Genomic DNA, 72,089 nt, shown 5'->3' with positions numbered 1-72,089 from the left:
TATAAATCTTGATATTTTTTATAAATCTCAAGCTACTTTTCCTTAAATTTTTCTTAAATGTTATGTTTTTTTTAAATTTAATCCTGTTAGTTAAAGTACTTAAGCTTGATTTTTTTGTTGTTGCTAACTCAGGCTAGTTTTTGATCACTCAGGCTGGCATTTTTCATATAGAGATTAGCTATAGCTGTCTGTTGGATTGTAATTTAAATCTTATCTACGAAAAAGAACAAGAATGACTGTACTTTTATTAAAAGTATAGCTTGAATAAAAACAGAAAACCTGGAAGAAATTTTATAAAACCAGTGAGACCACCTGTATTACATAACAATGTATTTCTGACTTTTAGTTTTAAAAACCTGTTGCACTAAAATGTACCTAACAAAAAAGATTAAATTATTTTGTTACATGTTATAAAAAAATTAGTATAAAATTTTAATTAAGCATTATTTCTACAGTGATATTTTTAAACCAACGTAAAGTAATCATAATACACAATGGAAGACTATCAAGCAACTCTAGACAACTACAAGCTGCAGTTGGGTCAAGTCAATGCTGCATTGAGTGCGGATGCTCAAAACGCAGAACTCCTCAAACTCAAGGAAGATCTAACTGAAGTCATTCAGCTCACAGAGGAGATGGCCGGAATCAATGATTCTAAAGCTGCTGCTGAAGAAGAAATTTCAGCTCCTTCTGCTAAAAAGCGAAAAACTGACACTCAAAGCAACATTAAGTGGAATGTTGGAGACAAGTGTATGGCCTACAACAGCACCTCTAAAAGACATGAAGAAGCTCTGGTACATGATTTGCTGCCTGAAGGAGAAACTGTGGTAGTTAAATTTGATAAGTCAAGTGAAACAGACATTTGCCAGCTATCTTCTCTAAAACCAACACTGGCAAATAACCTTCCAGGTCTTGATGGAAAAGTCCAGTACAAAGGCAAGCTGATGAGCAAAAAGGAAAAGATGATTCAGGAGAGGGAATACAAAAAGAAACGCAATCTCAAGAAGAAAATGAAGCTCAAAGAGAAGGAAGCTCAATCTGAGATTTCCAAAAACAACTGGCAAAACTTCCACAAGAAAGTCAAGTCCAAGTCGAGTAAGGGTGTCATCAAGAAGAGCATATTCGCATCACCTGCAGGCCTGCAAGGAAAGGTTGGTGTTGGTACATGTGGAGTGGGAGACAAACCTATGACCAAGACAGCAAGTGGTGCCAAATATAATGCTAGGCATATGGTACCTAGATAGTAGAAACGCTCATTTAATAACTAGTTTTTTTCAATTGTAAATTAATAAAACTTAAATAAAATACTCAAAATAGTTATATTGTGAAAAGATGAAATTTAAAGTAGGTTAATCTATTTTTGACAGGAATATATTACTAATGTTAACATTAATAGTTTATACTTGTTTTAATAAAAAATATTAAAGGATGAATCTTGAAGAGTACTTTTTTTTATCAGGTGTACTTAAATTTTTTTAAACCCCTCTAAATGTAAACAAATTTTAAGAATTATCAAAAATTAAACAAGTTCATGTTTATATAATTTTGCTTTCTTTTTATTGGTTTTCTTTCATTTATATAGTTTTTATGATTTTAAATATTTTAAGAGCATATTTTTAGAAATCGTTTACTAATTTCATTGTAGTAAAATAAGCTTTTATACCTTTTCTTTTGATGTATGTCTAGTAAATACTTGTAAATAAAACTACAAAAAAAATCTCTAAAGTATTAATCAGGTTTTTAAAACTGTGCATTAAAAATTAGAAATTAAAGAAAGTGTTTCAAAGTAATCCTTTTATGTTTATTTTATAATAATTTTATAAATATAGCAGAGTTACCACATACTCACAGGATAACTAAGTATATTTTGAAGTTTTGAAAAACCTCCAGATGACTCAAGTTTTATGAATTATTTTTTAAATTTAAGCTGACTCAAGATAGTTATGTTTTTTATATACAACTAAGAATAGTTTTAAGATTTATAAAATTCTCAGGACAGGTTTAACTGATTTTATTGCAATATTTTGTTATTTTATATAACCAATTTTGTTCAAGAACTTAATTTTTGTTGATTTTGTAATCAGGGTTACCACTTTACCTGGAGACCTTAAATTTGACAATTTAGGCAACAAAAAACCTGGAATTTTGAGCAAAAATCACTAACAAAACCTGGAATTTATCAATTTTCACATGTTCAGTAGTAAAATTCCGATTCGACTAAAACATCTTTTTTTATAAATAAAAATTTTTGTCATCATCAAAAATTTTTTTATTAAAAAACATATTTAAAGTAGCTTTACAGTATCTTTTCAATGTTTTTATACTATTTAACACAGTCTCTTACCTTAACTTTTAACTAAAAATAGACCTAAAATGAGTACCCATGAAATATAGTCCCATGAAAGAAATTTTGAAAACCTGGAAAAAATTAAAAAAAAACACGAGTGGGTCAGCCCTGAGTAATAATTAATTAATTTTTAGCCTTGCGGCTAGCTCTTTACTACTCTTAGAAATTATATTAAACTTGTGCCAGAAGTATAAAAAGTTAGTATTTTTACACTAATAATGACTCCAGATAGTTTAAGGTCACTCAGGACAGTTTATGATCATCATGGCCACCCTGCTATAATGTAAAGTGTGTGAATTTTAAAACTTATAGAATAATGTTTTAGCCTTTAAATGATAGTTAAAACTCTTAAGTTTTTAATTTGTATTCAACAACAAAAATTTATAACACGTATTTTAAGTAATTAATGATAATTTGAGCAGTTTCATTAAAAACTAAGATTAAACAGTATTAGAACTGGTTTACTATCATTTCTTACCCGCGATCATTTCTAACCCGATTACTTTTAACTCTATCACTTCTAACCTGATATACATAACTCGATATACACATCCTTACTTTTATAGTTAGTTTCTGCACATTTGTGAAACCGTTTGGTATTTCATTGTTTTTATCGCTTAGCCGAAGCATAATAGATATAATTTAAATGAACATTATCAGAATTAATGTATAGAAAAGTGTAAAAAAATCCATCAAAAATTTAAATGCATTGACTAACCACAAAATTTAAAACCTTAAGTCTAAAGCACATTAACAATACAAGTCAAACAAATATCTATCGAAAGCACTAAGGATGGTTAAATATTTACAGAGGAAAGTTTCTGCTAGCTAAAGAATGAACAAAATCCTAAATGTTAAATCAATGGTTTATAAGTAAAAAACTAGTAAAATTACTGATAATTTCTACAAATGCAATTTTATTTTGATCAAGTTAACTTATATCAAAGTTGTTCAACTTTTTTGCAGAGATTGGTTTTGTTTGGAAGCTAACTTCACATTAGAACTGCACGTTGAAAAATAGTTAATTGTCAAACATCATTGTAAATATGACTGCATGGATTTTTTGTTTTTATTTCATATTAACTAATAATTTGGTAAGGTTCAAAAATAGATAATAAATCAACGGTAAATATTAAGTTTTAAATAGCATTAAGAAGAATCTTAAGTCTTTTTTATTCTTAACAATAAATTTTAAGTTTTGTTAGTCTTCAATGTAAGTAATACAAGTAATATTGAAGCGGTTAGAGACTATTTTATTTCTTCAAGAGGTTCTAGATTAGGGGTTGGCAACGTGCGGGCCGGATCCAGCCCGCAGAGTGAAAATGACCGGCCCCCGACTGATTTTAAACTTTAACAGGATCCTGCCCGCGAGCGAGGTGTCAGGCCCGCAAAGGGTCAATATTACAAAATGATTAAAAAACTTTGTATCATTATTTTACAAAACAAAACTGTAAGAATTTGACTTTAAAAACATGCTAAAAAACTTCTTTATAAATTAATGTGTACTTTGAATAGACCATATTTTCCTAATATTTTGTGTTACTCTAACTTAGTTGGAATATCTTTTTGTCAAATTACCCCAGACAAAATACTTTTTTAAGTACAATATTTTACATACGTACTATTGTCAATTACAATGTCAATTCTATTAATAGACATTGTTTAAACATCTGACATATCTTAATCTACATCTTAACTTGTCAGATATGAAAAAGTTTTGTGAATTTGAAGGGTTCAAAAATGTGATAAACAGTATCCATAAAATTAGACTCCGGCCGGATCTGGATTTCGACTTAAAATTAGTATCCAGTCGGGTTCGGATCTAAAAAGTCATTATTCGGCCGGATCCAGATACTGGAACCGGTAAATCACTAATTCGAAATGCTTCGGCCCGCAAAAGACTAAATTTTCCGGATCCGGCCCGTTGATTGAAAAACGTTGCCCACCCCTATTCTAGATGGTTAGTATAATTTTTAAGTAGGAAGACCATATTGACTTGTTTTATTTAAACTCAGGACGAATGTATACGAAATAAAACTTTTTTTAAAATGATAATATCAGTAGATACGAAACTTGAAGTAACATATTTAATAAATTTGGTAAACATAATTAGTACTATGGTTTATTTTTTTCACTTAAATTCTAAGATCTTAAAACAAAAGCTTATTTTGTTAAATACAAAGTCAAAAGTAGAGGTAGACGTATATATTGAATATTTAGAACCTGTCATTTACTAGGACTTGAAATTAATTTTCTTTCAAAAGCCATTGGTAAATTACATCTTAAGACTTTTTAAATTGAATTAGAATGGCTAATATTTTTGTGCTGTCTGCAAAAAGAATAATTTTGCTACTAACATCATTTTTATTTTTTGTTATATCATTTGAAAAAATTATATTAATAGCTGTCCAATAACCCTTCCTTGAGGCTCTCGACTACAGTAGGTAAAAATTCTATTGTGTTACCAATTACTACTTTTTGGTTTCTATTATTAAGAAATTCTTTTAACCAACTTACTAGACTAATATAAATTTTCTATTGCAATAAAGTTTTTATGAATTAAAAAAAAAGATAGATTCAAAAACTTTTTGGGTATGCGTACAAATTATTTTAGTAGACTTTGTTAAAAAAAGGCACCAACCATGAGTAAAACTTTTGCGATTTGTTACATGAAATAACTATTTTATGAATTATAATTAGCTCGGTTATATCTAAAAATAATAATTTTCAACTAAAAAACAGTTTAGCTTGGTCTGCTGTTTTGTTAAATTCCATTGTCTAAATAGGTCTGTGCAATTTTTAGAACAATATGAGGAATTTTTTTATCTCAAACAGAAAACTAATATGATTTCGGCTGGCCGTGTAGCTTTGGGAGCGGGTCAGAATGACACAGCGACAAAATGACACGGTCGTCAAATAGACACGGTGCGTCACTTTGGCACAGCGACAAAATGACACGGTGCGTCACCTTGGCACGGTGTGTCAGTTTGGCACGGAGAGTCACTTTGGCACGGCGACAAAATGACACGGTGCGTCACTTTGGCACCGAGGGTCACTTTGACACGGCGACAAATTGACACGGTGCGTCACTTTGACACAGCGACAAAATGACACGGTGCGTCACCTTGGCACGGTGCGTCACTTTGGCACGGAGGGTCACTTTGGCACGGCGACATAATGACACGGTGCGTCACTTTGGCACAGAGGGTCACTTTGGCACAGCGACAAAACGACACGGTGAATCACTTAGGCACGGTGCGTCATTTTGGCACAGTGACAAAACGACACGCTGCGTCACTTTGGCACGGAGGGTCACTTTGGCACAGCGACAAAATGACACGGTGCGTCACTTTGGCACAGCGACAAAACGACACGGTGCGTCACTTTGGCACGGAGGGTCACTTTGGCGCAGCGACAAATAACACGGAGGGTCACTTTAGCACAGCGACAAAATGACACGGTGGTTAATAAGGGAGGGAACGATTTGTTGTGAATCTTCAATCTTCATTGGTATGGACAACGATCTTATTTTTCTAGGAAACTTTTCGGTTTCCTGTTTTCTAACCGGTTTTGTAGAATCAGCAACAATCACATTGATTAACTTTAAAAACAAAGACCGCAGGAATTTTTGATCGTGATTTCATAAAATAAAGTGAAACACGTAATGTTTCTACGTTCTATTGTCCATCGTCGTACTTATAAACAACATGCTCGTTTTTAAGCAGTAGCAAGGTGTTAGGTGTGCTTAAAAGCTGTGTTTAATAAACAACGACTAGTTGTTTGTATCAAACAACTTTCACAAAAAAAGGACGCTAAAATTAAAGGGAATTTATTTTGGATTTTTTTCGAATGGAAAAACTTAAACACAGTTTAGTACTAGAACTTAAAACGAGAAACAAAAATTAGAAAATGACTTGCCATTTTACGACTAAAATGATAAAAACTCATATAAACATATTTTTTAAACTTCAGCAACATTCTGATTTAAAAAATACAATCTTCATTTTAGATCAATCATTCAGTACATCAAAACAATAAACTAGTTGATGTAAATACAGAGGAAAATTTGTTTTATAAACTAAAACTCAGACGTTATCGAAAGAAAGTTTTCTGCTGTTGTAATTCTAAATTCTAATGCGGTTCTTATTTTACGTTTTTATGCTTAAAAAAATTAATACTTGCGCTCTTTTGGCAATTTAATAGGTTGCAATTTTGAACTAAAATACTGCATTCCCTGACGAAAATATAATAATAAAATTTGTTTTTTTAACTTTTTCATCAGAAAGAAATTAACTTCTAATTAATAAACAATGTTGTTTTAAAATTTAAGAAAAAAGTTTTTAGAAATACCAGAAAATGTATTTATTTTTACAAAAAACTCCTTTTTTTATTCGCAAGATTAAAAATAGAAAATTAAATATTATTTTCATAACAGAGTTAAGACAAAACCGAGTTTTTTAAAACTTTGTAATAAAACTCAAGAATATAAAGTAGAAGAAATATTTTACAAGCAAATTAAAATCTGCTTTTACTGTATTATTATGAAATTTATTTACTGATTTTGTATTAAATATAAATGCAATTAAATCCTTATATGCAATAAAATACTATAATATCTGGCATACTCTAAGTTTAATTTTTTATATTTTAGACTAAAAAAAATTGTAAAAATTAAAAACACTTAAAGTATTAATTTTAATAGAATGGCTGCAGCTTTAATTAGAAGGCTGCAGCAGCAATGTTGTATGTATAACCTCTTCTAGTGATTATTTTTTTTTAAAGTGATAAATATAAAAACGCGCATGAATGGTTGCATCAGACTCTTAATTTTCTCTCAACTGTTCATAATACAATTTTTAACTTTTTCATAAATTTAGGCTCCAGGTCCGTTCATTTTAATTATTTGCTTTTAGACAAGTTTATTATATATTTTCAATACAGAGTTTTAAGTAAACATCCTAACTTATTATCTTTTATTAAATATAAATATATATACATATTTAATATAAATGGCTAGTTACTACAAAAGCAGCTTAACTCTGTATTTTTAAAAACTAGAGTTAAAACAGGCATGACTTATTCTTTCTACGAAATAACTCTGCATTAAATTAAATCTTAGTTATATTTTATAACAATTCCTGATAATAATTAATTAAACTTTTAACAAAAAATACTAAATTTTATTCATTACATAAATATGAAAAATCGTGAAACGTAAAAAATAAAACTTAAGAATATTTTTATTTTTATACTATGACTTAAATTAAAAAGCAATGTATCATATATAGTTTCAAATGTATCAAGCTACTATAGTTTGGAAAAAATATAATAAATCTTTTATTAACTAATTACTATCAAAATTTTACAATTAAAGTTATATTACTGAAGAAGTTTAGTTTTGCTTGTAAGTTTGTTAATCCATGCAAACTTATGCAATCCATGTTAGTGACGCACCGTGTCATTTAGTCGCTGTGTCATTTTGTCGCTGTGCCAAAGTGACCCTCCGTGCCAAAGTGACGCACCGTGTCGTTTTGTCGCTGTGCCAAAGTGACGCACCGTGTCATTTTGTCGCTGTGCCAAAATGACGCACCGTGCCTAAGTGACGCACCATGTCATTTTGTCGCTGTGCCAAAGTGATCCTCTGTGCAAAAGTGACGCACCGTGTCACTTTGTCGCTGTGCCATTCTGACGCACCGTGTCATTTAGTCTCCGTGCCAAAGTGACCCTCCGTGTCAAAGTGACGCACCGTACCAAGGTGACGCACCGTGTCATTTTGTCGCTGTGCCAAAGTGACGCACCGTGCCAGAGTGACGCATCGTGTCATTTTGTCGCTGTGCCAAAGTGACGCACCGTGTCATTTTGTCGCCGTGCCAAAGTGACCCTCCGTGTCGAAGTGACGCACCGTGCCAAAGTGACGCACCGTGTCATTTTGTCGCTGTGTCATTCTGACACCCACCCGTAGCTTTTACTTAATTAATAAATTCCTACTTAGACTTTGTCCTACTTAGACCTAGAGCAAAATTTCACTGAAACTTAAATAGACTTGTTTATTTATATAAAAAGTCTGAAGGTAATCAAATCTTGTCAAGTTAATCTTCTTTAAGTTTATATAACATCCGAAACGTTTTAATTACGACTTTAATTAGTACATTCAATATATTTATTTTTTATGTTTATTATATTGATAAAAACTGAAACAACAAAAGCATAAACGAAAAAACAATAAAAAATAAACTTTAAAAAATTAATTACTTTTAGCTAAATTAAGTATAATTACTAGCAATAGCTCCTAAAAACTCCATTACAATTCTTTCTTACCTTTTTTTAACTATTTTTTTCAGACGGTTACTTAAGGCCATATACTTATTTTTCTTTTTTTTTTTACCAAGAAGCCAGCTTGACGTCCATTGACTTTGTTAGTGGTGTTTATCTGCTCTTTTTTTAATGCTTTAACACATGAAAAAGAGCAGAATTACTACGTGATAACAAAGACTGGAATCTATCTTCTGTGCCACCCTTCAACCTAGTTCTTGGTTCTAAGACCGTCGTTTTTAGTTTTTTATTTGACATTCCACAACTTTATTGCAAAAAATGGTCGCCCTATGTTTGAGTCCGGTTGGTTAAACTCAATATAAGTTTTGTAAAAATATCAACCATTTTTCTAATTAAAAATTTTAGGATTTGAAAATAAAAATTAGATAAACCTTAGCCTAACACTTGATATCTTCATTCCAATATTCAGTGCAGCTGAAAAAATAAATATTTGGATTAGATTTTTAAGCTGATTTAAAATATGCTTTATCCATATGCTAATTATATGCTTTATCCTCTGCAAAAGACTATCTTTTTGTTTTTAGAGTTTTAGAAAATATTACTACACCACTCATAACTAGTCCTTATTATAGAACACAAGTTATATTCAAAGCAGATAAGTTGATAACATCAGCTTTCATAATGTGTGATAGTATAACAATTGTGATTTTCTAATTGTGTACCACTTTACAAAATACCAAGTCCAAAAGCTTAACTGTTTGATTTTACAATCTACATTTATTAATCAATTTATGTCAATTAAGAATTTTTAATTTTTAGAACTTTTTACTAAAATTTTAAACAGTTTCCATTTTTTCTCGAAATTTTATTTAAATATTAAAAAAATATTAAATTTACTTTGCAAAAAAGCCTGGTTGATTTTACAAAATTTATTTTATAATAACGTTAATCATATTTAATTGCTAGGTTTTTTAAATTCTTACCTAAATTTTTTGGGAATGGGTCTAAATTGCACAAAGATAAAATTGCATGAAAGCACAAAATTGCACAAAGTCAAATTTGTACGAGTTATATTTTTGCACGAGAGTAAAAAATACAGAAAAAAATAAATAAACAGAAAAAAAAACTAAAACAAAATTTAATAAAAAAAGAAAAAAAAAAGTTACTGACCGAGGGTAAGGGTTAGGGTAATAGTAATAAAAAAAAATAACAGTAAAATTAATAAAAAAATTAAAAAAAAAATTTAACTCGTGCAAAATTGTCTGCTCGTGCAAAAATGACCCTTCTTGCAAAATTATCTTCTTGCAATTTTGTGCACTCGTGCAATTTGTCCTCTCGTGCAATTTTGTACGCTCGTGCAATTTAGACAGTTACCCAAATTTTTAGTTTTGTTGTAAGGTATATTGCTCGACTTAAAAATAAATGCAAAAAATAAAAATATCATATAAAAAAATTGACTTTAAAAATTAAGTCTTTAAAATTTATCATACTGCTTTTTTCAATTTTTTTTATTTAAAATATGAAGTATAGAGAGTAAAATAATGTTTAATTTTTCTAAGAATTTAAAGTTTTGAAAATTTAAGATTGCGAAAACAATTTTCCACCATTAATAGTTAAAAGTTCTTTAGTAATTTATTAGATAGTTAAAAATATAAGTTATTAGATTAATTTGTATTGATTAAATTCTATTAATAAAATACTTAAAATTGTTTGTTTTGTAAAACCTATTATATAGGCTAAAATTTCTAATGAAAAAAAAACTTTACCATTTATAGATATTTAAAGGTGCAAAAAAATCAAGAACAAAGTCAATAAACTTCAAGCTGGCTTTACTGTAATAAATAAAAAGTAAATACGTTGTATTGAAGAACCGTCTGAAAAAATAGTTGAAGAAAGGTAACAAAGAAATTTGATGGAGTTTTTATGAGCTTCGCTCCTAATTATACTTAATTTAGCTGTATTTATCAAAAAAATCAGTTCTTATTTCGTTTTTACTTACGTTATTTCGATTCTTCTTACAAAAGAAGATTAAATTTTTTTTGTTAATTAAAGTACTAATTTAAGTCGTAATTAAAGCATTTCGGATATTATATAAACTTAAGGAATAGTGTAAAAGAAGATTCACTGAACGAGATTTAATTACCCTCGGAATGGTTACACAGGTAAACAAGTCTGTTTAAGTTTTAGTAAATTTTTTTGCTCTTGGTCTACGTATGAATATATTAATTATTGATAAAATTCAAGACGGTAAATTGACGTAACATACTTTTACAGTATGTTACATGACATAACTGTTTTATTAGCTAGGTTATATCTAAAAATTGTGCTTTTCCATTTTACATACACAAGTTATCTATTTTATCTTAAGGTTTGTTTAAATTCCATTATCATAATAGACCTATAAAAGTTGTAGAACAATTTGTATAAGTTTTTAAGATGTAAATAAAAGCTAACAGACTATCAAACTTTAAAAGATTAGTCAACAATAATATAACATTTACGCAAGACTTACAATATAGTTTTTAGACCGTAATATAAAGATTATTGTATCTCAATATTATCTTTGTAAAGGTTTATTTTTTTTTTAATTTATCTTTCTTAAAATTATTCTAGTAAATTACAAGAAAATTCAACTTAAATATAGTTATAACTGCTTACTTTAAGAATCCTACAAAGAACAGTTCAAATATTGTCAAACGATTTAGTATATTGTATATAATTTAAGATAAGCTTATATTAAAGTAGATTAAAAATATATACATGAAATAATGAAAATTAGTTATATTCTTATTAAGTTAATACTAACTAATGCTAAAATTATATTTTACGTAACAGAATAAAATAATATTAGCAACTTTGTAAGACTGGTTTGTTTTCGAATTAATAGATTTCAATCTGTTTGTTATAAACTGAAATGAGTTTCATTTCAAGGTATCAAAACTGTTTACCTCAAACTAATTATGTGTGATTATGATTGTTTATTGAACAAAAAAAACGTTTTATACAATTTGGTCCTAGGACCTGGTGCACGAAAGAACCTTCGGTTATTGAGTTATATAGCACTTGGATACAGTTAACGTCTTTTCTAAAGCAGCAATTAAAAAGAATTAAAACAAATTAAATGAAAAACAATTCGGTTTTTTCTACAGTATTTCTAAATTCATCATAAAGTTATTGCACTCCGTAAACCTTGTGGCAAATCAGTAAAATTTTATTTTGTAATGACAATTCAAAAACTAAAAACATTCAAGGTTTTATCCAGGTCAATATTTTTTCTATGTTAAGTGAAAAAAACATAAGCTGTACTAACCTTAATAATGTTTTTTTTTAATGTTATAAACTGTTTGAAATATTTTAACAACAAGTTATAATTTATTTATAATTCAGATATCAAATATTAGTAACTATATGCTCTTTAACAAAAATACTTGTAGTATTTTATGTTTTTGAGTTAAATTTGAAAACTTTTTTCTACAAAACGTCAAAATATGATGCTGTAGTTTGCTCTACTACCATTAAAAATTTCATATTATGTAATGTTTTAGTAACATTAAAATAATTTTAAAGATATAAGCTCAAAAATAAATTAGATTTAATTTTGAAACAAGCAATTAAGTCTAAACTCAGTTGTTCAGGTTTTTTGTTATGTTACATTGTAGTCTTTTGTTTTAGTTTGATAATAATGTTAAAACTTTTCAAACTTTAGTACAGTATCGCAGTGTTTCTCAAAACTTAAAAGGTTTTAAAATCTGTGTACGATAAAGATTAAAACTTTTGTACACACTAAATTGTTTTGACATAAGTTTTGTTTAAAAAGTTACTCTTATTTATAGTCTTTAAATTAAACAGTGTTGATTACATTTAAGCTTGTTAAAATCTACCAAAACCAACTTTTTCAAATACAATAAAACGTTTTAATTTTCCGAAAGTCTCTCATTACTTATAAAGTTTTTCATATGAACATTAAAATAAATCTAATTATTACTAAAGAATACATGATACTCTGTTAACTCTTTAGTATTGTTCTAAAATATTTGTGTAAAAATAGTTTTTAAACTATAACTTAGACTGAAAGTTTGCATTAATTAAACTTAAAACACTTTTTTTTTGATAAATATTACAAAGTTCAATAAAACAACAAACTAATTTTTCTTCTAACCATTTAGTTTTGCCTAACATTCAACTACTAAACAAAACGATTTGAAATTAGTTTTTTATGTAACAATGGAGGCTCAATTTGTGACCAAAAGTGAAAAAAACCTTAGTTATAAATTTAATTACTTAAAAAAAGTTTTAGAACTCAAAATGACTATTTAAAAGATGTCAAAGAAAAATCACATAAGTGTTAAACAAAAAAAAATAAGTTAAGAATTTACTCTTTTTTGTATAAAAAGTGTTTCGATCATAAGTTTTAATTGTACTTATATTTATAATAAAAGCTTATTGGTTTAGATTAGTAAAAATTTAATCAAAAAAGTTTTTGTATTTGTTGCTCTAATAAATTCTTTAAACATTTCATTTATTATTAGCATGTAAATGCTTTCTATTTTTTTGGAAATTTTATATCCGTCAATACTATTGCCTAATCCTTTCACTTTTATAAAGGGTTGTCGTTGATATCAAAGTTAATTTTTAGAAACTTAAAATTACATAGCATACATATTCTAAAGTTTAAAAAGTTTATATCTTTAATCAGGTTTACATAAGCTAAAAAGCAACTTCTAATTTTAATACATTTTTCATGAAGATTTTTAGAGCTTATTTAATATTTTTTAACATTAATCTTTGCCTAATGATCGGAATTGAAGTTCTTTTTCGCAAAATATCTAATTATGCTTTTCTATGTACAGTTTATCATTAATTTCTTTTTTTTTTAAGTATTTTATAAGTTAGCTTTTATGGTTAGCTTTGATAGCTAAGCTTTGTTTTTTGTACTTTTCGACTTACAATATTGTTTATCAAACGACAAAAAAATTGCTCAAAATAGTTAGTCTTAGGACTTGGTGTACGAAAAAACCTTTTAGTTTTTAAGTTTTACACTACTTGATTTCAGTTAAACGTCTTGTCTAAGACAGCTTTGCTAAGATTTTGCTCTTTTTTTAAGTTTTACTATCAAAACTTTAATATATAATATCACATTGCGTTATCACCGAGTACTTTAAGTTTTGATCCATGTCATAGGTTGTTAAAAAAACTCATTGTGTCTTTTCTGATTGCTTTTAAATATCGTGAGTTTTTTTGATGCAATTTTTTTATATTATTTTTCAATAAAAATGCTTTTTCTTGTTTGCTGACAAACCAGTTGGCTAGTATTGATGTCAAAAGAGATTCCGTTGCTTTTAAAACTATTTTTGCTGATATATTGTTGTATTCATAACAGTTACTCTTAACTTTTTTTTTTGGTTCTGGGAAAAACTGAGCATATATTATGCAACATTTTTTGTGATAATAGGCCTTGTGAATATTAATATGTGTAAATTTTGTTTCAGACAGTATCAAATATGTACTTTATGAATTAGTCAAATAGATCATACTTATTCAAAATTGTCAAGTCTTGGTATTTTACCTAGAACTTTTTATTATAATATTTTAAATTTTCCTCTATTGAATATTAATGTTTTTATGGCAGGGACAAAACGCAGTAGACAATTTTGTTTATGGTGTTTTGTCATACCATTAAACTTGCTACTTTAAGCTCTATTTTTAGACATTTTTATTACTTTAAGTCATATTCAAGGCGTATTTTATATTTTTCTAATTATAAATAATAGTTATAGTATCCATCGAGTTAATTTGCATGATTCGATTTTTCTGATATAAATTGCAATCTGAAGTTTTTTTTAATTTTTATAGTTTAATGTTCAAGTGTTTTTTTTTTAACTAACATTGACTTTTTTTTTTAAAATATAAATGCTATTAACTGTTAATTAAAGTTTTAACAGTTGTTAGAAAAACGTACACAGTTTGAAACTTAAAGTTTATTTTCCTATTCAATTTTTTTTAGTACAATTTCATAAGTTCTAAAGCAACCAACCTTTTATTTTGGTTGTTTTATTTCTGAAATATATTATTTTGCTGCAATGTTAGCTATTAGTTTTATGTCTTTAACATAAACTCACAACTTTTTTTTTTAAGCTAAAACTTATTTAAGTTCAAAAAATCTTTAACAATTTAAGTAACTTTAGTTTATTAGAACTTCGAAATAATGAAAAAAATGTATCTAAAATTATAATTTAAGTTAACAATTTTGAATATAAACAATATTTTAGCATTTTCTAACATAAATGCAAAAATCATCTATACTAAAAAGCATACAAAAGTAAGTTGGCTTGTTCAAGTAAGGTAGTTGTTCAATATCTTGATATAATAAAATTTCAGTTTTTTAATGAAAATTTCATCAATTTTTACTAGATGAAGGCATTAGAAATAAAGTAATTTTGTAAACTTCATGAAAAATTTTGCAATTTTAGCCTGATTTTAAAGAATTTTTTTACCATTTTAAGGCTTTAGAAACTAAGGAATTTGTAAATTTCAACTGAAAAAATCTGAAGTTTTTTAATTTTGTCAAATTTCCTGACTATTTTCAAAAACGCCCATATTTTCCTGACTTTTGTCTTTTTATTTTAGTTTTTCCTGACCTTGTGGTATCCCTGCATTTTCATGTACATCTTCTATAACTTAAGCAGCCTAAAATTTATTAAAAGTTAGAATTTAAATGACATAGAGTAAAAATAATTTTCGCAAGATTTTATTGATTGTCTTACAAAATACTTCATGCGCTAATTAACATGGTTAGTTTGTGAATTCGAAGCTAATTTAAAATCTGCAAATTGCATAAGTTCTTATGCGCTCAAAATTCTAGTTTTCAACTGTTTTTTATCGCTATTTAAAAAAAATGGTGAAAGTAACAACTATATATTATAACTATACTAAGGGCAACTAATTTTTATTTATTTTTTATAGAAACGAGATTTTTTAACAACAACTTTACATTTATTATTTTTTTTTCAATGATCACTTCATAGTCACTTTCAAACTGTATAAATATTTAAAAAAATAAAATTTAAGACTATTAATTAAATAATACAATTTTAAGCTAGCTGGTTTTTACTAATTTCTTTATCGAAACAGTTTCTTTTTATAGTTCTTAAATTCTTTTTATACAAAAAAAAATATTTTACGTGATAAAAACTACTAACTTCAGTTTTACAATATTTTTTTTAACAATGTTATTTAAAAAACGTACTGGAAATAAATATTTATTAATAATTACTTGCTATTGATTCACGTTCCTAGCTCGTGACGAATCTACTGATGTATTTACGACTATTTTTAAAACATATTACGTGTTAACTTTGAGCATAAAATTTTTAATGCAACGGAAAAGCTACTCAGCTTTAAAAAAGACAAAATTTATTACTTTTACAAAAATATTTGTACGTTTTTAGCTTTTAGTTTAGAACTATTACTAATCTTAACAAATATTTATTATTAATGCTTTGCATATAATTCAAAGAACATTATATTTTATTCAGTTTGTTATGATGTCGGTTAGATAAAATTAAATTGCAAAAAGTAATTAAATTTTAAACATTCGGTCAAACAATTTTTACATGTTTTTTACTCCTATTAAAACAAACTTTTTATCACAATACAAAATTCACTATTCAAATGTTAGCGGTAAAATTCCTAGCTCCTATTGTGTTTCAATTTTTAATTTCTACTCGTAAGGCCTGAGTAAGCAAATAAGTTATACAACATAAAAGTTGCACATCATTTACATTTTTAGGATTTATAATTATCGAAGTAAGTTATCATATAAACTATGATAAATCAGTTTTCAAAACTTTAATAACTATACAAACAAACAACTAGACAAACATAGCTAGATAAACATTTATTTGTAATTGATAACAAGTAAACAAAGTTTGCACAATTACAAATCAAAACTAACTAATTTTTATTCAATAACAATTTTTTAAATATAAAATAACTTTTTTTCAAATATTATTTAACTTTTGTTGCATTAGTAATAAGTCTTGTAACTGGACACTGGACAATGATAAGAAAAACAAAAACTTTATTTTGAAAGCTTGAAAGTATAAAATGCAAAAAACAAACTGAGTGGGGAAGTAAATTAAGAGTATTTTTGTTCTTCCAAAATTTTCTTTTCCTGATAATGTTTGGATTTCGGAGATGTTTCTGTTTTTGTTTAATTAGGTTTACATCAAACTCTTAGAAAATTATTTAATTTAAGTAAATAATTAGATGTTCGTATGTTAACAAAAATATAAAGAAAAAAATGTTACATTTTTCATTCTAAATTTAATGATTTAAAATTAGTGCTTTTTAGTTTCTTATCTGTAAAAAAAGCTTATCAATTATCTGTGTAACTACATTAAGATAACTAATTAACAGTCTTTTATTTAATATTTGCTAACGTAAAAATAATGATTTTAATACACTATATGTAATATTAAAACTAATAAAACTTCAATACTTGGAAATTTAAACTTTTAAACAAACTTTTAGGACTGTAAAGTCAGATTTAAAATATAAATTTTTCCAAGTAATTGATTCTAACTTGAGTAAAACTCAGCTTGTTATCTGTTATGCAAATAAGAAAAAAAAACTTTAAGCTTTTCCAGTGAAACTTGTAAATATTAAGTATAAAGGTATTTAAATCTTATTTTTGATAAATCTTTCTGAAAAAGCTTCAGTTTTTAATTTTAACGACATTAATTATACATTAAAAGTGTTAGTTGAGGACTTTTTATCATTTATCACTTATTACTTTGAAAAAATCAAAACTTCAAATTTGTACAGGCTTTATTTGTTATAGAAATAAAAAAGTTTTTAATAAAAATATGTAAATATTTTTAGACTATATTTATAAAAACACAAAAACTTTTTTTTTATTAATTAAAAGTAAAATATTTCTTCTTTTGTAGATACCTTAAGTTAAACAATACAGTTATTTAAAAAAAATAGTTTTGTAAGAGATTTTGATTGCAAGCTTTTTATTTCAAATTTAATTTTTAAGTATACTAGTATAATTTCATTAACACAAAATTGATAAATATTGAAGTTTATACAATTTAGGTTATAAACAATGTCACTCTTTGAGGCAAGTAAACACTAGCATGAGTGATCAAAAACTATACCGAGATTTTTTAATACTCAAAAATTTCTGTCTGGATTGCGTGTAAATACCTTTAAGCCAGTGTGTATTTTGTATAATAAATTTTTGAGGTAAAAAGTATACTAAAATATATGTTCAATCAGTCTTGTTATACTGTGAACCTACTTTTCATAGTTAATAAGAAGTTTAGTCATATAAAAACAACTAAACCTAAAACAAGTACTTTCTATTATAAAAGAAATGTTGAAATAAAGCTATAAATTTCGATAGAACTTTAATCAACATTTTAATTAGCACTTTTTTCGGTGATTCATTGTGCACTTTTTTTTTCAGACGCTATCTAATTATAAATAGTATTTAAATTACTAAAAGCAATACTATCTTTAATACTTTCCATTTACAAAAGGCTATTAAAAATACTTTAGCCTTACATAAGTTTAGCAGGCCGCAAGACAAAAAGTTTATACACTAATTAAATTTTACAATAAAAAAATGAAGAAGTAGTAAAACATAATAAACTATAAAAGATTAAAGTTTTTGAAACTGAAACAGCACATACTTATTTAAAACCTAGCAAAAATTAGTCTGTCATTTTTTTTAAATCTTAAAACTAGCCTAAGTTGAAATAAACTAGCGTAAGTCAGCCTAAGTTTAAAAAAAACTAGTCTGAAGTTTTCAAAGTGTAACAATTATGTATAATTTTTTTTTATTCCATGTTGTATAAACTTATTTTAAGAATTAAATAGAGTTAAAAATTGTTGTATGAGATGAACTTTAACTGTGGTTCAAAAAGATATTAAACTTAAAAGACCACAGTTAAAGTAATTCTAAATAAAATTAGTTTACTATAATCAAAATAAAATACTTTATCTATTTCAAACACTTAAAAATATTTTTTTTTTTGCAAAAATTTTAAATTATATTTTCAGTTATTAACCAATATACGCACCAGTCAAGTTCGTATCCGAGACATATGAAGTGAGAATTTTGTTTGACGTTGTAAGTAGAACGAAGCTCAACTGGATGAATATTTTCAAATCCCATGAACTTAAATGCCTGTTAAGGTTATTTATTTTTAACAGTAATTTTTAAAACACTTTTTTTAACTTAACAATGCTTTGTATAAAACAAAAAGTTTATGTATTGTAAACTATTTGTTATATTCTTACGAAACTCTAAGAACTTAATACCAAACTTATTTTGTACATGTATTGTATAGAAGTATATTTTTAGTTTATAATTTAAATTAACAATCTTATAATAATATATCTAAACGAGACGTAAATTTGTAAAAAATTAGCAAAATTTTTTCATTTATACATATTTTTCTTCTAACCTATATTTACTTATCTCTGGTAAACTTTTTTATCAATATAGTCATTTGACTTTGCATGTAAGTTTTATTATATTTATTTAAAGTAAAATAATTTGCAAACAACAATCGATCAAATTATATCTGAATAACTTTTTTATAATAGAGCCTAGAACTAATATTTAATTCTAGTTTTTTTTTCAAGTATACCAGAGATAAGTAAATATAGGTTAGAAGAAAAATATGCATAAATGAAAAAAATTTGAACAAATAATACAATCTTATTTTTATTTACTTAAATATTAAACTTAACACTGTTAATATTCAAAAATATAAAGTGTAAGTGCTCATAAAAACCCTTTTTTATTAAAAAACAATTGATGTAACGTTGTAGCTTAAACTTACATGATGTTTGTAAAAACACAATTATGTTAAATAACAGAATAAGCTCTAAACACAAATTAGCAATATAAAAAATTTACAACAAACACTTTGAAAATTTCAAAACTAAATAAACTTTAAAATAAACTATAATTACATATTATTTATTGTAATATTTATGACATAAAGTAAAGTCATTTATGTATTTTTTTATAAATCTAAGTTGTTACTGTAGTCATTAAAAATACTTAAGTGAAATTTTCAGATATAAAAACAATATTCTGTTAGAATATTTATAAAACAATTCCTGGTTACCTAGCATTTAGTTAAATTTCCAAATATAAATTTGTTGTCTCAAATGCAACAGTTGCACAAAAAATTCCTTTCATTTGAAAATATTTTCAAGTATAAACTGGAAATTTTACACAATCAAATGCAGCAGTCTAATTTGCTTTAAAAAAAAAAAATTAAATTTTTGAAACGTAAAAAAATCAAAACAATTTAATTTAACTTGTTTTTTAAGTTTTACTTGCTTTTTCAAAAACTTTTTTTGAAACTATTCAGTTATAGTTTTTATTTAGATACTAAACACAAAACGTTTTTTATTTATTGGAAAAAAAAATTATCAATTACATTATTAAACTATAAATATTAAAAGTAATTAAATAGTTGCATTACACAACCAAATCCAGAAAATTTTTTAGTAAACTACAATTTGGAACTGAAATCAAGGTAATTTTCAATTTGTTTTTATTATTATTAAGCCTGGAAGCAAATAAAAAATAATCACTTGGTTTTTCTAATATTTAGGCTTTTCTCACAAATAAATTTTAAAAGAATACAAATAAAATATTAAATGTTTAAAGGAAATAATATAGACATGATTTCACAACATAGATACAAAAGCTAGAATTAAATTACGTTTAATAACAAGTTGAGGTTTTCTTTATTGAAACAAACTAAAAGTAAATATATTGCAAATTTTATTAAAGTTTTTAGCATAAGTACAAATCTAATTTTAGACAGCTTAAAAAAAGAAAACTCAATTATTTTTTATAAATAGCAAAATCAAAAACTAAAAACTTGTATTATTAATAGAATACACTTTTGAATAATATTCATAGCTTATTAGCAAATTAGAGACACGAGTTTAGATATTTATTTCTTAAATAAAACCAATTTTAGCATTTTGAAGCAAGATTAAGTAAAACAATTTGTCATAAACAAATTTATATAATGAGTTGACAATTAAACTATGTTATAATACATTACACTTCAAAGCCATATAAAACAAAACAAACTCGTCAAAAAAAAAACCGACAATATTACTTAAGTACTGACTTTTTCTTTTAAGAAAAATCATAACTATTAGCAAGTTTTAAAAGTACTGTTTCACTATTGGTATAAAAAGCCATACCGAACACAAGCTTTAGTTTTTCTAGCATTATATCAACGCAAACCTTGATCAGACTGTCGCGCGTGGTTCTCCGTTCGTCGATGCAAGCGACAACCTGAGCGACGCCCAAGTCCTCCTCTGCGTGGTCCAGAAGGGCGATGAACGTCTCCTTGGAAATGTTCAGCGGAACTTCGACGTACAGCACGTCTTTCACTTGCAGCTGTTTGTAAGATCGTCAGTTAGTTTAAAAAATTTAAAAAGATTAAATTTGAACAAACTGTGACAGGTTCATCAGCTAAGAGTAAAAATTTTATACGTACACACTCGTTTTAGGACTTTAAAAATATTGTTCTACTGAAAACTTAATAGAAAAATCAACAATTTTGTTTAGGTTGTGTTTTTCTGGAGAATTAAGCTGTTAAAGCTATTTTTCTAACAAAAACTTTTGAGCAATGTAAAAGTATTTTAGGATAATACCTAACAATTATAGTAAGAAACCACATATAACTTTCAAATATAAAAACTATTTAAAACAACAACTAATTTATAAATCAAAATACAAAAAGTGGGCTGTAAAAGGGTGTCAAGTTGAAATTAACTCTTTTAGTGGTTAGAACATCAAAATAAACCAAACATAAAGTAGAATAAAGTTTATATATAGTTGTGCGGAACTGGGTTTTTATAAAAAAGCTTTTTTTATTTCACTTTTTGCTTTAACTATTTTAAAACTTATTCAAGTTTAAAGGAAGTCAATTTTTGAGACTTATAGTTCAAAAATTACTCAAAATCACCTCTAATTATTGCCAAAAAATGGCTTAAAATACTACAAAAAAACGAAAAATACTTGTATTTTGCTTTTTGTTATGATTTTTATTTGGTTTAACTTTAATTTATATTTTCGATAAACTTTAAGACAGCAAGTTTAAAAAATTTAATGTTAAACCAGAAGCACCTGTAAAATTGTTTTTTTGTTAATTGAACACTGATTAAGTAAAAAGTTTTTAAAAATTATTTTAAAAATATGCAAGCACAAATACTTGTCACATGAAATTTCATAACAATGTGGGCGCGGTGTGCTTTAGGATAAATCAAACTAAGCATGCATTGAGCTTTTCAAAACTGCTGTTTGTATACTTTTCTTGATTGTTATCCTACTTAAACTTTAATATCAAGTACTAATTCAATATGTTGTTTTGCTTATCAAAAACTCAAAGTTAACAAATACGTTTTTAATAATAACAACAAAAAAGTTAACTTAATTGAATGATATTTTCGTTTTTTAAATAACATCTTATATAATATCAATTTTACCGTTGAGCTTCAGTAAACAAATAAATAAAGCAATTTTTTTTATCTTTCAGCTATACTTTGCAGTTTAGAAAATAACCTTTTTCTTAACATTTTAAAAGTACTTTATTTATTCTGCACCAAACTTTTCATAAACAGTACAACTGTCATAATCAACTAAATATAAAATAGATTGAACTTTCAAATATTTATAGAAAAGTTAACTGAATCATGAAATATTAAAATGAATTATAAGTAAAAATTAAAGAGTTTTATGACAAAAGTTTAAGGATGCAGATTCACTAATAATAGAATCAATAAAAAATATTGATGTGTCTATTTCGTCACAACACAATGAAGTATTATAGGTTGTGACGTCACAAAAACTAAAGTTTAATACTGTCCAGAAAGAAAAGCGAAGATTGAAATTATTTTGTTCTCTGTAAAAATGTTGGCTGTAAAAATATTGATTTAAGCAAGGTGACTTGTTCCGAAATTATTAAAAGTTAATTCATCTCGCTTATTTGTAAAAAAAATCTAAAATGTTATAAATCAATAAATACATCACAATTTAAGCTCTAACACAGTGCTAAAGCTTAGCTACATGTTATTTATTATTTTTTTTTTTACTCAGTGACTAGCTGTATAAAAATTTTTATAATTAAAATATTTCATTATTAGCTTATTTAACAATTTCTAATTGCAATCAAGCTCTAACAATAGACCAAGATCTTTTTCAAAGTGATTAAATGCTACCAAGTAAACTTGTATTGTAAAAAAACTTTTGCTAATAAACATAAACTACTAAATAAATATTTTAAATTTTAGTCACTTCCCTTTAATATATTTATATAGCTTGCAATATTAAAACTAAGTAATTCAAACAAAGACATATTAAAACACTTAATAAGCCATAAATAGAAATTAAAAATTTAAGTAAACTTTTGTTTTTAGAACAAAGCATATGAAAGACTTAAAAAGATTGTGATATATATGATTTTTTTTATTTTAACTTTTTATATTTGTAAAAAGGATAAGTGAAAAAGTATAATGGTATTATATGAATATAAGCAAAACAATAAATTGTTCAATTAAAATGTGTCTTTTATCTATAAATGAAAAAAAAACTATAAACATTATAAGTTAGAAAAACATTTGTTACTATAGTTTTAATGTTGATAATTTAAAGCTTTTAAATAATAAGTGTTAATAATTGAATACATTACGTTTTACTAAACAAATAATGCCTAATACATCTCAAATAGTTAAACTAATAAAATAATTAACTAAAAAGTCCAACAGGTAGCATATATTATATACAGTAAAATTATATATTTCATATATTAAACTTATCAGGTTAATTATTACTTATAAACTTAAATAAACTGTTAATTTATAGGATTAACACTTAATTTTAGTAATTATGTCACATTTTTAAAGTTTGATAATAAAAAAATTAGAATAAAATTGTTTAAACAACTTAACTACATTCATTAGTTTCATGTTTATGAGATAACTTTAAAATTCAAAAACTATTTCATGTTAAACCAATAAAATAAAGCGTGTATTCATAATTTCACATTGTAAGCTTAATAAATTCTAAAAACTAAATGTGTAACTTTATTTAGTTTTGGTAAAAAGTAACTAAAGATATACACGTTTTTTAGATCTATTAACTATCATTATCTAACAACATTTCAGAAGTGTTTAGTACAAAATAATGTCTAAAACGATTTTAAGTTAATAACTAGATTACTATATAAATTACTATTCACCAACTAATTCTAGAAAAATAAGTAACACACACTATAGTAAAATTAATATATATAAAATATTTCATTTTATTCTCACAGACTATCACAATCAAAACAAAGTTTCACTCTATCTTAAATTATATACAAAAAAAAAATTAATAATAACCTACTTTACCATATTTTTCTAAAATACCAAATTCCATAAAAGACTTTATATTAGACTTTAAGCTAAAAAAAATTTAAAAAATTATTTTATAAGCACTAAGGCTAAGTTTAAGACAATAAATTTTAAACGTACAGTAGTCCATTTGACTGTAAGCTTGTCTGTGAGCTGACGAACGAAAGACCTCATTATTACATCACAATCATTAACTTTTGATGATAGCAAATTATCGAAGAACAGAAAACATGGTCTTAATTCATCACCACTCGAGTTGTTTTTACTGTGGAATTTTATTAGATTATCTAGTTATTAATTATAAGTATTTTTTTATTTAATATACCTTTTAAGGGTTTCCATAATTTTTTATTATATTTTTCTTTTAATATCTAAGTTTATGTTTCATATTATAAATTCTTACTTATACATATCAAAAAACTAACTTCAACTATTCTACATCTAGAATAAACATGTAAAAAATATATATTACAGAATTATTTTGGTATCATAAATAGTTTATGATACTCTATAACATTAAAGTATACTTAATTAAATTGCAATTATAAAATTTCAGACCAACTATTATAAGCTTTTAATAACAAATTAGGTTTAAAAAACAAATATAAAAACTAGAACATAAACAACATAGTTATTCTTTTTTGAACAAAGCTTTATTTTTTAAGTTAACAAAACTGCATAAAATAAAATGTAATAATAATAAAGAATTAATTTTATTTAACCAAAGAATTATACAGTGTGTTAAACCTGTAAATCGTTTGAGACTGCTTTAAACACTCTCTTAAACCAGAAACTGTATAAAAATTATTGATTTAATAAAATTTAGTCTAACGAACAGGTAAAACCTGTGTTATAACTTCTACTGTCTTTAACTTACCTATAATTTCAAGCCATAATTTAGTATTTTGTTTAATTTATTTCAAAAATTTTTAACTTAAATTGATAGGTATACAAATTACTTTTAAATAAACTTTTTTTTCTATAAAATTATAAAATGTATATCAAAATTATATTACTGGTAATATTTCTACTTGACAACAAAATTTAAAACCACTTTAACAAACTAAATAATAAATAAAACACTAGATTTTAGTCTAGGAGACTGTATATAAAAAGCTCTTTATCTATATCCCAAAAAAAATTTTTTTAACTTGAACTAACATGTAAGGGACGTCAGGAGCGCTGTGTGGCTTCAATATCCAATGTCGAGCACCACTGGTGCACCGAATTGAAGTACTTGCTAGCACTTGATTCTTTTTTCTCTTCTTTTTCATTATGGACGAATATACTGCTATTTTCTTTATGCATGTTACGCAGAGACACAAAATTATTTGAATTACTTTCTTTAAAGAACTGTCAAATAACTCATAAATTAAAATGATAGTGTTTTTACAATGAACTACACAAAACTAATTCTTATTGTTAATCTATTTTAACCTTATCATAAATTCACTAAGATTATTAGAGTACTCTAAATTAAGAGATATGTATTAATATTCTTTTGTTAGTAGGTGTAATTTCTGGCACTCAAGTTGTAAAATTTCATATACTTTTAATTGCCTGTTCCTCAAACATTTTATTTTAATAAGTATTTCCTTTCTATTGGTTTTAATAGAGTACTAGAGTTTTATTTAATTATTTTTTAAATACTAAAAATCACCTAACTTGTTAATTAAATACTTAAGACTCACAAATGTTTAATTTTTTAGTTTTTAAAGAGACATTTTATAAGTAATAGGTTATTTTTTAGGTTTATAAGTAGTATAACAATAACTAAACTATATTTTTCAAGAATATAATTTAATTTAAGAAGAAAATTGGTACAAAAACTTTAATCTACTCTTTTTATATGTTTGATTAGACACTTTACAGTATCACAAAATTTTTGCATGTAAAACTGTATATAAACAATATAGCAAAACTTTTTTTTTATGCATCACTAAAATATATTTGATCTATTCTCATTTTACAGTTTAAAAAAATGTTTAACAAGTGTAGCATACAATTATATCTAATTATAATACTCAATTTGTATAATTTTTTTATTATTATGTTGTTTATTGTGCAGTTTTGGACTCAGGCATCAAAACTTGAGCTACTTAACAGGACACAAAAGAAGAAAAATAAGAATAAAATAAAGCACATTTACATTCAACAAAAATAAAGCATAAAAAAGTATTAAACAAAGTTAAAACTGTAAAGAACTCGTTAAAAAGTTTAAACTTATTTGCTTGATATAAAAGGCAGCAACATAGTACATACAAAGACATTTGTTCAAAATTAATAAAAGTAAATGAATAAATGTTATGGGGGAGGTGAAAAGAAAAAAAAATTACTACAAATAGAAAAATTAAGAAATCAGTAGTTAGTTTAGATGAGATAAATATTATAAAAATTTAATTTAAATTTCTCTTTAGTTTTTAATGGAAAGTTACTGAATTTTACTGATATTTTTAGTATTTAAATTAAATAATTTTGATTTTAAGCAAAAATGTTCTACCTATGACTATTAAATATAATATAATATTAAATATATAATTACTATATAACTACAAAAAAAACATTGAAAAATTATTATAATTTTCCCTCAAAATTACTGCAGTTTATAGCAACTCATTGCTTTAAATTTTGAAATAAGCTAAATTTAAAAATAATAAAACCTTGTAAATAAAAATACTTATTGTACAATTGCAGTGGAAAATAGAATTTAAAGACTTGTACTTTATAATAAATGAAAAGGAGATAAACTGAATTTAAAAGTACAACTTTAAAAGTTTATAATCAAATATAATTATAGTGTTATGAAGAATTTTACAAAAGTCTTACCATAAAACAAGTTTCTTTAAAACGTAAGTAAGTCCAGATTTTTAATTTTTTCAATCTAGCCTAAGATAGATTGACTAGTCTGAGACAGTATAATTTCAGCTAATATAAAGAAATATGTTTAATTTTGTCTAGATGTCTCTTAAAAATATTATTGGAATTAAAAACATTATTTTCAATTTAACATTAGAAAAGCTTATTATATGACAACAGCAATGTAAATTTTTACTCACAATAATTTTAACTAGTTTATATTTTTTTTACTTAAGAATGGTCTAAAATAAGTTGCATTCATAAGTATTTATTTATTTGAAAGTTAAAGTTTTCAAAGTAACAAAACCTTAAATGTTTTAATGTTACAATTGATGCGTAGAAAAGTTATTAGTAAGTTAAATAATAAGTAGTTTATAAATTTGTAATTAAACAAATTAAAGTTATGACTAATAATTTTTCTAATTTTTGTATTTCTTAAAAGTATACATATAATTTATTAGTTACTTTAGTAGAAGTTACAATTTTTAGCTTTGAAGGGATTCTCAATTTAGAAAGCTTACTTGAATATAGTTTATACTCTTTGAGGTTAAAAACTAACCTGAGTTTATTTATCAGACTAAAATTTGTTTGCTTTTGAGGCACAATTGCTTTTTAACAAATGTGTATTGTGTAATTTAAAATGCATAAACATATTTTAGTTTGCACAAGCATATCTTTGAAGAAAAATAATCAAAATCAGTGCATAAATTTCATAATCAGTCTTGTTCTATTTTTATAGTTATTAAAAAACTTTAATTTGTCATGATAAAAGCAACTACACTTAACAAAAGTAGAAATAAAATTATATATAGTTCAAAAAAATTTATAAAAGATTCAGTGGGTAGTTTTTGTAAATACTGCGTAGAGTTGTTTATCTTAGATCACTGAGAGTAGGATTGTAAACATATGCTTTAACACTTATGTTTACAAAAGGCTAAGATTATATTGTTGCTTTTAAGTAGTGCTAGCCACAAGGCTGAAAGTTTTAGTTTTTAACAAAAGTAAAAACTGTGAACTTAACAAAATGAAATAGTAAAGCCTAAAATAACTACAGAGTGTCTTTTTATTACTGGAATTTTTTAATTAAATACTATAAAGGGACAGGAAAGCTTGTTCTTAAAAAAACCTGGAAAATTTTTCTATAAAATCAGTAGCCACCCTGTAACTTTAAAGTATCACTATGTTTAAAACTTAATAACTCATACTTATTTAAGATCTACTAAAAAATTAGCCTGACATTTTTTAAATTGGCATAAAAGTCATACTTTATGGTAATTCTCTTTGTATAACTAAAACTAAACAAAAATATTATTAACTAATAAAAAATTTTAAATACTTTTTTTTCAACATCAACACTAAATACAAAGCATTTTTTAACCAAGTCTAGATATTTTAGAATTTAATCAAAACTTAAAAAGTTAAATTTAACAAAAGATACAACTGTTCTGTTTTACAAAAGTATTGACAACGTAAAAAATACTAACTGTACAATAAACAGGGTGGCCACTAGTTTTAAAGGATAAATCTTCCAGCGTTTAGAAAGTACATGTTTTTGGGACTGTTTTTAGTTTAAAATAAAGCTTAAAGTAAAAAAACTGTGTTAAATAGTATAACAACATTGAAAAAATTACTGAAGAGCTACTCTAAAAGTTTTTTTTTATAAAAAAAATAATGACAAAAATTTTTGTCTTTATGATAGATTTTTTGTGTCAAATAAAATTATCAAATTATAAAAATTGTTCAAAATTCCTGGTTTTTCCAAGGTTTTATAACTCTAAATTGTCAAATTCCAGGTTTTTCTAGGATTACAGGTTTAGCAGCCACATAAATAAAAGTTGCTTGGTCAATAAATTTACTTTTTTTTTAAATGCTTCAACCTTTATAAATTTATAGAATAATTTTGAAATGCAATTAAAAATATAATCAAAAAGACTATTTATTAAGCAATTTTTTTCATTAATTTATGTTAGCATTTTGTCAACATTTTAATTATTTCTGCAAACATGTATAAGCTTTTTTTTTCTCTTATTAGAGTAGTAGTAATCCAGTTAGTATTACTTTTGATAATAGGTAAGAATGTTTATGTAATTAAAAACGAATTACATGCATTTATACAGCAAAATGATCAACATTTTATAACAAACACTTTATAGTAATTAGACATATTAAGCTTATAGTTTATGCCTTATATATTTAATCTTTCTCTTATATGAATTTAATACCATGTATTATTTTTACTATTGTTAATTTACTGTTTACTTAGACAATAATATAAATAAGTAGAAGTACAACATTAAGTGATTCTTATGCTTTTTGTGCTTTTACTTTTTAAGCTCTGATGCTCAAAGATTTATAATTGTACATACAAAGCTTTTTTTTGTTACATAGCCTCATCATAGTTTATCTTAGATCATTACATTAGTCATATACCACAACAAAATAATACTTGTATTATGAGAAAATGAAATTATCTAAGGTGGGTTAAAATGTTGTTATTAAAATCATGTGAAACTAGTTAAAGTACTTACTTAACATCTATACTATACAATTAGAATAGAACTTATCTTAAAAATGTAAAGACTAAAAAAATTTATTAAAAAACAAAAAAATTGTTTAGACAGTTTTACAAATCTTTAAATAGCTAGTAATAAAACATACACTTTTAAATTTGAAAGAATAATAATAAGGTTAAAATACTTTTCTTTAAAAACTTATTACAAAATAATAACCATAAACTTAGATTAGTATTGAATAATTCAAAAAAAAAGAGACGAATAAAAACCTAAAATAACATGGTTACACTGAAAATTACTATTACCATTTGCAATATAGTATATATTGAATATACTAAAAATAAATTTTAATTTAGCGTAATTAACTTATTTAGCTGTGGTTGTGTTATATATGATTTTGTATAACTTTAAAAACTTAACATTTTTATCGTTTACTTAAGAGTTAAAAACTGTTGCTGAAAAATTATGCACCATAAATCAGTTTTTTGAAAACTTATTTGTAGTGCATTTTGCACACTTGATTATAAAATGATTGCTTAAATTACAATTTTTAAATTACTAGTAATACTAAATTTATATTACTAATAGTAAGTTAAAGTACTACTAGTATTACCAGTGTAAAATACTGTTCTAGTATATACTGTAATAGAATATCTAATTGTACGAACTACTTGACAACATAAATTAGATTTTAAACTAAATTAAAAATTAACAAACATGGAGAAATGAACAAGCTCAACATAATTTACTGCTAGTTTTTAAGATAAAATAATATAAAAAAATTTAGAATATAAAATAGATGTGCATTAAAAAAAAATTATGCGTACTGCACAGTAGAATCTTAATTTAATTTCGTGACAAAGTGTAATTTTGAATTCGAAGAAGAGCTTTTATTTTAAAAAGCTTTCTAAAGTCTAGCCTAGAGGCGGGTAAGGCAACGTTTTAATCGGCGGGCCGGATCCAGAAAAAAATAGTACTGGGTGGGCTGGAGCATTTAGAATTAAATTATCTATTGAATCCAGTATCCGAATCCGACCAGATATGCTTCAATATAATATTTATCTTGGGAACGGGTCACTTTTGCACGAGCGTCACTTTTGCACGAAGACACTTTTGCACGAGGGGACACTTTTGCACGAGCGTCACTTTTGCACGAAGGGTCACTTTTGCACGAGGGGACACTTTTGCACGGCGTCACTTTTGCACGCAGGGTCACTTTTGCACGAGGTGACACTTTTGCACGGCGACTCTTTTGCACGAGCGTCACTTTAGCACGAGGTGACACTTTTGCACGGCGTCACTTTTGCACGCAGGGTCACTTTTGCACGGCGACTCTTTTGCACGGAGGGTCACTTTTGCACGAAGAACACTTTTGCACGGCGTCACTTTTGCACGGTCGTCACTTTTGCACGGCGACATTTTTACACGTCAAAACTTTTGCACGACGTTACATTTGCATGACGACATTTTTGCAAAGCGTCACTTTCACGGGTATACTTATGAACTGCAAAATTTTAAATAATCAGTCAATTCTGAACGGAACTTCACTTTTGCACGCTTCTAATTTTTATTTTCTCAAATAAAAATATAAATAGATTTTTTTTTGTCAATTTAAATAATATTCGCTTTTAAACGCAAGTTGTTTTGAATCAATAAAATGTTGTAGTTTTTTAATGAAATTTTAATGTAAAGTTTTTAAGAAATTATTGTTGCAAAAATTTATTTTACAAACTAAGTTTCGGTCTAATACCTCGTCAGTGCTTAAGTAAATTTTATAAAGAAAAGTTTTTATCTTAAGTTTTACGGAGAACAATATAATTACGTACCACAATTCATTTATTCATATTTATAATCTTAATCAAAATAAACTAGATGAATAACAAACAATTTTGAATAATTTAAATAAAAATTATCTGTTTCTCGTTAAATTTTAAAGAGAAAGATAACCTTAATTTAGTAAGGCTTTGAAACACGAATCTTGAGTATTATTTTTTATTTATATTCTCTTGATGTTAAAATTAGCAATATATAGTTGTTAAACAAATGGTTAAAATTTATTTTAATTTTAAACAATTGTTAAAATAAAACAAAAGATTTAGTTAATTTTTTAATTGTAAAGGTATTTCAGATTTTACTTAACGTTTATTTTTCAGTCTATTTTTTAATTTAGCGTGGGAATAAAAAAAGCAATAAAATGATTTGAACTTGGATTATTTCAGCATTATAACTTTGAATGATCATGATAAGCCAAAGAGAAAGTAACATTTGGAAGTTTGAACTTATGTTAAAAGAAAATATACCATATTAGTCTTCAACCGCTGCAACATTTCAATAATGAGGCTTGGGAGAATTTTTTTTTATCGGTCAGTTGAAATATGGAACAAACTTACAAATGAATTAGTTTCTTGCAAAAGTTTTAAAGAATTTCGATTGAAGTTAAAACTTTTTTATCAAAATTATATTTGTGTTAGTAAAATTAATAAGTAATTTTTATCAACCGTTGATTTAATTTTAAGATTAAGCTTAGTTTATAATTCAATTTATTATATTAGCAGCACCTTTACTCTATTAATAATGAGTCCTTTTTCAATGTATTAAATGATTACTCATCTAGCTAGTCTATTTTTAATGTCCTTGGAGCGTTAGGTTTTTATTTTTGTTGTTAATCAATGCGTTTAAATATTTGACGTTCATCGTTCTACATCAAAACGTAAATAAGTATAAGTTTGTGCTTAACATTTTGCTTTTTATGTTAACCTATAAGTTTTATATCAAACTATGTTTTTATCTTTGTTTTAATAATAAACTTCTTGTATTAATTTTTTTTTTTTTTTTTTTCTTTCAGTTTAAGTGGTCTAGGTTTTGATGCCTAGGTCCATCATATGGACAATAAACTTGTAACTGTGTAGTAAAATATATAATATGACATAGTTGTTGACTAATATATTAAAGTTCAAAATAAACTAGAGCAACTTACTTACACTCAAAGTATTTTTTATCCTAGTTTCTAAATTAATTATTTTTTTGTCCCTGGTATGAATTTTTTATAAATAATTATATTATATCTTTCCTTAGTTTGTTTCTAACATTAACTTTTACTGTTTAAGATTTTAAATCTTTCATTTTCTGCCTTTAATATAAGTATGTTAAAAATTTGGTACTAGTTAAAGAACTTTTTACCAAAATGAAAAATTGATGTTCCGTGCGAAAAAATCATTGTGCCAAAATGTCGCTGGGCAAAATCTTCATCGTAAAAATGTGACGTTGTGCAAAAGTACCGTTGTGCAACAATGCTGCCGTAACAAATGTCGCCGTGCAGAAGTGTCTCCTCGTGCAAAAATTACGCCGTGCAAAAATAACCCTGCGTGCAAAAGTGTCCCTTCGTGCAAAAGTGACCCTCGGTGCAAAAGAGTCGCCGTGCAAAAGTGTCCCCTCGTGCAAAAGTGACCCTCCGTGCAAAAGTGACGCCGTGCAAAAGTGTCCCCTCGTGATAAAGTGACGCTCGTGCAAAAGTGACGCCGTGCAAAAGTGTCCCCTCGTGCAAAAGTAACGCCGTGCAAAAGTGTCCACTCGTGCTAAAGTGACGCTCGTGCAAAAGAGTCGCCGTGCAAAAGTGTCCCCTCGTGCAAAAGTGACCCTTCGTGCAAAAGTGACAGTCGTGCAAAAGTGTCCCTTCGTGCAAAAATGACGCTCGTGCAAAAGTGACGCTCGTGCAAAAGTGACACCCACCCATTTATCTTAATTAGAAAATATAATTCAGATCTCGTCGGATACTAACTTTATAAATCCGATTGGTCACTACTTTGAATTCATTCAACTAACATATATTTCTCAATAATAATTTTTTTGTGTTTATTAAGTACTCAAAATTACAAATTTATTATAGCCCTGGGTTTGATTAATACTTATTTCATAATTTCAATAATTTGTTTACTCAAACATTTTCGAGCGTAATAATTTAAGCTTTAGCGTACAATTTTTTAATTAAGTATTTGAAATCATGTGTTTTTGACAATTATTGGGCTTAAGTATTAAATAAATTAAGTACATTAGTGATATTAAATTAACTAATGTATTTTTTAAATATTGATCTTGACTGACCAAATTTAAAAGAAATGCGAAAAACGTCGGGGCTCGGTCATTTTTACTTCGCGGACCGAGTCCGGCCCGCAGGCCGTACATTAATCACCCCCTAGTCTAGCCCAAGCTCTTAGCAACTATACTTTTTTTTTTAATTTTATTCGTCAAGACTAGACGCATGTTGATCTAAATCTGAATGTAACAACTGTTAACATGAACAACAGCTTGATAAAAAAAATCAAATTATTGCAACAAGGTTTCACTACACTGACTAGAAATAGCTACTGTCGTAAGTCAATAACATACCTGCTAGAAAGTATTAAACATAGTTATTTTCGATATTTTCTCCTAACTTTTCTTTCGTAGCAAAGTCGGTATGATTAATTTTCAACTAATTTAGCAGTTTAATAATTTTATTTTTATTCATTTTAGTTTAGAAAGACTAGTTGCTTGATCTAATTTATGTCTTAATTTAGCTAATAAAAAAAATGTTGTTATTTTTGCCAGTAGTTTTTATCGAGACTTATAAACAATTTATGATTTTTATTTGTAATTAAAATAATTTTAGGTCTTGTTAAATTATTTGTCCGTAAAAATTTCTTATCAAATTTCTGTTTTCGATTGTTGATATGAACTTATAAGAATTTTTTTTTGTTTAACAATAAGCAAAAAACAAAACACTTTTTTTATTTAAAATGTTTTTAAAATGTAGTTCTAAAATTTATATAAAATTTTGCACCTTTTTGGCACTGACAAAGTTATAACTAATTAAAGTTTTTAATGTTGAAATCCATCTGAAGCTTAAAAATTACACCAAGGTATGGTTAACATTTTAACTAAAAAAATACTATATGGTTAGTAGATTGTGTTTTATACCCCCTACTACTATTAGATAAAAAAGTATTTATGTTTTTTTTATTAGTTTTTGTTATAGCAATAATACTGATTAACTTAAATTTTTGTGTCAACTCTTTTTGTTTTTAACAGGTAGCAAAAATCAATATTGAAATCAAAGGAATTGATGAAATAGATTATTCATTTGTTTTGGAAAAAACACCAAAAAATGTTTTAGAAATTGAAAAGTTCACAAATTATTGCAAAGTTGCTTCACTTAAATTTTTAAAACTTTCAACTTCTACACTAAAGCCACTTATACTAAAAAATTCTCCTAATAAATTCATTGAATTAATACCAGTAAAACCATCAAGTTTAATATCATTGCCAGCTCCAGTGCCATTGAAAACGAAAAAAAAGTTAAAAGTTTTGACATTAGTTCAGAGACCATTGAGACCAAAAGTTGTTTGTGATCCATTACCAGTAGATGAACCAAGAATAACATCCTCTTCTTTTCCAAAAGCAAACATTAATTTAATATCTGCTCAAAAAGTAGTGAAACCAAAGCTATGTTCTACTTCATCTGTTACATTAATTAATTCACCAAGTTCAAAATCTTTTTCCAGTATTTTAAGCAATAATTTGACTAATTCAACACCCCAAACAAAGTATATTATCCCACCTGTAGTAAACGAAGCAGCATTTTCTTTAGAAAAAGTTAGTTCAGTTATCAAGCTTGAACCTAAGGAAGCAATGGAAATCATTTTAAACTGTAAAAAAGTGTCTAATATAAAAGATATTCTGAAACATGATTTATCTAATCAAACATTTTTAACATTAAATAACTATGAACATAAAAACATATTTTGTGAATGGGTACTTAATGAAAATAAAACTTTTAATTTTAAAGTTTTCAATAGTACTGTTACTGATGAGTTTGTTGTACAACATTTGAAAGAAAATACTTCTTTTCACACAAACTCAGTTAAAATTAAACTAATATCTAAATTATATAAAGCAAAATGTGGTAATGATTTTATAATGCAGTTATTTTTTACAAAAAAACTGAAATTAATTCACTTTGTGGGCAGAAAACCTAAATGTGAATGTATTAGTAATTACCCCAGCTTATTTAAAAATAATCAAGAAGTAAATAGCTTGAAACATAAGCTTATTTCTGAAGGTAGTGAAACAAAATGTAAAAAGTTGAGGAAAATTTTACCCAAAAGTTGTGATCCATCATTGACATCAGCAGATCAACCAGATATAAAGTCCTCTTCTCCTGTTCTTAAAGCAAACATGAGCTTAACATCTGCTCAAACAGTAAAAAAACCAAAACAGTGTTCTGCATTATCATTCACATCAATAAACTCATCAAGTTCTACATCTTCTTCAAGTAATTTGTGCAGTAATTTGACTACTTCAACATCTCAAACAAATATGATATCCCCACCTTTAAGACCTGAAGCAGCATTTTTGTTAAACAATTCAATTAACAATAAGCTTAAAGCTAAGGAAGCAGTGATAATGATGTTAAATTGTAAAAAAGTGATTTGCATTAATGATGCTTTAAAACAAAATTTCTCTAATCAAACATATTTAACAGAAAATAATTATGATCATACTGATATTTGTTGTCAATGGGTACAGATAGCTAATTATAATAAAAAATACAATTTCAAAGTATTCAAAAAAGGCACAACTGATGAGTTAGTAGTACAGCATTCCTCAGAAAAAAATATAATGCACACCAACTCATATAAAGTTGAGCTAATGTCTAGATTATATAAAGCAAAATGTGGTAACAATTTTAATATGCAGGTATTTTTTACTAATAACCTCAAATTAATTCACTTTATGGGTAGGAAACCTAATTGTGAATGCATCAATAAAAATGAAAAAAAAGTTGCTTTTTTATCTAATAAAGATAAAAGTCCCAAAGAAATTTATTCATTGTACCCTAACTTATTTAAAAACCCACAAGATGTAAGTAATTTAAAACGAAAGCTTTTTATTGAAAAAAAATAAAAGTTTGTTTTATAAGTTTATATGTGGTGTACTTTATTGTCATTTTATAAGATATTATTTGTGGTTGAAATTTTATTTATTACTTAGACAAATACCTGTTTAGTTAATATTCATTATTGAAGTGTTGCTAAGGACAAATATAAATATGTATATATTTAATTTATATAAAATAAAAAAATTTTGTCAATTTTGCTGACAGTTGTTTTGACCATACAAGCGTCAGTTATCAAAACAAATATTTTTTAGTAGAATTTTTAATTGAAGTTTATTCAAGATATTATAATTATATGTTGAACAATTTTTGTTAGTTAATTTGAAAAGAGTACTATTGCACAAGTAGCATGTATAAACATATATATATATATTTATTTATGTTTACTTAATTGCATTTTGTTTATTGTTCTAATCATTTTGCTCATAGTTTATTGTTCTAATCTAATACTAATTAAAACTAAGAAAATAATTGTTAAATTATAGATATTTAAAAATAACTTGTTTAATGTGTTGTTATACAGTTTTAATTTGAGTAGTTTTGTATAAAATTTAACATATTATATAATTCCTTTACTAAATTGTTAATTTACATAAATTGCAAATTATGAATATAATTAAAATATTTTCCATTTCTCTTGTTTCTCAAGTTTTCTAGCCAATTGCTAAAGATTTACAAGATATTTAGTCAAACTACTTGTCAATTATAAAGAAATTTTTTAATTCAATACTTATTTTTCTTAACTTTACACTTTAAAAATAACTTTTCTTACTTAGTCATTTTTCCCCTTCTATACCTACAGTTAGATTTTGAATGTAAAAAATTGTTCTTAAGAAGTTCAAATATTCCTAAAAAAGAAGAACTTGTGCATGTTAGTTGTTTCAAGTTAACTAATTACTTAATTTATACTAACCTAAATATTTTTTTATAATGATATGTAAATCTTAAATTCAAAATGAACAGGGTTGCCAAAAAACCTGGAGTCCCGGAAAAACCCGGAATTTGACAATTTAGGCAAAAAAACCTGGAATTGGAGAAATTAAAAAAAAAACCTGGAATATCAGAACAAAAATTACTTTAAAACCATGAAAACCTCCAAATTTAAAGAAATTTTTAGTGTTAAGTTACAAAATTTCTATTAGATATAAAAAATCCCACACAAAAACAAAACAAAAAAAGTGTATCATTTTAAAAATTTACCTTTAAAAAACACATTTATAGTAGCTTTACAGTGTCTTTTTAACATTATTATACTATTTAAAACAATTTTTTTACCTCCAAGTTTGATTTTGTACAAAAAATAGACCATAAAACATATTTTTTAAACTTTTTAGATATTCAGAAAACCTGGGTGGAAGAAATTTACAAAAAAACTTTTGGCAACCCTGAATTAAGTTTTAAACTAAGATTTAAAGTTTATTGCTAGTTTGGCTTCAATTTATATTTGTTCAAAAATATCATTTTACTAAATTTTAGTTTTCATTTAAATTTAAAATGTTTAAAGGCGTTGTTAAATTTACGCCATCCAACTAATGTTAATTTATTCTAGTTCATCTATTTCACAGTTTTATACAAGTTAATCAAGCATTTTTAAAACTTAAGAATAAAACTGGATTTGATCAGACTACTTGTATATATACATAACTGCTTCTCTAAGTCTAGAATTTCTAACTGTTTTAGATGAGAAGTTCTGAATAATTAATAAAATAAAAATATTTGAAGAAAAAAATTGCAGTAGAAGGCTAAGGGTTATAATTTAGAGTTATAGATAAAAATTTATCAAAAAAAATTCAATTATTGAATTTAGTAGTTCCATGGTTAATGACTTAAGGTGAATATTTATATTATACACTAGACATTATGGAAAAAGGGTTAAATTTACAAGAAATTAGTAGGTATATTGTCAAGAATTAAGTGTGAGAAATTATGGTTATTGGTGTGTATGTGTTATTTAATGGAAAAATTGCATTTCAGCAAAATTGCTATATATTTTAAAGTGAAGCCTAGTGAATATCCGACTCCTACTTAATTTAGGTTGTGTGTTGATACATGAAATATAAACCTTATTATTTTCATAATCAAAATTTTATGGACTGTTACTTTTCAAATCAAGGTTGAAAAAAATTATAACAACAGCTCAAAAAATAAAAACATTGAGTGTCATGATTTTATTTTTTTTTAATTATTTATAAAAATACTAAGTTTTGTGTTTAATAAAAGTTTAAAAACTAACAGGCAGAAATATTAATATCTACAAAAGAAAATAAAAACTGGTACCCATTTTAGAAAAATAATTTATTTCTTGATTAGGTATACCTGTAGTAAATCAAACAGGTGAATCTTTTTAAGGGCATATAGGAGGTCCACCTTGATTTTTACAAGTTGGTTTTACTTTTTAGAGTTTTATCTGAGTTTTCAGACATTTTTAATGGCTTAAAAAGATTAAAATTAACTCTTGGGACATAGGAAATTAAAGTTATTGTGCTCAATAGGTTCCTTATAGAAGATGCAAACCAATAACATGAAAAAGACTATTTCATTAAAAATATACCTTCTTTGTTTTCACCAATATTTATAAAATTTTCACAGAAAGTCCACTTCTAAGTTTTAAATAGATTTTATGCAGGATTTAATTTTTAAAAATAAAAATTTATGATTTATATTTTATAACTATCTGTAGTTTTCTTTTCAATAATTAATTAAAGTTTTCAGGAAATAGCTAATACAATATTATGACTAGATGGGCAAGACCAGGCAATCACCAACAAAAAAAATTGGCTCATGATGCTACTAGTTGGAATGAACTATCTAAAAAGATTAAAAAGAAACCTTGTAAGATTCAAAATTATTATATAGAGTCAAAAAGTTAAAAAAAAATTAAAGTAATTATTTTTTAAACTAGCTTTTGGTCTAATTTAAAAGTTAAAGTATGAACTTGAGTTTACTTAGTATAACTTATTAAATTTTAAAATAAAGTCAGTTTTATAACAATTAGTATGGGATGGAAATTTGTTGTTGAATATTTTCTAAAATTTAAAAACATACTTTTTTATGTTGTATAAAACAAGAAGCTTGAAGTTTTGAAAAAACAATTGCTTACTTGTTAAAAATAGGGTTGCCACACACTAAAGATAACTTAAGAATTTTTGAAAATCTCAGGCTAACTTAAGACAGTTTGAATTATTTTAAGCTCAGGTTGACTCAGGACAGTTAAAGGTCACTCAGGATAGTTTTTTTGACTCATTAGATTGTAATTCTGAAAACAGTTTTTTTCATAATTTTTAGAGTAAATAAAGTTATGCACTAGAAAAAATAAGTATATCTTAAAAAAAAAAGATCTAAATTATATTTGTTTATTACTTTGATAAGATCAGACGGAGAACACCTATTGAACTCTCTAGTTTTGTTATAAATCTGCAAAATTAACTATGTTGTAATAAAAACTGTCACTCTTCCTTACAGGTAAAAAGTATAAAAAGTTAATTAAAATAGGGTACTTTATTATTTTTTACCTATTTACCTCAAATTCTGTTAATTTGTTATAAAAACAGCTGAAATAAAAGTTGGAAGCTCAAATGATCCTCAGCAAGCAGCATTAGCACTGGCAGCTAAAAAAGATAAGAGAAGAGAACATAGAAGAATAAAACGCCAAAGAAAAAAGCAAGAATCTAAAGTTGGTTTTAAATTTATTAGGTATTAATTAATACTATTGTGATTCATATCTAGTTAAATATTTTCATACTGTTTTATATAATGGTTAAGAAGTAGTCATTTACTTCAAATGACCAAAAATTTGTTTTATACCTTCTAAAGTTTGCATAGAAAATAGATAAAATATGTTTGGTATACGTTAAAAAATAGTTTGCTAACTGCTGTAACAGTAATAAATAGGCATGGTTGATTTTTTTTTTGAATTTATTTAGCTTAAACCTTAAAGCAGGGTTGCCAAAAAACTTGGACTCCTGGAAAAATATGAAATTTGAGAAATTTTGAACAATTTTTACATGATAAGTAGAAACATTTTGAGTTGACACAAATAATCTACCATATAGATAAATTTTTTTGTCTTCATCAAAATTTTTTTTTTTAATAAAAACATTTGAAGTAGCTTTACAAGTATCTATTAAATGTTTTTATACTGTTTATCATAGTTTTTTCCGTTAAACTTAACTTTAAACTAAAAAAAAGACCCAAAAAAGTGTACTTTAAAAACAATTGGAGAAACTTTTGAAAACCTTAAGAAAATTTGCCAAAAACGTTTGCCAACCCTGTTAAAGTTTTAAAGTTGTTATGTAAACAACTGATCGGATCTAATGAAACATTAATAAAAGGTTTTTAAAAAGAGTTATTATACTTAACTATAAGAACTTTTAGCTCTTATTTATCCAACAAATTCATATCTAAATTACTTCTTTTCGTACATCAAATGATATACAGTAGACTACCGCTTAAGTACGCAAATTGAACCCGACCAAAAAGTGCGTACTTAGCACGGGTAGTGCGTACTCTTTGACAACATAGTATAATATGAAATTTAGTTGTTTGTTTTCTTTCTTACAGCTAGCCACATATTTTGTTTTGTTAGAGGGAAAGTACCAAACTACATTGTGTTTACCAAACATTTTCAAAACATCAATGTGTGTACATTTAAATTAAATTATGACTTAAATTTGTTGTATTTGTAGGTCTTTTTAAAATTTGTCATCTAGATTTATTTATTTTATAGCATTACAGCTCAAACATCATTATTCTTTTCACTTTTCTGCAACCACTACATAAGTGTTTAGTTTATTAACATTTAATAACAGGACTGTCACAATCTCAGGCCACTTAGACTACTCAGTATTACTCACCCTAGTTTAAAAGCTGTAAAACTCTCAGGCTAACTCAGCAGGTTTGCCATTCTACCTGGAAACTTTAAACAATCTGGAAAAACTTGATGATTGAAAATTAAGCAAAAAAACAGGATTTTTTTAGAAGTTCTAATATAACATCCTTTATTTTGATAAATAAATTGTACATATAATGACACAGTTAAAAATGTAGATTGAATTGTATTTTTAAAACTTTTATTTTTCTAGTTTTGTTAACATAGTTATTAAAATTTGCTATACAATGTTCATTAGTTCAACATCAAGCAACTCACAGTGACACTAAATCTTTTAAATGCTGTATTTGTCCAGAAGGTAGATTTTCTAAACTAGCTCTTAAATTTGGTTTTTTAGTAAAAAAAAAGTAAATTATTTTTTTGTTTTTCTGGATAAGTGCGTACTTAAGGCGGGGTGCGTACCAAAAAAAGTGCGTACTTAAGCGGTAGTCTACTGTACTTTTATGCCATCAAAGCTAACAACACTAAAAAAGATAATAAATTACATTTTAAGTAGCATTGCAGTATTTTTTAACACTTTTATACCATTGAAGACCTAAAATTTAGTTTTATTTTAAAAATTGACCAAAAAACTTGTATAAAACCTGGATGTAATTAAAAAACTTAAAAAATAATTCAATAAACCTTTCACAACCTTAAAATATATACCATTCCAACAACCCTTTGTGCAGGTATATATTAATGTTGTATACATAAAACTAATTACAGTTTTTGAGCATACCACTAGTAAAAGTTACTGTAGAATATGAGAGTAAATCAATTTTTATAATTTAGTCTTATTTTTAAGAATTGTCTCTAAGTCAGTGGTTTTCACAGTAATTGAGATTTGTGCACTCTAAGCTGGAAAAAAGATATTCTGTGTCTAAGCTCAAAACTTCCCACAAACACAAGGACTTTCTTTTTTGCTTTTATCAATATACAGTCATATATCTAGTCTAAGTTTTCAATTTATTTTTGTGTATCACTAAATTAATTTTGTGTGCATGGGTGCACACCATGAAGACCACTACTCTAAGTTACCAGATGCTCTTTACAGTTATTTTTAAAGAAGAGTTCCATAGGTTCCTTAAGAAGGGCTCACACTAAAGACATTAACTAAAGTTCTACTTCTTACTACAATTTTTGAGCAATTACTCAGTCTAATTTTTATTAAATTTCAAAAAACATTGTGTAGGATTTTTTTTGCATAACTTGTTCTGACAGAAGTTTAAAAATATTGCAAAGAAACATTTCCCGAAGAAATAGGTCCTCAGCTCTAAAAATTTAAACAATTTTTTGTGAATTTAAAATTTCTTAGAAACTAAAAATGAAAAGATTGTGGTCTATTTATTTGTATGAGTAGCTTTTACAAAAAACTGTATCCCAAATTTTTATTGAAGTTTGTTGTTATATAAAAAGTGACTTATAGTTCATTATTTAATTTAAGCTCTTATTTAAAACTTAATTTTAATGTTTGGAAAAGAAGTCTTAAAAAGCAACGAGAATGTTTTGTAATTATTAAATATATTCAGAAACCTTTAAATGATAAAAACATAGTTGATGTTCTCAGTAATTATTAGCAATATATATTTTTTTAACTATATCTTTTTAATTCACATATCACTGTTATTTTAGGTATGTTTTCATTGCCGTAAGAAAGGCCATGGTATGGCAGATTGTCCTCTTTACAATGAAGAAGAGAAGCAGTCTATATGTTTTAAATGTGGAAAATCAGGCCATTCCAGTAGAGAGTGCAAAGTTAAAGGCGTTCCTAAGGGTATTTGTTTAAATAAATATTTATAGTGTATTTTGTTGCACTTAATTAAGCTTGAATTTTCATCTTCAAAAAATAAACGCAGCATGCTTTTAATTATTAGATCCATTTAGAGTAAAATAAGTATGAAACTTTTTGTAGGCAAAAATAAATCTTACAGTATTGTTTGATTACATTGTGTACATGAAATCATTTAAAAAATAAGTAAAATTTACTTAAGTAAAATATTATTGAAAATACCACTCTACACTTCTTTTCTACAATTTGTAGAGAATAATTCCAAACTAGTATTTTCGTTTAATATAACTGAAGTATATTTACTAATAATACTTGAGATTAAAAGTTAATGTCGCTTAATTTATGTTTATTAATAACTAAACAAATTGTATTTTTAAACATAGTAAACATTAAGCTGATATTAAAATATATAAAAAATATCAATATCATTTAAAAAATGCTCCCTATTTTAATTCTAAATAAGTTTTATTTCATTCTCAAAGACTGTTTCTAATCAATTTTAAATGTCTTATCAATTTAAGTATTTAGTTTTAAGACTTTTTATTTAAGTTGAATATATACAGTCATAATGGCAATATAAAAGCTAAGTAGGTATGTAAATTAGTTCATGTTACTCAGTTAAACGTTAGTTTTAAATTTACTTTGATAATTTCTTATAAAGTAAAAATTCTGCAATTTACGAATTTGGACTTAATATTTACAAAATTAAGAACATAAATGCTTGAAATAAAAAAAATTACTATTAAGTAGGTGAAAACGAAAAAGGTAATTTCATATGAAAAATTGAATTTAGAATTAATCTTTTAGCTGCAATAAATAATCTAACAAACTGAATCACATTCTAACCTTCAAAATATTTACCAGTTCAGTTAAATATGTAACACTACTGATTGTTTAAATTTATATTGTTCAAAATAACTTGACAACTCAGCAATGCAATGCATCTTTGTCTAACTTTGTTTTCCTTATAAAAAAAGTGTTTTTTTATAAGGAAAACTTCCTTTTGCCGTGTGCTTCATATGCAAGAAGCAAGGTCACCAGGCACGCGAATGTCCTGACAACCCTGATAATTTGTACATGGACGGAAAATCCTGTCAGCTGTGTGGCAGCGTGGAACATTACAAGCGTGACTGCCCGGAAAGACAAGTGAAAGACGAAGTAAGACTTAAAATTTTTACAACATAGATTCCATGAGTTTAGGTTTATATGAAATTTTAATTTTCATACTATGTTTTTAAAGAAAATTTCGAGCATTTTTATATCATGTTGAAGTTGGTAACAAAAAAGATTTATTTTAAGCAAATGGAATTTACTAAAAATGTAAACATATGTTTATAAATATCAAGTTTATTTAAGTCAAAACAAGGCAGTAAAGTTTTTCAGTAAAACAATATATTACATGCATCTATTTAGGTGTATACCTATTCACTTTATTTGATTAAAAATTAAGTTTCATAGTTTTTTATGAATTAATATTAAAATATTTAAAAATTTAATAAAACCAAGGTTCGTGTGTATGGCTCAAGTGGAGGATATAAGATTTCAATGGATGAAGAATTGAGTTTGTACGAAGATATTGATGAAAAAAAAGAGCGAGAAAAAAGAAAACAAGAAGAATTACGTAAAAAAAAGAAGAAGAAAATTGTGATCATGTTTTAAACATTAATCTAAATTTTCAGTTTAAATCTTTAATATCACCAAAAAATTGTTAGTTTGATATTGAAATTTAGTTTTGTCACATGTTTTGATCCACAAAAACAAGTGTAGTAGGACTTAATATATCGAACTTATTTCTTAGGTGAACATAGTTAGTTTATGCTTTTGTTGTTTTTGATGTATATTTATATTCAGTTAGTTTTGTATGTATTTGTACGCTTTGTTTCTTTTACATACTTTTTTTTAGACATGAGGTTTTGATTTTTTAGAACAATTGGAAACCAAATAAAATAATTCTAAAATAATTTTTTAAAAACTATTAGTTTATTCATTTAAGGAATTTTTAGAATCATTTAGAAGCTTCTAACTTTTTTATTAATTTTATTTAATTTTACCTTAATAAGCTTTTTTTATACTTAACTTTTTTTTTGGAAAATTTATAATAGTTTTTTCTAAGCTAAAACAGTATTTTAGAATATTTAATGACTAAAACAGTATCAAATTTGATCTGAGATAAGAGCATCTATTTCAGGACTTTAATACTGTTTAGTCATGAGGTTTTGAAAAGTATAATATCCATATTTTAAAATAATCTAAGAAAAAATTTCTATATGTAATTTATTTTCAAGTTTAAATTGATTTTAACAAGTTCACTAAATAACTTTAAAAAAATCAAAACAATAAAACAATTTTGTGTAGGCGCTAGGTATTCATTTTATTACTGTATACACTGATTTTTTTTAAATGTTTATTTAGCAAACTAAGCATTGCTCAAAGAGCTCGCCAGTTACCAAAATAAACTAAAAAAATTCTGAAAAAATGTTTTTAAAAATCGTGGAAAGTGAACTGTTAAATTAATCAAATAGTTTAAACATTAAGCAGAAACAAAACTATATATAAATAAGTTAAAATTAGAAGAAAGCTAAGAAATAAATTTACTAATAAAAGTCAGGAGCTATAAGTGTTTTAACCATTGCTTAATTTTACAATTCACTTTTCATGACTTTTAAATATATCAATATTCAGTACGCTTAATAAAAAAATTAGTTTAAATTAACATTTTTTTTTGTTCAGTTTTAGTTAGTAATCAGCTAGCAATAAAACACTTTTCACAAAAATTTAACTAAGAATAAACATGAATACAATTATATTATAAAATAAAAAAGTTTAGCAGCTTAAATTTTTTATGTTCTGTAAGATTTTACATACGTTCACAAACCGTTCGTATTTCAATAAAATAATTAGTATTGTAAGGAGGATAGATTCATCTTGAAAAGTTTATTTCTATTTAAAAAAGGTATTCAGTGAAATAACGTCGATCATATGTTTTTTTACTTAAGTTTTAGAATTTTTTCTACAATTTACTTTATTTAAATGGGTATATATTTTTTAAAATTCAAAAACATAATTATAAAAAAGTTCATTGACAGCCCTCTAGTTTAAAAGGGGACTATATCACATATTTTAGGGAAGAAACCTTGCTATACAATCTAAACAGCCTCAATGTATATTCACAAGGTCTACTCCCTCAAAAAATCGTTTTTTATATCTATTTATAAACATCTTACTTAAATTTCGACAGCATTAGAAAAATATGTGTTTTTGATCACAAATAAGTAAGATAAAATTTCAAAAGACTTTACAAAAAACATAGGAAACACTTTAAAATTGCATATTTAAATTAGTTCTCTTTATAAAAGTTTTGTATAAAAAACTCTACCATATCATTGTCAGGTTTTTTTTACAAATTCAATTAAAAGAACAGCTTAAAAGTTTTTTGAAATAAAATCAAATAAATATGAACAAATGTGCTCAAATTTGGTTGTAAGTAACAATGTTTATTGTATTATTATTGTAATATCCTTTAGAATAAATCAGTTAAAAGTTTTTCTTATAATAACGATAGCCACAAAAAACTCTTTCTAACAAATCTGGCCGGTTACTTATAAAAAGCTGCCGCATCTAGTATATTTTGTTTAGTTTTTTATTGAAATAACCAGTTGCGATGTGTAGTTTATATCAATACTTAACTAGTTCAATAGATCTATTCAAATTATCAGCAAAATTAATGTTGTTATAAATAAGAAAACACTAAAAAATTATAATTTACTACTTTAATAAATTTTCTAGACAGAAAAAAAAAACAGGCTAATTTTGTTACCTAGCTTTTTTAAGACTAACGTCAATTAACTTATCTAAACCCAAAATTAGATTTACTTGTACTTAGTTTATATTAAGCTGTATTTTATAATTAATACCAAAACACTGAAAAATTTTTCTCAAAGTCAAAAATAATTAAGAATATACTATTTATGACTAGTTTTTAAATTCCTAGACTAAAAGTTTTTTTTTTGTCAAATACTTAACTTTTTTTTATTCTGCTGTTTTTTAAGTTGTTAAGTTAATAACTTTAAGCAGCATAATTTGTTCCCCGATTATTTTCTTGTAAATTAGTCGGAAACTCAGACATTTGGTTGTTCTGAAATTGGAACTCTATACTTCTATTTCTTTTCCACTTTCTGGCCCAGTATGCTCTAGCAATAAAATATAAAACCACAATTAAAAAGGGCACGACTGTAAACACCCAAGATAATTCGCCCATAGTTAAGCTCTTGTCTTCTTTCGTTGGTCTAAAGCAATGAAGGGACTTATAACAGCAAATTTCCTCGTTTTGACAAATGTGAGAATTATTAGTTTTTCCTGCATTTTTACAACAATATCCGTGGTCGCAGCAATCATCATCTTTATTGTCGTTATGCTTTAAAAGTTCACAGTTTTTTGTTATTGTTTTTGAACAATGAGTTTCATCTGCTGAAGTAAAATTACTTTTAACTTTAGGCAAGCAGTTTGTTAATAATGTAAGTATAATCATCATTGTGGTTGTTTTTAGAAAAATCCGAACTGTAACCATTTTAGTTTTGTATTGTTACTAAAACCTGTAAAAAAGTCATTTAAAATATTTATCTAATATAAACTATCTAGCAAAAAAAAAACAAAAAAACTTTTAAAAGTAAACTCAAGTTTAGTTTTTATTTCATTTAAAAGTAGTATTAAAGAAATAAGTAATCTATATGGTGTTTTATGGATAGTTTTACCCACGGAAACAATCCAAAGCAAAGAACTAAAACAGCAAAAAAACAATTCTAAGATTAGCGTAACATAGGGATCGGCAGATTGCGGCACGCAAGATAGTTTTCAGCGAAAAAATCCTTTTTTATAACAAAAAAAATCAAAACAAGCTTTTAGTATAAAAATTGGTCCGTAACTTACAGAAGGCTGCCGACCCCTGGCGTTACATCTGCTTCATTACTTCTGAATGATTAAAGCTGAAAATTTGTGAACAAAGTATTGTTTGTTTTAAAATATTTAAATCAATAAGAAAATCATCAGTCTCACTCTTCCCTCTACTCTAAAACGATAAATGTTTTTTTTGTAGTTTTTTGAAGAAAAGCAAGTAAGTTACACATGTCTAGTTCTACCTACCCTTTAATATTAATTTTTAACAAAATAAGATATATCTTAACAACAAATAAAAAACCTGTTGGTTTAAGTTTTATATTAAGGTTTAAAAAGTATAGGGTTTGAAAAAATTATATAAATTAGTTAGTTTTAGTTATTATTTATTATACATATTAACCAGATCTAAATAAATCATTTATAGTAGATAAAGTTAATATAAAATAGTCAGTTTATTTTTTCGCATAATTTTGAAATATTTCAATTCTAAAATTTAAGTAAAAGTTTAACTAAATACATCAAATTTCGGTCATACCTTAGATAAGAGTTTTATTTAAATACACAAACTTTTTTGTCAATCAAAAAACTTTTTATAACATATATTTAATTTTTCATTAAATACTATTTATGAAAGTTCTTAAGAAGCAGTTTGAAAGTAAATAATATTTGCTAAGAGTGCAGTTTAACTAAAATCCTACCAGCATAGTTGACAAAATTTGAGTTTGTTGGTATGAGTTTAATATAGAACTCTATTTTAATAACATCAGATTTTATACTTGATCGACATGCGTCTGGTCTTGACATAATCAAGAGCAAAGTAAGTTTTACAACCGTTTAACTTATGCAAGCTTCATTTTTAACGACTCTACTTTGAAAATAGATTACATTTGGCCACAAAGTTGTAGTCAAACGGCTTCTCTGCCTACCAAATACTATTAAAAACACGTAAATTATTTTTAAACTATGTACATAATATTATCATCTTCAATTATCAAGTGATTACAGATTTTACCATTTAAAATATTCGCTTTAGACTAGACTCTAGAGAGTATATAGTTTAATAAATGATAGAACACTGAAATTACTTAACTATTTGTTATTTCAGACAAAATTTATAAATAACTCTCAAATCGGTCCAGGACATAGTCAATTGTTTTTACTTGTGATTTTTTTCCTGCATCAGTAGTTGCAAAAAATCAGAAGATGGTTTAAAAAATCTACAAGTTTACTGCATACTTAAGTTCACATCGATTTCGGACAACAGTCCTTCTTCAGTGAACTTTAAGCTAACCTATTACATAACTTTAAACTATTAGTTTAAAGTTCACTGAAGAAGGACTGTTGTCCGAAATCGATTTGAACTTAAGTATGCAATAAACTTGTAGATTTTTAAACCATCTTCTGATTTTTTGTAACTATTTGTTATTTGAAACATGTATAATCACGTCATATAACACGTTTCAAATAGTTTTTGTAAGAGTTTTATCGAACGGAAATATTTGAATAAAACTAAATATGGAATCATGCATTTATAATCTCTTTTAATGCATATTTACTCACGATTATTGTTTTAATTTTGTACTATTTGTCAAAAATTATACCCGATCCAAAAATCAAAAAAGTTAAGGTAAAAAAAACTATCAAAAACTGTTTAAAACTTATTTATTAATTAGGACATTATATTCAATAGCTTTTTTAACATTGATAATATACTTTAGCTTTACCAATTTAAAAAAAAAATCTTAAAAAATAGATAAGACTATCCACTTACCAAACTTTAAATTTTATGAATTCAAACTATTACTGATTTGTAAAGAGCTACACTATGAATAGGAGCCTTACATAAAAATGAGAATTTTGTAGTTGAGTTTGTTTCTTACAAAATAATTCATGCGATGATCACAGAAATGGACTTTAATAAGAACAATGTACGTAAATTTTAGCGACACCAACCCGTATTCAAAATAAATGTACTACTTTATTTTAGATAAGCTTCACAATTATCTCAACAACAATAGAAATTTTTAAAAATGACATTCAAAATTAACAGAATGGCTTTTTTTAAAATTAACTTATAAATGTACACACTAAAGTTTTTAATTGATTAAATCATAAAGCTTATTTAATTTTTGCTCTTTCTCGATTTGTTTTGTAAAAAACTTATTTGATGAAATAAACGAAAAAGAAAATTTTTGTTACAAAAATCACAAACGTAAGATAATTATTTTTACATACTTATTACTTACAATACAAGCTTAACTGCAAGTGACTTATAAGTATTCTAAGAACTTCATCGATAACTTCTCGTTTGGTTTGAAAATAAACACTGATTAAAATTAATCTAAATAAGAAGAATTTTTTGCTGATCAGGTAAGAAACGATCAGGTTAGAAATGATCAGGTTAGAAATGATCAGGTTAGAAATGATCGCGGGTTAGAAATGATAGTAAACCGTAATATTCAGCACAAAGTACTTAATACTACAGTCTATAAGGTATTACTCTATCATTTCTAACTCGCTATCATTTCTAACCCGATCATTTCTAAGCCGATCACTTCTAACCCGATCATTTCTAACCCGATCACTTCTAACCCGATAATTTCTAACCCGATCACTTATAACCCGATCACTTCTAACCCGATCACTTCTAACAATATCATTTATAACCCGATCACTTCTAACCCGATCGTTTCTAACCCAATCTAACCCGACAACTATTAACCCGATCTGTATTAATATGTTTGTTTTTTATTGTTTTAAAATAAGGGTTTGTTTTAAAAACAAATTAATCTTAACAAAGTTGTTTTTTTTTTAATGAAATCTAGTTTGCTCTGTTTAAAAAAAAAATTAATGTTCAGATAGCTTTTGTTAAAATTTTATTTTTGATATTTATTGCTATTTGAAGTTTGTTGTCCTACGCTAGACCCAGGCATCAAAATATGGGCCACTTAAACTGAATGACACTTAACAAAGAGACGAAAATTTATATATCTTAAAATCAAAAACTACAGTTTTATCTAATATTTATAGATGAACAGCAAAAGAATATAAAGACGTATTTTCAATATTTAGAACCTGTCATTTACTAGAACTTAAATTTAATTTTCTTTCTTTTAGCCAATGGTAAATTATATTTAAAGATTAAATAAGATGTATTATATAATAAACTTAATTATAAAAATTAAGTGTCAAAAACTTATTACTTTGTTTTTTTCAATCAAAATATGATGTATATAGAGCAAAATAAATTTAGATTTATCATGAAAATTTAAAAGTTTTCAAAATATTAAAATGCAAAATACTTTAGTATAATACTTATTAACTTATTTGTGATTTGAAGGAGAAGGTTTTTAACAAGTTTGGTTAGAACTCCATAAAAAGCAAGTTTATCATCAATTCTTTCATCGATCAGTGAGTTCCAATAAAACCAAACACAGCTGCTTAATCTTTCAATTTAGAATTAACTTCCGATTTCTTTTCAACAAAAAACCTTCTCTTAAAAATTCAGCAACACATATTGATACGATTTAGTAAATCATTTTAGTGCAGCAATCAGCAAAATAGTCTGAATCACGCACTTCTTCATTAAAATAAGGTTCATGGTTACTCTTATAAAATTCATTTAAAATATACTAGAGTGTCAGAATTCAAACAAACTACAAAAGTTCATGAATAAATTTTATTCTTGTTCAAACATCAAACCTTATTTTTCAAACATCAAATTCAAACCGGATATACACATCCTGACTTTTACAGTTAGGTTCTGTACATTTGTGCAACCGTTTGGTATTTCATTGTTTTTTTATCAATTATTTTTGTCGCTTTGCCAAAGCATAATCGATATAATTAAAATAAGCATTATTGGAACTAAGGTACAGACAATTGTAAAAAATAGTCAAAAATTTAAGTGCATTGAATAACCACTAAAATTAAAGTTTAAAGTCCAAAACACATTAAGAATACATGTCAAATAAATATATATCGAAAATATTGAAAAACGGTTTATTACTTACAAAGGTAAGGCGCTGCTAATAAAATCAAACTATAGAATGAACCAAATTCTACATATTAAATTAATGGTTTATAAGTTTAAAAACTTGTTAATTTACTGACAGTTTCTAGTTCAAAGCATCTTGTCTTAATCAAGTAAACTTAAATCAAAGTTGTTCTTTTTTTTGCAAAAATTAGTTTTGTTTGAAAGTTAATTACACATCTAAACTGAAAGATAGTTATGACTGCATGAACTTTTCCGACTTATTTTCGAGTACTTAATTATTTTAATAAGGTTCAAAAATTGATTATTAATTAATTGTAGTTAATCAGTTTTTAAAGCATTAGGAAAAATATAAGTCTTTTTAATTCTAAATATCAAATATCAATTTTTGATAGTCGTCAATGTAAGAAATATAATGATTATTGCAGCCGTTAAAGACTACTCCGTACTTTTTCTTTGAAGAGATTCTATATGGTAAATATATATTGTTCAAGTATGGAGACCAGATTGGCAAGTTGCGTTGCATTCAAATTTAGAGCGAATTTATATGAAATATAACTTTTTAAGAATATTAATATCAGTATATATGAAACTTGAAATAATACAGTTAATAAAATTTAGTAATCGTAATTAGTTTGTTTCATTTAAAATTATCATTATTAAATTCTAAGTTCTTAAAACGAAAGTGTATACTGTTTAATGAGTCAAAAGTATAGGTAGACGTTTTTTCAATATTTAGAACCTGTCATTTACTAGAACTTAAATTTAATTTTCTTTCTTTTAGCCAATGGTAAATTATATTTAAAGATTAAATAAGATGTATTATATAATAAACTTAAGTATAAAAATTAAGTGTCAAAAACTTATTACTTTTTTTTTTCAATCAAAATATGATGTATATAGAGCAAAATAAATTTAGATTTATCATGAAAATTTAAAAGTTTTCAAAGTATTAAATTGCAAAAAGAATTTCTGACGATTAATAGTAGAAACTTCTTTAACAATTTTCTTGATATCTTTTAAAAGTTATTTTGCACAGGTTTCCAAAAACACAAAAACTTTAGATTATTTAGCGATAATTAAATATGAAATATAAGTATAAGTAATTTGATTAATTTGTATAACTTAAAAACTTATAATAAAATAATAAAATTTGTTTTTATTGTGAAACTCTAATAAAGGTTTAAATTTCTAATGAAGAAAGAACTCATGACATTTATAAAATTTTAGAGGTGCGAAAAAACGCCGAGAATAAAGTCAATAGATTTCAAGCTGGCTTTACTGTAACGAATAAAAAGTAAATATGTTGCGTATAATAGTCGTCTGAAAAAATAGTTGATTAAAGGAAACAAAGAACTTGATGGAGTTTTTATAAACTTCTGCTCCAAGTTATACTTAACTTAATTATAATTAATTTATTACTCTATTTCAAAATGTTTTTTCAATAGTTATTTCGTTTTTACTTACGTTATTTCAACTGATCATAATAAAGTAAATTTTAAAGAAATTTTTGTCAACTAAAGTACTAATTTAAGTCGTAATTGAAACATTTTGTATATTATATAGATTTAAGTGAAGGTTTTAAAGAAGATTACCTGGGCGAGATTTGATTAACCTCTGACTTGTTATACAAATTAACATGTCTGTTTAATTATTAGTGACTTTTTTTTGCTCTAGGACTAAATAGGAATTTATTAATGATATGAAATCAAGACAGTTAGAGTTGCATTTTATTGTTTTGTAAAGTTTGAATGAGGTTTTAAGATATGAGGGTATGAATTTGGAGAGTTCAACAGCTTCCTTATGAAAGGAAAAGTCAAAAAATACAATTTCATCAAAAATATAATTTTTTATACGTTTCAGTTTAATCTTTATTTAATAGTGAATAGTCTTACTGAAGAATTAAAAAAGATATTTTTTAACAAAAACTTAAATAAAAACATTTATTTTATTTTATTTGGGTTTACATTCTTAAACATAACAGTTGCAACAATTTTTTTTTGTATTAATGCAAGAAAAGTTTCCTAAAAGTTTAAAATTAATTGATTAAATAGTAGAGAAGAAAGTAGGTTTTGTGTAGATTTTTTAACTTGTGGAAAATTGCCATTAAAATTTCTCCTCCATACAATTGTACCAGAAACTTTTTACACAGCTGACTATAGCTTAAAAGCTACTTAAATTTTTGTTTTGTTAAAAGTATCTTATACTATATAATTTTACCTTTTATAAAAAGGCCAATGTTAATTTAAATAGAAAAAACCCTATTGCCTTAAACATAAGTTCACTATATTTTTTTTTAACAAGTTTTTGAGATTTCTTGATTAAAATTCTCAAATTATGTTGTCTAGCAAAAATTTTTCATAAAGAATAAGCCCACAGTATAATACAGACCCCTGCTCTACCTATTTGAATTTTTAAAGTTTCAAATGAGGTTGTAACGTTCATCTAAACTTCAAATAATAAAAGAGCAGTATAAATTATCTCCTACATTTTTTTGTGTGTAGTCTATTGAAAAAATTCGCACTCTTATCCTTACCAGTCTATTTTTAGCTAGGTTGAAAAGAGATTCATAAATATTATTCAGGCTATATTTGGGAGACAATTTTTGTTTAAAAAACTACTGTTTTTTTATTTAAAATCTTAAATTAAAAGTTTAAACTATTCGGTTAGATTTTTAGAATAAAAAAACTTTAATATACAATTTGAAATATAAACAAGATGTGTAAACAAGTTTATGGTACTAACAAATTGGAACAAAGTTGTTTTATGGCCAGTTGTATCAGAAATTATAAAATATATCTCCTAAGCTAGTTTTTCTTACCTCTTGAATCTAAATTTTAAAAGTTTCTTTTAATAGTTGAATAAAAAGCAAGCAACATTTAAAAATGATAAGAAACTAGCTTTTTAAAACTAATAAAATTTAATTAAAATTTGTTTTAAAAAATATAAAAACTAAAATCCAACATTACATTTATTTGTTAAATAAGACAAAAAATTTGAAAACAATTGCTTTAAAACTGATGGAGAAATTATATTTTTTATGTTATGATCTTGTGATGCAGATCAATTTACTCTCTAACATTTATCTGTTTTATTTAAAGGTTAAAAAACCTTAAAAAACAATTATTTGTTTAATTATAATAATAAAGAACAGAGCCAACTTATATAAAAATATCTACAGCTTAAAGTATAATAGTTGTTATAAAACTAAGGTATTTTGTTACTTGTTCTTTATTGTAAGTAATGTTAATTTGTTATAGCAGCTGAAGTAAAGTTGACAAGCTCAAATGATCCACAGCACTAGTAGGTTAAAAGATAAAAGAAGAGAGAATAGAAGAATAAAACGCCAAAAAAAAAACAGGAATCTAAGGTGGGTTTTAAATTTCTCAGATAAAATGAATCATACTTGAATATATTTTAGAATGTATATAGCTGTTCAAAATGTTTCATTTATTTTTCTTGACAAAAGCTCTGTTTTTTAATGCACTTATTTTATTGTTGATTTAAATTAAGTTTTAAAATAATTAATAAAGTTTTTACCCAAACAACAGCTGTAATTTTCGTAACATCAAAAAAATGAGATGGCAAAGTTAAAATAAAATTTAGGATCAAAACAAATAAAATCTAAAATAAAAAAGCTTTACAACAATTGTTATCATTATTCTAACTGTTATTATAAACAATCTTGATCATTTAAGTTGTTTAAGTGTATCTACTTACTTAAATGTTTCAATTTATGACATAAAAATGGTTACAAACTTTCATTTAAGTTGTTTACGTTTAGATTTATGTTTTGTTAATGAACTGATTGAGAATCTTGTCTACTTTTAGACGCTTTTATTCAATGAAAAACTAATATGTGTCATTACTTGATTATCACTTTTTTAACAGAATTTTAATTATTAAGGTTTTTTATGACAATAAAATAATTAATTAGAAATTAATTCTAAGGTTCGTGTTTATCGTTCGAGTAAAGAATATCAGATTTCAATGGATGAAGTATTGAGTTTGTACGAAGGTATTGATAAAGAAAAAAGAGAGCAAAAAAAAAAAGAAGAAGAATTACGTTAGAAAAAGAAGAAGAAAATTGTTATCACGTTTTAATTTTTCTTATTATTTAAAAGGGATAAGTAGCATATTTACACTTTTAGTTTGATTTTTGAAGTACTTTTTTAACTAGTAAAACATCTAGAGAAGTTGTTATTATTTACTTTTGATATAAGTAAATATATAGCTTAATAGAATTTAATAAAAAGTATTAATATTTAGCTGTTTTAGGTGATAAATTAGTTATTTATGCGCTACCTAAAACTGTTTCATAAAAAAAAACTTGTTAAAATATATTTTAAACTTTTGATATAGTTGGTTCAAAGCAGGCACGTAGCTTGGTAGGTTTCTGCGAATCTACAGAAACGTAAACAATTGTGCGAAAAAACTTGCTTTTTTCCGATTGTTCAGCTTTTTAGTCCTTGTTGGAATAGCTTTAAGTATTCGTTTATACTTAGTTTTGCACTCCTGAGAGATAATTTCTAAAAATTTACGCACTTACTAGCACTTTTAGTGTCATAAATATTTAACAAATTGAATACATCTAAATTTTATACAAAAAGGATAGTGTAGATTCCTGTTATTAAATATCAAACTATTGTAAATGAATAAATTTGGAAGCTGTAGATTTGTTTTAAATGATTTGGGAAAATAAAAAAGTAAGTGTGAGAGAGGATATTGTACTATTGAAATGTTTGTGGTGAGTCAAAGAAAACTTAACATTTTTTGAAATTTACATTTTTTTGAGTTTCAAAAGAGCAAATACAGATAGAAGATATATAACATGATGAATTTTAAAGAAGATGATTCTCAAAATAAACTAACATGAAGAATTAACTTTTGTTTTAAATCAAACTGACTCTTTGAGTAGAATGTTTTAAGATTAAATCTCTGTGGTTGACAAATATACAAAAATGAAAAACTTTTGAATAAGTGATGACAATATCATTTCCTGAAGTTTTATCAAGAAGATTAGAATCTATTAAATCAGAAAAAATAACACAATAATACAAATAGCTTCAAAAAGAAGACAAACTAAAAAACTCAATAACATAATATTTTTTAAAGAATAATATAAACAAATTATAGTTTATTTTTGTATTTTATAACCATATTTTTAATTAAAACTTGTTTTAAAGATTTTATTATTGCTTAGGTTAGTTAAAGTTTTTATTTTTTCAAGATTAATATAAACAAATGTTTTAACGATTTTATAAATGCTTACCTTAGTTATTCCTTTTTTTATTTTACTGAGCTAAGTGCTAGTTTTTATTTAAGAAAAATTCAGCGAAAAAATCCTGGAATTGGTGTTGGTCATAGGGTAGAGCTGTTATAAATACTTATTTTGCTAGTATTTTCATATAATTTGTTTACAATGAGTTTGTTTTCTATGCATAGTGTTTTATTATATGAAGATTTTTTCAGAGCTTTTGGTTTTATTCCTAACTTTCAAAGGTTTTTCATTACCTCTGTTTTTTTCTCTTTATAAAAACAAGTTTTAAGTAGTTTACAAAATTACAAAAAAATAAATTAGTACATTTGTATTTTCTACTTAGCTTTTCATTTAAAAAAATAGTTTTTGAGTTTTACTTGTAGTACTACTGTAAACTTGGTACACTATGTGTGGATTTTAACAAATTTAGTTGTTTTACAGATTTTTAAAACTAAGTTTAAAAGTTAAGTTATCTAAGGTTAAAATTATGCAAGTATAATTTGAAAGTAAAACCACCTACTTGGTACCATTGAAACTCAAAGCTATTAACAAACTGAATCAATCTGAAGTTCAGTTTACAAAAAGTTCCAGATAAGTACTTCAAGAAAAAGCTCTTTGAATGATGTTTTCAGACAACTAGGTAAAATATTAAGTTTGTTTTAACTTGTTTTTAAATATTACTATAAATTTTATTTTTCTACAAGCATTGTTGTTTACAATATGAAGACTTTTGTATTTTATATTTTCTTGAAATGTATCATGAATATGGATTGTATCTGTTGTTTTAAATTAAGTTTAATGTAACTTTTTCAATCTAAGAATAAAAAGAATAAGTTAATAATATTTATTTCAACAAGTGTATAGTTGTTTTATTAATTGGTAACAATTAAAAAAAACCTAAATTAATATATATTTTATGTTTAAAAATCTTACTGTTTGCATTTATTTATGTTTTACATTGTATCTGAAAACTATTGATGTTTAATATTCAAAGTTTGTGGTTATTTTACTAAGTTGTTTTATTTAACAAGTTTGTTTTATAGAAAAAAATTTTTTACAGCTTTTGTTTAATTTTTTTTTTTTATAGTAAGAAAATGTTTTATTCTTTTTTACAGCTTAAATCTTTTTGCTACCAAAGCTAGCAATAACATTTACATAGACGTGTACTCTTCCTTACTTTATGAATTATTTTTGACAAAATAAAGTAATTATGCATCTGAATGTTATCTAATGTTGCGAACTTTTTAATTTTATATTCTTTTGTTTTTTATTCAACTCCTAAAATTTATGATTTTTATCTAATAAAAGCTACAATTTTTGCAAATGATTTCTGAATTGGGGAAACTGTTTTCAAGTTTATATATTTTAGGACTATTAGTAATACTATTAAAGTTAAATTCTTAGTTAATATTTTTATTTTAAGTTAAAGGTTTTATAGGTTCATAAAAGTCTCAACACATAAAGAATTATAGGGGGTCAAGAGCAGTACAAATTGCCTTGTATTCAGTTACTCATTATACTTCAACATTCAATTTATTTTTAAATTTTTAAGAAAACTGCACACTTTCATATAAAATTAAAGGTAGTTAAAACTACTCTATTCCCGGTATGACGTCATCACACGTTATTCTTGTTTTTTTTTTTGCAGATTCGTAACTTTTTTGAGCTAGCTACGTCCCTGGTTCAAAGTATATTTCATTTTAGTTAATTTTCTCTTTATTAACACGCTATATTGGTTTTGTATATTTCTAGATAGACTAACTTTTTTTTGAGTTTTTTTTAATCGATGAACTAAATAAAGCTGTTAAAAATGTTCATACTATTTTTTATTAGACTTTATGATTGTTTTATAAAGAGTTTATAATTTGACTTTATTGTTGAATAAGTAAAGTACAAAAAAAGCTTGATTTAAATTTGAATATATCGATGGTTTTCATCGTCAAAATATAGTTAAGAACATAGGTAGCTGTCAAATTTGCACGAGCGTACAAAATTGCACGAACATACTTTTGCACTAGGGGATAAAACTGCACGAAGGGTCACTTTTGCACGAGCAGACAATTTTTCACGGGTTAATTTTTTTAAGTTTGTTTTGTTTTTTTATTTTTTTTTACTACTATCACTGTTACCCCTTACCCTCAGTCGTTAACTTATTTTTTTTATTAGTTTTTTAATTTTTTTATTTATTATAATTTTTTTTTTACTATCACTGTTACCCCTAACCCTTACCCTCGGTCAGTAACTTTATTTTTGTTTTCTATTAAATTATAATTTAGTTTTATTTTTCTGTTTTTTTTTTAATTTTTTTTCTATATTATTTTACTCTCGTGCAAAATTAAGCCTTGCAAATTTAAATTCTTGCAATTTAGTAACCTCGTACAATTTTGTCTTCGTGCAATTTAGACCCGTTCCCTAAGAACGTTTTTAAATTTGATATGATATATAATCATAAATACATAAAAAGTTTATTACTCCAACAAAGTTATGCAGTAATGCTTAAACATGTTTTAAATACATCAATCGTTTGAGTGTTTTTTCAATTATTAACAAATAATTTATTAGTTGATCATTAACGATAAATAACTCCACTATTTAAAATAAAATCTTATAAATCAGGTTTCCAAAAGTTGATTATCTCAGAAATTTAGGGGGCCATAAGGCCACAATTAGAAACTAGATATTCTGGAGTTGATCATATAGAGCAAAAAAAGTCTTTGGCTTATTAAACTAAACTTAAGGTAGTTTTTAAACTTGTACTAGATATTGCGGGAAATTTTGAAACTTAAAATAGACCAGAGCTTCCTAAAGAAAGCTGCAGTGGGGTATGAGGCCATAATTTTAAACATATACTTGATATTTTTGTGGTGATAATGAACAGCTAAAAAAAAGTATTAGCCGTACTTAATTTTCCTCAAAGGGGACCTTATGAAAAAAATTTTGGGAAACCTGCGATAAATCATTAAAATTGAAAATTTAGTCAAAAATAACCTGAAAAAATTTAGATTTCAACGTTTCTGAAAAACTGGAGTTTTGTACAACTTTTCTTTAAAAATCCCACGAATATTCTACTTATTTTTTTCTAGTTTAAACAATGTTAATAAGTCTTATTTTATCACTATTTAGATATGTTTAAATTAACTATTTTAGATATTAAGTACTTCAATAAACTAACGAATAAACACCTATTTGGTTATAAAAGACTAACGTTTTTTCTAATTAGTATTTCCAAAGTTAACGAAATGCATTAATTTTCTCGTCTCAACTAGACATTTGAGAATATATAACAAATTTACTTAAATCTATAATGTTGTAAACCAAGTTTCCCAAAGGGAGCGACATCTCCACTTTTGGGTGATTTTAGTAAGTCGGGGTCAATACTAGTAACACGGTTGCAACACACTTGAAATATTTTGAAGATCTCAGAATTTATTTATTTTTTTTACTCAGGATAGTTTTGTTTTTTATTAAAATACTCAGAATAATTGAAAGGTTTTTTAAAAGTCCCAGGACAGTTGTTTTGTTATATTTTGAATTAGATTTAGTTGCAGTTTTTAGTTATTTTATAACCAATATTGTTGAAGAACTCGATTTTAATAACTTTAAAAAGTTAAAAGTTTCATTTAGTAATTATAAAAAGCTCAGGATGACTCAGGTCAGTTTTTGGTCTTTCAGAACAGTTTTTTTGACTCAAAGAGTGGAAAACCTGTAGTAAGGTGGAAACAACTAATTTGACTAGACATTCTGGATCTTGTAATGAAGATTAAAAAATCAAAGGTCCGAGGTTTAATTGACGGGGATTTAAAATTTACTCTAGATATTCTTGGGTTTGTAATAAAGAGGGGATTGTTTTTTGATAAAGAAGCGATTATTAGAATGAGTTTAGGAAACCCTGATGTAAACCAATATGTATTGTAAAATTTAGAAAATGGTGCAAAAAATACTTTGAATATCATATATTCAGTATCATAAAGCAAATGTAATTTTTACCAACATAGAAAGCTCCTGATGTACTATACGAATGAGTAATAACTCTTACAAAAAATCATTTTAATATCTAACAAATATTTTTATAACTTTGTTCTTTTTTATTTTGTTCATAATTTTAAAGCTTGTATTTATCTTTGTTTAAATAATTTTCAAAGTTCAAATATGATTTATATTTATTCGAATTACTTATAAACATTAAGGTGAAATACTTTGAAAAATTAATTAGTGAGTTCGTATTTATTGAAAATAAAAACAGAAACTTTGAGACTAACTTAAAATTTTAATTAGGTGTTAAGAATATTTAGGTTATCACGCTAATTCTTTGTTTAACTTTGTTTGTATTACGCCTTTTCACTGCAGAGCAGCTCACCAGACACAAAAAAAAGGTGTAAAAAAAAATACAGAGCGACGTACTAAAATAGAGTTATGAATAAGCATTATTATTTTATAAATAAAAATTAAATACGAGTTTAACTTATCATATAATTTTCAAAAATCTGAAGACAAAGACCTTCATTCAAAAAACTAATACAAAATAAAATTAATTATACAGTATCTTATTGGTAAGTTTATCTTTTTGTCCCAATTTATTTTTTTTACCAAAATCTTCTTTGAAAATAATTATATAAAATCAAAAGTCTCGGATTTATGGCGTGTTTATACTGAAGCCTGTGCAACCCTTGAAAATACAACTTTTGATTATTCAATGAAAACTTTGTTTAATCACTATTTACTTATTTTAATAGATTTACTTGTACTTTTCTACTTTGTGTTGAACATAAGAATGAAAATAACAAAACTAAACGAAAACATTTAATGTTATCAAAAAAAAAATGCTGTGAGCTTATTACAAAAAAAAAGTTTTACTATGCTTTAATAAACTTAATACTTTAGAATGTCTGTTTGCACAAATAAACTTCTAACTAATATTCAACTAGATATTGAAGTTTTATTTTAAATTGCGTAGTTATTAAAGTTGAACTTTACTTTTTTAATTGTAGAAAGTAAATTTATAAAAGCAGACATTTGTTATTCATAACATATATCAGCTAAAAAATGGTTAAAATAAAGTTGATTCTCACACATCTTTTACAATGATATTTTTGTTTTATTATTTATCTATTTTTAAGTTTTGATTCTTACAGTTGACCAAAACTGATCATGTCATTTTAAGTACTCAACTATAATATCGGTATATTGAAATTTCAAAGTTTTTTTGAATTGTCATTTAACTAAAATAATTTATTATAATCTTATATTTTTAGAAAATTGAATACTCATAATGATAAAAAAGTAAACTTTTTATTGTCACGGTTCAAATTAAATTAGTTGAATTAAATTATTCAATTTTTGTTTTGTTTTCATATTTTATTAAAAATTTATTACCTATAAAAATAGATTTACTTAAGTTTTTTTTAGTTCTTATATAAAACTTATAATTTGTTTTTGTTTTAAAAGTTTTACCAACAGTTAATATATACTAACACTGTCTACAAATAAAAAATAATTATTTGTTAAGTTTTATAACTCTTGTCTCTAATTCGGGGATCGGCAGCCATTTATAAGTAGCGGGAAAATCATTTATTGAAAAAGTAGGTTGCAGGCTGCACTTTATGGAAAATTTTTTTCGTGGGCACCAATTACTTAAAATAATAACAGGAAAAATGAAAATATTTTTTTAAATCGAGATATGGCAAATTATTAAATAAAAAACACTATAGTTTAGAATTATTAGATTTAAACTATGTATAAACGAAAAATTTTAGTAATTAATTATTTTTTACTTTTAAAAGTATGTTTAAAACAAGCAGCATAAAAAACATACATAAAAAAAAAACTTTTTATGACAAATTGGTTTTATTTTATTTAGTGAAGAAAGAATTGAAAAAATTGAACAGAACAGATTTAAAAATAGAAAAAAAGCTTTCATTAAGAAAGGTTTAGCCTTTTTTTGGCTTTTAACTCTACTATAACAAATATTTTATATAAATTGAACCAACACTTCGCTTAAGTAACAGTGTCTGAAATAATAACATAATGTAGTTTAAGATGGCTGACAAGCATAAAAAAGAAAACTTTGGTACTTGGTTAAGATTTTTTAACACTTTGTATTTAACATGCTAAAATGTAGCCTTGCAAAACTTTTTGGTTACAAGGGTGAACTATTTTTTTTTTTTTTTCATTTAAATAGTTGTTGTTAAAATGCACAGAAATCAACTCGAAAAGATAAAGTGACATGACATAAAAACAGTATAAAAAGTTTTCACTGTTAAATAAACTTATCACATTTTAATGTCCTTAATTTTTAAGAAATAAGTGGAAATTGGTAGAACAAAAGTTGTGTTTATATAAATAAACAAATACAAAATTTTGAAATGTTAAAAACAAAAAAAAATCAACATAATTCTTTGAAAAAAATTTCATACCAATCTCACAGATGCTTATGATCTCAATTGCCACTAATCACACTAAACTGTAAAAGCTTAAAAAGTTTAAGCCTCATCAATAACCACACTATTCATACCCATCAAAATAAAACTCAATCATGAGTTTAAAATACTTAAAAGAATTACGGTACAAGATAACAACTTAAAACATAAAACGTATGTAAACCTACAATGTAAAACTATTAAGTAGAAATAAGTTTTTATTTACTAGTATAATAAATATCATTATAAGTAAATTAGCCTTTAAAATCAAGTAGTTTACAGATATATTTGTTGATAAATACGATTAACATGGTCCACTAAACGTGTAAGGCTTATTTACATCATAGCCATCAACACTTAATATAAATATATGGTTTAAAAAATATTTAATAATGAAATTAATAACGAGAGAATTAATTTTAAATAATTGGATAACGATTTTTGTTAAATATATTCGTTATAGAAAAAAAAATTAAAATAAATGTATCACTAAAATAAATGAACTAAATATTTTGATAAAAGAAACTCATTAATAAAATATGGTAAAAAATTAACTTTTAAGAAAGATTAAGTTCTTTTGTCAAACACAACTAACAATAAAATTATTCTCACAAACATCAAACCAGTCATACTTATTCAAATAAATCTTCAATCGCTCAAATCGCTTATACTCACACATCACGGTAAAGCAGGGTTTCCCGAACTAATTTTTTAAATCACCCACTTGGCAGAAATAAAAAAAACTAACTGCCTGTTTTAATTATATATAGCCTCTTTACAGATTAATCAATTTTTTGCCCCATTGCTAGCCAAAATTGTCACAAGGGTAGTTTTAACCATTTTAGGAAACCTTGCTATAAAGGTTTTTAAAACTAAGTCACAACAAAGTTCCAAAACTCACACTTCTCAATCACACTCGTACAATAAAAACATCTCAAACACTTTTATTGTTTTTCAATCAAAAATGTCGTTTACAATAAGCCTCAAACACACTCAAAAAGCGAATAGAAATAACTTTTGATAAGATAATAATTTAAGCAACTGTTCAAAAAATATTCTATTCATAACTGGTTGGTTGGGAATGGATTCGTCTTTCCAAGTGTTCTTCACCACTCGTATTTGGGTTTTCGCTATTTCCTCTTGAAACCCCAGTATGATTGTTGCTTACCAATGTTAAGCAATCAACGGTGTTTGTCCTGTTTTTATTTGAAAAATCTTCATACAAACCTTTTGTCTTTGTTTTTACTTGTTTAGGAAAACCATGAAACTAAATATATACTGTGAAAATTATTTTTTCAAACTACTATGTATCATTAGGTAAAAGTTGGTACGAGTATTTTATATACAATTTGAATAGTACGAAAATAGTTTAAGCATTTTAAAACTACCTGCTCCTTACAGCAGTTGACACTGTTTCTTGGCTATCGCTCAAAGGCACCGTTACTTCTTCTAAATCGACTTTAACTTCATCTTCTTTTTCATGATTAAAATACTTAAACAGCTGGTAAAGTAACAGTGCAGTTACAGTTAAAGCTATTAACATGATTAAAATGATGCAAATAGTTCGGTTTATCAGAATTTCTTGGTGTAGCATCTCGTTTTGTTTTTGTTGATTATTTTTTCCGATAACATACGGGTATCCTGTAACAAGAACTATTAATTTCTATATTTCGTGAAACTTTATTATTTTTCGTAATGAGGTATTTTATTGTCATGTAGCATTTAAATTTAAAAAAAATTGAATCTAAATTGAAACAAAAAAAAAGTAGAAATTCTTACTTTAAGCTATTTTGATAAAACATTAGCTGAAAAAAAACGGTTTCAAGGTATTTCAATCAACAAACCAGGGCATTTTTTAACACAGTACTGATCAATTTGAGTGCACAAAACGTCACAGCTGCGACATTCTCCCTCCTCGTAATACTCAGTGACGTCACAACTAAGTTGCTCGCTGTTGAACTGCTTGATCTTCAGGTTGATGAAGTCAGAAAGTTCCCGTTGCGGCGGGATTCTATTTGCCGATGACGATTGTAACGTTATAAGAAGGAAAGATAGAATGAGTGGCAGGTATTTCATTGTAAGTTTACACAGGTCTGAAAATATTTAAAATTTAAATTTTTGATTGAAAAAAAAGTAACATTTGAAAACTAAACTAAAAAACAAAAGTATTTTATCATAGTACCAAAAGTTGTATAATCATTTGTTTAAGATAAGTAAAGCATTTGTAGTCTTACATTTTGGGTATACAACTTTTATAGAGACAAATATAAAGTCGATATTATTTCACAAGTTTAAATAAAAGGGCATAATAAAAATTTGTGTACACGGAAGCCATTATGAAACTGTTTTTTTTTTTAACTTGAAATACATCAACTTTACCTATGGCTTATAATTTGGAATAGCTATATATTATTACAACTTTTTAAAAGTCTAAGTTTAACCTTAGTTTACACTCTCTCAGCTTTAATAACATGACTTATTTAAAAAAGCATTTGTTATATTAATGCAATTTTAGCATACTGTTTAGTGTATATTATAAGAATTGTACGTAATTATCCCTACTGTTAATTTTAAAGTTTTTTTATGCATTCCACTCAACAAAACTACACTTGTAAACACTTAAAAATTACAACTAACTCACGTGTATAAAATTTACTATAATTTTTTTTTTTTTTTACTATGTGGATATTTTGAATGGTTTATGAAAAAGAAGAAGCTTTCTTCCTGAAAAGCATTAAAGATACTCACAAAAAATTTGACAACTTTTTAGTAATAATAAAATCGTCATTGGAAATAAAAGTATTTGTTATTTAAAATTCTGTGTTAAATGCATTTTTTAGCAAACTGTTTTGTCGGCCAATTACAACCTAATAAACATTAAAAAAAGAATTAACAACAGTCTTAAAAATTTTTTTTGAAATTTTTCGTTAAGATTTTAAATATTAATCACTACTCCTTTACATAAAAAATTTTATTTCAATAACACTAAACTTACAACACATATTATTACAAATAATCAAATAAAAATAAATCTTTTTATTTGCATTTAAAAACTTTTTATTTGGTTTTTCAACTTAAGTATTTGTCAGTAAAATTTTATTTTATTTTTATATTCTAAAAACAATTGAGTTTTAGAACACTTTTTAATTTTTCGTTATTCAAGTATAAAGTATACCCCTAAAAAAAGTACAAACTTACATAACATACACTTTGTCACTATTGTTATTATTCAAATAAAAATAAGTTAACTGTATGTGAAAAAAACCTAGTTAAGTTTAAAACATAACAAAAACAAGTATGAAAACACCAACACTTTTGTGATTATTACGTTTGCAATATTTAATAAAAACAAAGAAAAGTTCTATATGGTTCTAAAACATTACAAAATTATTATTTGAAGTAATAACTAAAGTTAAATTGTAGTAAATGATTACTAATCTTCTAATATGTAAACTGTACAATTAGAAATGTATTTTATAACATTGAAATACCTTAACAAAGACAAAATAATAGTGTATAAAAATAAGTAGTCTGCTTGCAATCTATTAATTCAAATTGTATTAGTCGCAACCTGCATTTAATTTTTATGATTTACTTACCAAAACAAGCAAAAGTTAAATACTTAACGTTTTAGTCGTTTACACAAACAAAGTACAAAGATCTAGATGACAAAAAGAATATTGCGCTTTCGTTTGTTTGGAAGAGAAAACAAAAGTCGCGTGGTTTTTAAAACAAATAAAATTACGAAATGTTTTATCTGCGATGTAGCTAGACTTTTACTGAAATAAGTATAATAAAAAAAACATTATTTTTAAAGGTTTCCTACAAAACCACATTATATATGAACCGTTACTTTTGAAAGTATCTAAAAGTTACTGTTGAAAAGGATTTTGTTGTTTTACTCTAACAAACCATTTTATCAACAAAATGTTTTCTTCAAATTTTGTAATAACAACAACAGCCTTCCCAAAAAATAGTACTAATAAAATCTTTATTATAATAAGAAACATTAGCTGTGATACTTATATTTAAAACTGTTACAAAATATCCAAAAAAAAGTTTAGTATTTAATCCACTTGTTTTATGCTTAAACAAAAATGAAAGGAAAACAGTTTGAAGCAGTTATGATTTATTATAGTAAAAAAACAAAATCATTTTCAACAGTAACTTTTAGATACTTCCAAAAGTAACGGTTCATATATAATGCTGCTTTAAAAAGTATCGAAATTTTTAAACGATCTTTTTTCTAAGCTGCCAACTTTGTTCATGTTACATATCTCAAGCCATGTTCACTAAATACCTTTATAAAACAAAAAGGTAATTTTTAAGTTTATTCTTGTTCTATTTGAAATATTTCTTGCTAACCTATAAAGTAGTATTTTCTGAGCATAAATTTTTTATTGGGTAAATACAGCAAGCCCCTTTTTACTTTTTAGGTAAGTATTTTCAGTCATGCATTGTATTATTTTGTTTTCAAAACAATTGAAAAGTAGTTAATTCAAAGTATTGCATTAAAAAAGTGATTACTTTTATAAAAATGTTTAGGTGAGCTACAATCAAAACGTCTACTTATTGACAAAAGTTTTCGGAAAATCACGCTAAACCCATTTGGGTAAGGTATGAAAACTATCAAACACTAAGATGCAAAATTTAAAATAACTGTTTCGTATTTCCTTTTATTCGACAAAGTAAACAAAATATACGTAAATAAAAAAATACGAATTTCCTTATTTAGCCTACCTTATTTGGTAGCATTTATGTTTTAATTACTTAACACTTTGATTAGAGATGATTTCAAGCCGTCATAAAATCGTAAGGTAAACAAAACACTCCTATTTCATGTGTTTATCAGTGTTGCGAAATAACACTAGGTGGATATTTTGCTGCGAGATTTTTGATTCCTACTAGTTGAACGAACAAAATCTTGTTAGGAGATACTAAGAATTACAATAAATTTGTAACATTTTGGGTTGAAAACATTTAACAATTTATTTTTACAGCTTAATAGTTATTCTTTCAGACATGTTTTATACTAGTATTTTAGTAAATCAAAATACTTTAATTTAAATCTATCATGTATAATTGATTTTATCTTAGATTTATTTTATTAAACAATCTTTTACGTGCGTTAAATTCATATCAAAAAGTTAAACGAAGTTACCATTTTTGTAAAGTAATTCTGAATAGTTTACAAACTAAGACTATTTTTTTTAATAAATAAAAAGTAATCAGACTCAATATTGTTAATGATTACAAATAATCACAAACAAACTTGATTTTTTAATGTGTTGCTCAAATGATATATTCATTAATTTAATTAAATATAAATACAAGCACGCACCAAATTTGTTTATAGTTTTTTAAAAACTCTGTATGTATTAAAGATCATCACTGGGAAATAAACAACTAATAAATCTTTTTGGACAAATGAACAAAAATTACCAATGCTATTTAGTTATTTTTTTACACTACCTTTGCACTATAAACTAACAAAAAACTCATTATACCAATACACTACTAATAAGCCAATTCAAAAAAATATCTAGAACGTTCTAATGAACTTTGAAACGAGAGACAACAACAAAAAAGTTTTAGAAGCTTATGAAAAAAAAATTCACCCAAGGGTAAGACTCAAGGTAAAATAAAGTAATCTTTTGTTACGATTCATTTAACTAATCAGCATGATTAAACAACCAACATTTTTTTTGTCTTTCTATTTCAATTTAAGATTTAATTCTATTTATATTGTTTGCACGGACTAAGAACTGATGAACTATTTTAGGTGAAAAAAGTTATAACTATACAGCTAAACGTTTAAACTAATGTTTTTAAAACTAAACCTGGTGTGTAAAACATTAAAACAAAGTTTAAGAACTTAGTTATTTTTAAAAGTATGTTTAAATTGGTAAAACAATTTCTGTGAACTATTAAAGAACAAAATACATATTTCGAAATTTAGATTACCAAATTACTTTGCTTGGCAAACATAAGAACGTATGATCAATGTTTAGAGAAAAAGTTCAATGCAAATAAAACTACAAAACATTTAGGTGTAGACATAGTTTGTAATTTTTTTTAAATCAGAAATGAACAAATTATGCTTTTTATGTCGTTTCGTGTTCTATATTAGACCTTACACTTGTGATTATGAGATAGTAACTAAATCTAAAACATATGTGCATGATTTATAACTAGGATTAAAATTTTAATGTCTTTATGGACCACTAAAATTTATTTTTAAGTAAAGAAAATGATATTTTTTCATTATATAAAGTTTCAACTGTTAAGAAAATGTTGTAATTTACAGAATCGATATTCATAACAATAAACTAAATGTTATGGTAACCTCTCGCTTATTTACGCACATTGTGTCCACAGAAAAAATGTGTAAAGATACGAGAGATCGTAGAGATACGAGAGGTACGAAGTATACTTACTATAATGGCTGTTTTTTGATATTGCTTCTAGTTAAAAGCCGAATTTACCACTTTTAATAATTTGTTTAATTCATTTATAAATATGAAAACAAAAGATAAAACTATACATATATTTAAAAAAATGATTTAAATCTATATAAAATAATTAAACTTCTAGAAAAATTTTACTAATCTTAATAACAAGTAGATTTTATCTTTGTCTTTATTTATTTTTGACTTATTTGATACTTAACATTTATATTCTATTGTACTTAGAAAATTCAATTTATAGTTAAGCATTTATTTACAGTTAAGAAATGGTGTTGTGTCTATATTAAAATTTGTTTAATAGCCTTTTACAAAAATATACATTCGGTGCTGTAATGGATTTCTTATTTTGAACAAAAGTATATAAGATATAAGAAAAATGTTAAATAAAAATTGTTTATGTTACTACAACTTTTTTTAGTTTGACCTTTGCCCTCATAAGGATAAACTTAATTTTAATCTCTAACTGTTAACAAAATTTCTGATATACTGAGGTATAACTAAATGTTTAACAAGAAGTCAAGGAACATAAGTTTACAAAGTCTAAAGATATAGAGAGGTGAGTTAAATTCAAAAACATATTTTGAAATAAAAATATACAATAAACATTATTTGTGCAAAATTTGAAAAAGTTAAAATTTTAATTTTTTGAATTTTTTAGAATTCTAAAATGCGTAACTAAACGAAAGTGCGTAACTTCATGAGTGAGTAAAGATGCGAGATATTACTGTATATACTATTTTTTACATGCATTTTAAAAACTCAATTCGTTGCTTATTGTAAAAAAGTTATTTATTGTACTGGAACTTACAAAAAATTAAAGTACAACATATTGATATTTAGCGTGTTGTTTGTATATTACAAATAGTATGTTTTTCGATTAAGTTTATCAACAAATTAAGTTATCTACAAATTTCATACAATTTAGTTTGCTCAAAAAGTAACAATGTTAAAAGATTACTAACCAAATAAGTATAATTTTGTGAAACAAATAAAAACTTTGACTTTCTTAAATTAAATTAAAGTTATTTTAACTTCAATTTTAGTATAGTGAAGTACACAAAGTGAACTTTACAAAGGTTTTTTCAAACACTTAGAATAAAAGTCTAAAACTGAATCAAAGGTAAAACAAAACAGGTAAAAACTGAATTAAAGCAGTAAAACCAAATTAAATTTTCTCTTAGGCTAGTATTTTTCACGGTTTAAAATGTAATATGTTATTGAACACGATAAAAAATCATCACTCAAATGTTTTTGTCAAAGGATGTGGTTAATAGAAATTCTTTGTAACAGAATAGAAAAAAAAAATTAAGAATCGGATTTTGTCTAAGCTTTGCTTCATATAAAAAAGATTAAATTAAAGCAATAAAGCTTTTATTTTTAATTGTTAATATAAAAAGCTTCATAAATATATGTAAGTTAAATTACTTTTATTAAATTGTTTCTTTTTCAGGAAAAATTGAATGTTTATTGTTAAAAATGTAAACAAATAGTACACTTTTATTAAATCAATGAATCAAAACAAAACTCCAATTTTAACCTATGCATTTTTGTGCAACTTACGAATTAAAAATATTTAAATGCCTGTCTGTCTAAACAAAATCCTTAGTTTAAATTTTTATTTAACCGTAAATTTGTGTTGTTTTAATCAAAAAATTTGAAAACAAAATAATCATAAGCTAACCAGCAAATTTGATTACCATTTTAACTCTTTTTTACTACTTATTTTTGGACAAAATTATTTTTTAATCACGCATCTTGATACGTTACTTTGTTGCCATTATTGACAGGAAATTTCAAGCAACGGTAGCAATCTATAAGTGTAAAATAAACTACAAGATGCGTCACTAGTTTTATTTTGTTAATTTAAATACTTAGATTAGACTTTTACTAGTCAACTTTACAGTCAGATTTACTTAAAAAAAACTCCAAGGTCGATTTAAAAAAAAATTTTAACTGACCGATAAATGTCAAAATGTGTTTAAAAGTTAAACTATCACAAACATTTATTTAAGAAGTACCAGTGGTGT

At 25.2% G+C, this 72,089-nt stretch overlaps 4 protein-coding genes across 4 annotated transcripts; 2 read left to right on the top strand and 2 right to left on the bottom strand.

The window, feature by feature from the left end:
• The first annotated feature begins 460 nt into the window (after nucleotides 1–460).
• LOC145831550 (survival of motor neuron-related-splicing factor 30-like) lies at nucleotides 461–1,478 on the top strand. Its single transcript, XM_082938839.1, has one exon. It carries the CDS (start codon nucleotides 495–497, stop codon nucleotides 1,242–1,244), a length of 750 nt encoding a protein of 249 aa, XP_082794965.1. The 5' UTR covers nucleotides 461–494; the 3' UTR covers nucleotides 1,245–1,478.
• Nucleotides 1,479–16,500: 15,022 nt separating this feature from the next.
• Nucleotides 16,501–25,419, bottom strand: LOC145831863 (ornithine decarboxylase antizyme 1-like). The gene is made up of 5 exons (XM_082939209.1): nucleotides 25,232–25,419; nucleotides 24,191–24,335; nucleotides 20,916–21,071; nucleotides 18,712–18,818; nucleotides 16,501–16,822 (listed from the first exon to the last, which is right to left on the bottom strand). Coding segments are annotated over exons 1-5 (522 nt in total). The 5' UTR covers nucleotides 25,345–25,419; the 3' UTR covers nucleotides 16,501–16,821.
• An 11,754-nt stretch (nucleotides 25,420–37,173) lies between these two features.
• Nucleotides 37,174–45,638, top strand: LOC145831574 (zinc finger CCHC domain-containing protein 9-like). The gene is made up of 6 exons (XM_082938874.1): nucleotides 37,174–37,244; nucleotides 39,086–39,205; nucleotides 39,925–40,046; nucleotides 42,876–43,017; nucleotides 44,024–44,190; nucleotides 44,539–45,638. Exons 2-6 carry the CDS (start codon nucleotides 39,106–39,108, stop codon nucleotides 44,689–44,691), a joined length of 684 nt encoding a protein of 227 aa, XP_082795000.1. The 5' UTR covers nucleotides 37,174–37,244; nucleotides 39,086–39,105; the 3' UTR covers nucleotides 44,692–45,638.
• An 18,883-nt stretch (nucleotides 45,639–64,521) lies between these two features.
• On the bottom strand, nucleotides 64,522–65,671 carry LOC145832355 (uncharacterized). Its single transcript, XM_082939672.1, has 3 exons — nucleotides 65,440–65,671; nucleotides 64,984–65,236; nucleotides 64,522–64,791 (listed from the first exon to the last, which is right to left on the bottom strand). Exons 1-3 carry the CDS (start codon nucleotides 65,669–65,671, stop codon nucleotides 64,653–64,655), a joined length of 624 nt encoding a protein of 207 aa, XP_082795798.1. The 3' UTR covers nucleotides 64,522–64,652.
• Nucleotides 65,672–72,089: the final 6,418 nt, after the last annotated feature.

The sequence above is a fragment of the Thalia democratica genome, chromosome 3, assembly GCF_965202585.1.
Source record: "Thalia democratica chromosome 3, ktThaDemo2.hap1.1, whole genome shotgun sequence".
Taxonomy (NCBI): Eukaryota; Metazoa; Chordata; class Thaliacea; order Salpida; family Salpidae; genus Thalia; species Thalia democratica.
This window is presented reverse-complemented; position numbering and strand designations above follow the sequence as displayed.

Excerpts from the sequence above, each read along its gene's own strand:
- LOC145831550 (XM_082938839.1), top strand. The coding sequence starts at position 495 with ATGGAAGACTATCAAGCAACTCTAGACAACTACAAGCTGCAGTTGGGT.
- LOC145831863 (XM_082939209.1), bottom strand. The coding sequence starts at position 25,344 with ATGAAAAAGAAGAGAAAAAAGAATCAAGTGCTAGCAAGTACTTCAATT. Across the intron at positions 24,336-25,231 it reads GCTCCTGACGTCCCTTACAT|TAAAAACAACTCGAGTGGTG; the intron begins GTTAGTTCAAGT and ends AAAATTCCACAG. Across the intron at positions 18,819-20,915 it reads CGCGCGACAGTCTGATCAAG|GCATTTAAGTTCATGGGATT; the intron begins GTTTGCGTTGAT and ends TAACCTTAACAG.
- LOC145831574 (XM_082938874.1), top strand. The coding sequence starts at position 39,106 with ATGACTAGATGGGCAAGACCAGGCAATCACCAACAAAAAAAATTGGCT. Across the intron at positions 39,206-39,924 it reads AAAGATTAAAAAGAAACCTT|CTGAAATAAAAGTTGGAAGC; the intron begins GTAAGATTCAAA and ends TTATAAAAACAG. Across the intron at positions 43,018-44,023 it reads AGTTAAAGGCGTTCCTAAGG|GAAAACTTCCTTTTGCCGTG; the intron begins GTATTTGTTTAA and ends TTTTTTTATAAG.
- LOC145832355 (XM_082939672.1), bottom strand. The coding sequence starts at position 65,671 with ATGAAATACCTGCCACTCATTCTATCTTTCCTTCTTATAACGTTACAA. Across the intron at positions 65,237-65,439 it reads CTGTGTTAAAAAATGCCCTG|GATACCCGTATGTTATCGGA; the intron begins GTTTGTTGATTG and ends TTCTTGTTACAG. Across the intron at positions 64,792-64,983 it reads TCAACTGCTGTAAGGAGCAG|GACAAACACCGTTGATTGCT; the intron begins GTAGTTTTAAAA and ends AAATAAAAACAG.